A 72089-nucleotide genomic window follows, 5' to 3' on the forward strand; every position below is an offset into this window, starting at 1 on the left:
CTTTGATAGGTTTAACATTCCTCTCCATTGGATTTGGCAGTGGCTAGGGGTAGCCAAAAGGTGATACATTATCTGGATGATCTCTTAAGAGCAGGTGAAGAGTTTGACTGAGTATTAGAAGTTATGCATGTGTTTTTCAAATGTGTGAGGAAATAGATGCTCTGTTAGCTAGGCAGCAGTTAGAAAGCTCAAGTAAGGCATTGTTTTCTCAGATTACAGCTAGATGCTAGCCATGGTTTGTTTTATTTACCAGATGCAAAGGTAAAATGTTTGAAAGAAAAGATTCAGTGGGGAAATCCAGGGACAAGGTGAGGATCAAGGGCAGTTCACCCGGATCATTCATTTTGTGAGTTAGTGGCCTTCTGTTGAATGCGGCAAAAGCAAACATCACTGGGTGAGGGTTAAGAAATTGGTGCATGCTGATTTAACATTGTGGTTGTCTTTTTTGGATCAGTTTAAGGATAAAGCTTTTTGTCAGATGGACTGGGTTGTTCAAGGGGATTTGCAATTGTGTACAGATTGGGGGCTTCTTTTGATGGGAATAGTTTGTGGCTCATTGCCCGGCAGGATGGAAGGATGATTGGAGAAGGGATGTTGACTATTTGGAGTTAGGTCCAATTTGGCTGTTGTTGAAGGTCTAGCAGGAGAAGTTGTAGGGAAAAGGGTTCCTTTTCATTCACATGATATGGCGGTGGTAAGAGCCGCTGGTGTTGCCAGACGAGGTGTGTCAGGTTGGCTTGGAATGATGAGATGATTGGTACAGGAATCCTGGGCAGCTTTTAAAAAGGAGTATTGTAAAGCATTGCATGATTTTGTTAAATTTGTGTTGCAGCTGAATAAGGAGGAAAGAATTTGATGGTTAGGATTCTTTTGGAAACATTTGGTTCAGGCTTGGGAACAAAGTAAGCCAGTTTAATTGGTCAAGGTGGACATAGCTGTGATTAATATAGTTATACAAGTGACAGGATTATGTGACTTTCCTAAATCTTGGACTGTGGTTCAAATTTTGTAGTGTTGCGGTAAGGTTATTGTGTGAAGACTGACAGATGATGTCCACTAAGGCATTTATATAATAGGGCATTGGGATGTCGATGACAGGGATCCAATTTGGTTAAGAGAGGATAAAGCACACCTGAATGATTTTGGTTTGGATCTCTTTAATGTACACAGTTTGTTTTGTTTTCAAGAATTTGCTGAGGTTTTGGATTGAATGAGGAGAACAGCCTGTGTCAGGCTGGTTGGTGTAGAAAAGGGGCAGGTTTATCCCTCTTCTGTTCCCCCCTCTGGTGTTGGTTGTTTAATTCAATGAGTTGGAGAATGAAAGAGAGCTATGAGACACTGCTTAATAAGTAAAAGTAAGCAAGCAGAGGTGAGGACGCTGTTGATAAGTAAAAGTAAGTGAGCAGAGGTGAGGATGCTGCTTATTTGATTAGAGTTAGTGAGGTTATGCTGCACTAGCAAATGGTTATACATTCATAGGATCATAGGTGTGTACTAGGCTAATGGCCCTGGAGCCTTTACAAGCCTAGCCCATAGGATTACCCTTGCATTGTGCCACCTGACCTTAGTTCCCAGTGTCCCTGTTGAGTAGAGCCTCTGGAGTGATCCCTGGGGTGAATTTTCAATTTCCCATCCACTCATCAAGATTCCTCTTGAAAAGGGCCAATGAGGAGCTCCGTTTGACATGTATGGGAAGTCTGTTCCATAGCATGGGCAGTTTCTGGGTTATGAACCTGTCCCTCCGGTATGTTCTGTTGATTGGAATAATGAGGATGAGGTCTCTGGAGCATGTGCGGAGGGATTGGGATTTCTTTAGATGAAGCATTTCTAACAGAGCTGGTTCAGACAATGCTTTGTTAGTCAAGCAGAGATCGCCTCTAAGCAGGCTATATGTGATAGAGAATAGTTGGAGTTTTTTGAATCTGTCCATATAGGACAAGTGTTTAAGGCCTAGGATGCTCTTTGTGAGATACTTTTGCAGACTCTCTAGTTGTTGCAGGTGTCTAGTGAGGTACATGCCAAATGGGGCATTGTACTTGATGATTGGCCTAATGAGGGAAGAGTAGAGGGAGAGAATGACCTCTTTCTTCCTGGATACAAAACCCTTAGTAATGAAATGTGCCACATAGAAGGACTTTCTGACCACAGTGGCAATGTGATGGTCAAAAGAGAGGTTGCTGTCAACCTGTGTTCCCAGATCTCTTATGATGCTTTCAGTGTTCAGCGGACTACCATCAATGTCATAATTCATGGGAACAGGGTTTTTCCCAAAGGGGATGACAACACAATTTTTGGCATTGAGCTTAAAGGCCATGGTTCTGACACCAGTCGTTGGTCTCAGTGACGCCTTTGTGTAGGATTTCAACATCACTTGGGGAGATAATTATGGCTCCCAACTTGCAATCATCTGTGAACTTTGTCAGTCAGACTCCACTAACGTTGGCCTGGACTTAAGAGAAGTAGATACCAAACAGGAAAGAACCCAGAACTGAACCCTGTGGGACTCCACTCATGACTGGTCAGCAGTCTGACTTAGAGTCAACTAATTTCACACAATGGGTTCTATCAGTGAGCCAGTTTGCAACCCACCAATTCAGCTAATTTCACACTGTGGGTTCTATCAGTGAGCCAGTTTGCAACCCACCTAGTGATATAGGGGTTAATGCCTAGCTTAGTGAGTTTTTCTATGATTCCTGAGTGGGGAATGGTATCAAAGGCCTTGGCCAGATCAAGGTAGGCTGTATAAACCACCTTGCCTTCATCCACAACTCTGGAGACTGTCTCAAAGAAGTTGACCAGGTTGAGCAGGCATGATCTACCCTTCACAAAACCAAACTGTGTGGAATCCAGAGTTTGGAGATTCCCTATATCCTTGTTTATTAGGTCCATGATGATGTGTTCCATAGCTTTGCATATCAGACTTGTCAGGCTAATGGGACGATAGTTCCTAGGATCTGTAGTTGCTCCTCCTTTGTGGAGAGGGATGACTGTAGCAGTGCACCATTCGGTAGGGAAAAAGCCTGAGGTGAGGCTGTGATTGAACAGGAGACACAGGTAAGGTACCAGTTCACTCTGTAGTTCATGTAGAACACAACCAGGGATATTGTCAGGTCCCATAGAAGCTGTATTCTTGGCCTTGGACAGTGCTGTTTTAACCTGTGCAGCAGTAATACTGGGTGCTTGGCAATCTGCTGGTAATAAGATTGGTCTTTGTGGGGGGGGGGTAAAGTAGGCACTGAATCTGTCGGCCAGTATATTGGCAATATATGCTGGCTCAGTATAGGAGGTGAAATTGTGCAACAGCTCCAAGCAAATCTGGGTATTGCCGGGGATATTCTTTACATAATGGTAAAAGGCCTTGTGGTTGTCTTTACTATCTGCTGCAATTCTGTTTTCATAGCTAACGTTAGAGGATTTGATGAGAGCTCTCAACTTTTTTTGAGGCAGGTAAGGGAGTTTTTCCAGTCTTGGGACTTCACCTTATTTTGCATAGGTTTCCTCCTTCGTTGTAGAGTTTGTTTATGGCAGGGGAGCACCAGATTGGCTTCCTTTTTTTTGGAGGACAGCATCTTGGTTCTATTGGGTATGAGGAGATCCATGCATTTGTGTACATGTTCGTACAGGGCATTAGTGTATGACTCAGCAGTCATGCAGCTGTTCTCCAATTGCATGGGTGCTGTGAAGTTAGCCACCTCTGTTTTTAGGAGCCCAAAGTTAGCTTTGGAGAAGTTTTTCATGGTAGTTATCTTTGCGGGGGGGGGGGTGGAGTTCCAAGGTGATTAGTTTGTGGTCATATCTAACCAGGGAGGAGTTGACTATTGGTATAGAGGAACGGTTGCCCATGTTAGTAATGACCAGGTCAAGGATGTCGCTACCTCTAGACGGGGTAAGCTGGTCCAGGGCATTGGAATTAATGAATTCCAGGAAATGTTGGGCAAGTGTATTGGTACATGAGTATTTTTCCCAATTAATGGAGGGATAGTTGAAGTTGCCCAGTATGAGAGTGTAAGGTTGAACCATAATATTCTCCAGGATGCTTAGAAACATGGAGTGTGAGTCTTAGGTCATGATTTAGGACCTATAGCAGGCTACAACCTGAATTGCTGTCTTATCCAATGTTAGCTGCACCTAAAGTGTAATTGATATATGGATGTTCATGCTGCGATCAATAAATTAAAATGCCATTCAATAAAGTTATGTTTCTAGAAGTTTAATAAAAGCCATGAAATGTAATTTGATGTGGTGTGTTTATTGAAGGGGACCGAGACAAATCATTTAAGCACTACTGTAGCGAGAAATTTAACAGAGAATGGTTAGAGGGGCTAAACAGGTTCAGAGAAATGATTAAATGCCATACAAATATATATATATATATATATATATATATATATATATATATATATATATATATCTATCTATAAATATATGGAAATAATTTACTGTCATCTAGTGGATGGTTAAGAAATGTGAGGTGTTTGTATACACACACGCACGCGCGCACACACACACACACACACACACACACACACACACATATATATATATATATATATATATATATATATATATATTTTTTTTATATATATATATATATATATATATATTTTTATATATATATATATATATATATATATATATATATATATATATATGTGCGTAGTTAAAACTAAGGTGTGAGATTCTTGCAGGACTCACAACTGCATCCAATACACGTTCCAAATAGAATCAGAAAATTGGATCCAGGGCAAGTTATTTTCTTTTATACCATTCAGAGCAGAAAGATGATTTCCTTTCAGAAAAGAGCGGGATACAAAAGAAACAAGATTTACATTTGTCACTTACAAGTTGATTTAATTTACTTTTGTTTGCCTTGTGTGGGAAGGATGGCTCCACTGAAGATAATTTGATACTGTATACTTGAGCTGCATGATGAAACAGGCATAAAATGATATAATCTTGAAAATGGTTTCTGTTTCTGGGAAAAAAAGACAAAAATAGCTGAGGATTGTGCACCGAATGCGTCTATAATAACACAATTCCTACCATGACAATGCAACATAATTTTATTTTAAAAAACAGGAAATCTGAGTGTATGACAGAGCTAAGTTAAAAATAATTAGTGAATACGTAACATTTAAACAAAATGTAAAATATGTTGCTGACATTCCTCAGCACATTTATAGACACATGACTTAAAACGGAAGTGTTTCCATAAAACTGAATCTGTGCTCAAGTAAGACTGTCATAGTAGTTTGGGAATACATTTTCTTCACAAGTATTGTGAAGATTGTGGATCCTTTCCCCATATTTTAATGTAATTAATGTCTACACTTCAAGACCCACTAAATCATAAAGTCATTCCATAAGGATTGTTTCTTTATACAGCATAAGACACCCTGCACAGCATCAGTGAAATTTTCCAATTTATCAGTTATACTTTTTATTATTAGTAATAGTATTAGTATTAGTATGAGTATTAGCATTGGTATTAGTATTAGTTTTAGTTTTAGTGTGGATGTTGGTATTATAATTTTTTTAGCTCAGTTATCCACTCTAGCCGAGTTCACTGTTATTGAAGTCCTGGATATGTCATTCAGGTGCATTCATTTTAATATAGATAGCAACATCAGTTTGATGTGTAGTTGAAGCACTATAGTTATATAATAAAAACAAATAAAATAACCTTTTTGTACTGGGGTTGCTCACAACTTTGCATTCAAAAACAAAGAAAATGTAATTATTTATGCAAAACTGTATGAAGAATGGCCAGGATGAGGTCATTTCAAAAACACAGATTGCATTCTTGTGCAAGCACATGAAATTGCACAGGCAGCATCATATTCTAATGACCCCATAAAAATAAGGAAATAAGCAATGTTATGGTAATGAGACCAATCTGAAATGCAAATGAAGGTAAACAATATGGTTACTTGATTAGGAAATCCATTAAAATTGTACATTCAGTTATGGCTAATAGTTTGTACACAGTGTTTTCTCAATAAACAAGGGGAGTAAGGCTGTGTCACAGTGTCAAAAGAAGTAACAGCTATGGCTGAGCAATGCATGTCAGAAGCAGCACTCACAGCCAATGTCTGCATCTGGGCAAGCTGCCCCACCTGCATTGCCGAAGGTTCAGTTTGAGCCTACCAGGCCATCACCCACATAACAGAGATATAGTTGACCACTATCATGTGGATTATTTTTATTTTATTTATTTTTATTTGCTTTTGTTGACCAGTAAAGACCATTGGGCTGAAATAAGTCTATTTTCAGTGAAGGCCTGGGAAGAAAATCTCCACAAATATAGCACAAGATAGGATAGTAGTCATTAGTTATACATTGATTACAAAGAATAAAACTTAAAACTCACTTACTGAATATACAAATTTAGATTCATGGCAAAGTAAATATTACAAACTAAAAGGATTTTTTTTTTATTTAGCAGTCAAGACGTACATATTATGCATTTATACAATTTATAAAATTATTCTTATGGCAGGAGAAGATGAATGAGTTGAATTTGCTTTAGGTAGTCTTCACAGGATAAAGTCAGCACAGTCATTGATGACATCAGTCACAGGATAATGGCAGTGTGCAGTAGCTGATAGACAAGTTCCAATCTCAGATGAAGTTCTGTAGGATACGTACAATACTGAACCCTGTGTACACTAAAGCATGTGTAGTTTTGACCTTTCTTACTGCAGGCACTTTCCACTGAAAGTCGGGGACAAGGTGGCTGTGTCATATACAGCTGCCTAATACATACTACACCAGTTCCTTGATGTGATGCTGCAGGATATAGTGGAACTTATGTAGTTCTCAATAAATACAGTGGACAGACACAGCATTATGCATGTGTTATACAAAATAGCCTTTTTTTATGAGACTGGAGAGACCTTTGACTGTACCCACATTGCTACCAGGTTCCACATGATCAAAACAGACAATGTTCCATCAGTGCATGAATTTCAATTCCAAGAACCTCCATGTCGTATGCAATGCACAATGTATCGTCTATGCTGATCCCATGATTTCCATATGTGGCACATGTCCAATGTTTTTCAGCATTCTATGTAATGTTACTTCCCTCTAGGACATCTAACTGGTGATGCTGGATATGTTACAGCGATGGCATTGACACCAGTATGCAAGCCTTCGAGCTGGCCTAAGATGCATTACAATATCACACTATCACAAATTGGAAACATTGTTGAGGCTACGTGACAACAGATGGAGGGCCCGCTTCTGCTGCTCAGAGTCCTCTGTTAGGCCACTGATGCTCAGAGTCCTCTGTTAGGCCACTTCAGTGTTCCCCAGTGAACTGTGGCAATATGTTTTGGCTGTGCAATTATACACAGCATGATTGTAAAGAGACAGCTAGAGGTGGAGGAAAAGTCAGACCAGAATAATGGTGAGGAAGTGCAAATTGTGGAACTGTTGTTGAATATGTCTAAAGAAAAAAACATCTGAGGCAGACATGAGAACAACATGTTAATGCACTGGCAAAGAGGCAGCATATGGCCCACAGCTATGAGCCAGCTTAACAAAACAAAGATATAAATAGTTACATGCAATACTAAATCCAGACTATGCAATACATTGAACTCACTGGCCATGCAGTCCAACAAACATACCCAAATAAAATAGCTTTGAGGGAATAGTACAGGAAATATTCTATGCACAGCTGTGATGCAGCACAGTGACAGGAATCAGCAATGGACAGAGAGTTGGGTGTTTTTTTTTTTTGTAAGGATGTGGAGGGCAGAGTTTAATGTGTAGGGACTGGGGGGGGGTTATTTATACTGTGTCTGGAGTGGGTTGTGCTTCAAGACAGGGTAACTGTCTATCAGTACAGTGTATGTTTTCTGAATGTGTGCAATTACATGTAGCTTTGTCAGAAGTAGTTGCACTGTGTGTTTGTGTGTGTGTGTCTGTGTGTGTGTGTGTGTGTGTGTGTGTGTGTGTGTGTGTGTGTGTGTGTGCGTGCGTGTGTGCGTGCGTGTGTGTGTGCGTGTGTGTGTGTGTGTGTGTGTGTGTGTGTGTGTGTGTGTGTGTGGGGGGGGGTGCTTGACAGGCATTGCAGGACTTTAGGTGGGAAGGATACAGGCTGTGGATTTCCACAGCCATGGATATATCTCCTGAGAGGAATGGCATTTACACCAACAACTTCTGCCAGTAATGTTTATGTGAAAAGATAAAATAAATACCATTCTCTGAAGTTTTAAGATGCATTCATTAAACAGATAATCTTGAGCTGATGCTTTGCCTGGAAGATGGTAGTTCTATTTTGCCTGGAAATTAAGAACAACACCTATACTTGGGAAAGATTAGACCATATTTTGGGAGGAATGACCTGAGGAAAATGCAGTTGAGACCATGCAACTACACAAAATAACACTCCACCCAAGTGTTATTGTTTCTTTTTAATCTAACTTGTCTCTTTTTTTACATGCAAAATAATCCAGCTGCATTTTTCAGAGATATAGCCATACAAGGTACAGCTTTTGGAAGACAGACATCCAAGAACACAGCTGCATGCTTGTAAGATTAAGTGCCACCTGATTTTGAACAATTTGGTTCTTCTTCTCCATGAAACTTGTGTTCAGTCCTATTATTTTTAAACTGCACTTGATTTTCAGAAGACCAGGTCATTTTACTGCAAACTGTAACTGTGAGATGGTATGCTTCATTTCAAGGTGCTAATTGTCCTACATGCTGTATGCATGTAATAAAATGAATGGAATCATACCTCTCAATGTCTTAGAGCAAGAAATCTGGACCAAGCCATTAATAAAAGTGGGGCAAAGGCACAAAAATAGGAACAGTTTTTAGATAATTCTCATATACACTTATAGAAAGTTGACAGAATAATAGGTTTTGCATTAGCATGAATTTTCTGAAGGGTATGAAGTCTGAAACACAAATGTTGGTCATTATTTTCTAACTTCAGTCTTTAATGATTTGCTACTAATTTGCCAGAAAACCACAATTTTATGAAAAACAGACCAAATATATGAACCAAAAATCTGGACATTCTGTGAAAATTTGTACAATCGAGAGGTATGAATGAAATCTATTTTCAGAGGATAAAAAGTAGGCATTTTTACTGAAGCAAATTACAAGTTTCCATGCACCAAGAAATGAGTAAGGTTCATAAGAAAGGTTACATGCACATTGTCTTAACTTCTAAAAGGTTTTTGCTTGCTGTTGACAGGAAAAGGGTATTATAAAAAGATATACTTTAGTACTACTTTTGGAGTGTGTGTATGTGTGTGTGTGTGTGTGTGTGTGTGTGTGTGTGTGTGTGTGTGTGTGTGTGTGTGTGTGTGTGTGTGTGTGTGTGTGTGCGTGTGTGCATGCGTGCGTGTGTGCGTGCGTGCGTGTGTGTGTGTGTGTGTGTGTGTGTGTGTATGTGTGTGTGTGTGTGTGTGTGTGCGTTTCTGCACACATTTATGTGTGTGTATGATCATGCAATAAAAACAATGAGCAGTTTACTCAACTGGGAAGGAAAAGTATTAAGCTGTATTATCTCCTGCAGAGCTCAAGATAGTGCCTTCTATTTAATTCTTCACTCTGTAATGCAATATAGATAGCTTAGCAGCTACGCATAACAGTAACAACATATATAAGCCACACAGGACAGTATAACAAAGAACAGCATCCACTTTTTTTTAATAAAGTCGATGTTCAATGCTTCACTTCACAAAGATCTTTGCTGTAGTTTTATTGTACTTTAGTGATACAGATCTTTGCCAAGTATGCAATACTCAGTTCTGAAAATTAATTTAACCAATTCTGTAACTGTAATTGTAGTCAACTCTAGTAAATGCCAAGGTTAAAATGCAACATTGTAAAAGCTTATTAATCCAGCCATCAAAAGTAAATTATTCTTATATGTAGACATAAATAACTAATATTAAAAAAGCAGATGAAAATGCATCGATAAAAAATAAATACACAGATGCAAATGCACACAAAAACAGTGCTGACTGACTGTCATTGTACTCCTTTCATCCTCAACATTCAGGATGACAGTTTGCAACAGAATAGGAACAGAACCATTTGTACAAAGCCCCCCACCCTGAATAATGTATTAATTGTAACTTTGTGCAAGCTAAAAGTATTGGATAAAGGTGCTGGTCTGTGCCATAACATTTATTACTGGAGGCTGTTTCAGGTACTTCTATGATTCATCATTTCCCTTAGCTATCTGTTTATGAATACCCTGCATGCACTGAATAGCTAATGTAATCATTATCTGTTAGGCAATGCCAACTGCACTCAGGTAAAACGAGGTAATAATATTGGCTTACAAAAACCTGCATTTGTAAATAATTATTTGTAGCATGGACCCTGTGGCAAGTGATCATATGTTTCACACATGGAGTTTTTTAACTCAGGATGCTCAGTAAAGCTGCATTAGATTAAAGAATATATGCATTCATTTTCTCTGCTTCAGATGAAAATGCATTTTCATAATGAGCAATAAAATAATGTGAATGCATTTCTCAGTTCAAAAAACATCACAATGCTTTGGTATGATTTGCTCTTGATCTGTGTGATTCATATGTAACTTGTAATACTTCCACATCTTATATCAGTTTTTGTACAACAATGTCATTAAGTAGAAACACTAGTTTGAAAACTACATGGCCATATTTGTGCTAGATTATCAAATGCTACAAATATGTTGCACGGGCTCCTTATATTCCACTTCACTGTCTTTCAGCAATGTTCTGTGTAAACCTTGTTAAATGCAAATATGCAAGAACAATTCAGTAATAATACATTTTTAACAAAGACTTCACATGCCTACAATAGCAGGGAAGTGATTATTACTACAGAAATGGTTTAACATATATTTCCTTATCCTGTTTAATATGAATGTTCACTGGAAAATATTCCTTTGTTTTCACTTTTTCATGATGAAACATTGAAGCTACTTCTTAGATATAGCTCACTTAAAACATATTATTGTTAGCTTTAAATAAATGAACTAACATTTTCCAGATATTTGCAATTAATTTAGGCTACTCTGCCAGTGGACATAAGCAGGCATTTGGGGCATCAATTGCCTGATACTCAAGTTGCCTAAGATATTTTTGTTGAGATGTCCAGCACTGATGCCTCTGTTGGTGTAACTCCTCCTTCACTGAGTTAGGGTGGCCACAGAGTTGATATATAAAAGTTTGAAGGTGTGTGGGGGAGGGGTAAGCTTTGCTTTTTTTTTTTTTTGTGGGTCTATCACAGTTTGATGTTTCCAATTGTTGGTGTTTTGATTTTTGTCAGCCCATAGTGGAAGCCTTCAGTTAAGCTCACAAAACATGTCATGTCTACCTATGCCTTAGTGAAATTATGAGATGGCAGGCATATCAGATCTAAGCTGCAGAGTTGTACACGTTTCACAATAATTCAGCATGGAAGAATTAACTTACTGTGTATTCAGTACCAAATATTGACTGTATATTTAGAAATACCTGCCAGTGAATTGTTTTGCTTGCAAGTATTTATAATTATCATAAAATGTTCCCACATACTTTCTTCTCTACTTCACGGAGAAAATTCATGTTTAAGGTTAGAGAATTCTGCAGCTGACATTTAGAAATATTACAACTGCAGACTGTATGCTTGTGAATTATTTCTGTAAATGTCTAAACATGACAGAAAAAAAGTTTCATTTTTAAGCCTTTTCCACCATGCTAGTGTTATTTTTATTTGGAAACTCTTTTATTTTATTGAACTCTCTTGCAAATGGATAAGGAGGTAATCTCACTCAAGAATATGAGCAAGTGTGCCTCACCTGCCATGCAATCACTCACCTAAGCACTCAGAGACACATATATGCACATGTACAGATGAACATACTCACAGATTTTTATGTTCAATCAAACACACACACACAGACACACACACACACACACACACACGCATGCATGCACGCACACACACACACACACACACACACACACACACACACACACACGCACGCACGCACACACACACACACACACACACGCACGCACACACACACACACACACACACACACACACACACACACACACACAAACACAAAAATACTTGCTCCATTTTCATTTCTGGAAAACTGATTCACCAATTATGAAGCAGCAATGTGTAATAAATATACACTATATCCATACAGATTTGATAATGCTTCTTCCTCTAAAAACAGTTTGTAGTTGACTGTTTCTGTTTCTTCTGCATTGTTATAAACTCAAAATAATGCAAAGATAAAAAAAATGTCTGTACTTGTGTGCTACATTCAAGATTGCAACACATGATCTATAACCATGCCAAACAGCCTTGAGTGATTGTGCCAACTGTGCTGTACATTCAGTAGATCTATCCTTGATAATTTAAAGTTGGAAACTAATCAATTTAATCATGTCATTCAGGATTTGATTCAAGCTACAAAAGCAGGACTAGTAAAGTGGCAGAGTCACTTACTTGAGTGAGTAAGATCCTCATGGTGTGCCCATTTTGCATCAGTCTTTTGGTCACATTACTAGGCCACATGAACAATAATGCCATAACATGGTAATAATAATAATAATAATAATAATAATAATAATAATAATAATAATAATAATAACAACTTATTTTCTTGGAAATTGGCAATCTAACATTCTGCTTCACTGTTACAGAACATAGGCTTTATATTTCTCACACTGTAAGCCATAAAATATGAATAGTGACCTTTAAAGGTTATATAATCAGAAAGAGGAATACTTACTTATTTTTTTTAGAATACAAGTTTGTCATATACTATACCTCATGTATAATTAGTGATGCAGACTTATTGGACATTCCTATTTCAGCTTCTAATAATGTATGTACCAATAACATACATAAATTTGTGAAGAAAACCAATAAAATAAAAGGAGCAAGGGTAGATCTATGGGGAATACTCAGTGCACTATGCCAACAAAGTTATGCCAAATTATTGGAAAGCCTAACTTATTAGTACTTGATGAATGCAGAAATGCTTAGACCTGCTTATCTACCAAAGTGTCAGGGAAGTAATATGATATCACAACAATTTGATAGTTTTTATCTCCACTTTTCATATGGTATCCATACTGGATTCCCTAAGACCTGCAGCTGAAAGACTATTCCATCCAGAATGATGACCCTCTTGATGTGAAGACATGGAAATTACCAACCCAGTCTGACATTTTTGTGGAGTGTACCTGGTGAAAATGCCTGCATTACAGAGCTAGACTCTGACCATAGGTGGGGAATATAGCCAAGGACTTTCTGAAGTCTATCTATTAACTAGAAGGGCTGTACATAGTGTGCATATGGTGGGAATAATTCCAAGGTAATGTTCTTCTTATTTGAAATAAAAGCCATGTAAGCTGTTATATTTTATTATTGATTTACAGAATAAATGTATATTTTATATAACTTATGCCCCTAGTATTTTCTTAGACTTATACCTTGTATGTCTCTGTAATTTATCCAGTTCAGGCTCTTTTATTAGTGGTGGTGCACAGATTTAAATGTTACATTATAAGGACAGTTCTATCAAGCATATAACTCATGAATCCACTATTACCCATCCTCAACTGCATTAATTTGTCATTTCCTGCATAACACTTGGACAAGAATGTTATCTTCTAATAGCAGAGAAGTACAATTTTTACGAGATATTTTTTCTGACCATGCCAAGAAAAAAAGATTCCTTACATTTCTGGCATCTAGACAAGAGTACTACTGAAATTAATTGGATAAAATCTCTACTACTGGAAGAAACTGAAATAATTGGAATCCTGGCAAAAACATCTCATTGGCTTTTGCAATAATCTAACGGTAAGACCTTTCCATTTGGATATTCAAGAGCCCTTAAATTAACTGTACTAGGAATTTTTTATTGCTATATCACCTTATAATAAAAAGTAGATACATTAAAGATGATGTCACACAACCACTGAAAGAATGAAATTGAAGAAAATAATAACACAAAAGACAACAGCTTTATTTGAAATCCAGGCACCTCAGTAGAAGCCTTCAGGGGAAATAGTTTGAAAAGACATATGCACAATAAAAACATTGACAATTAAACAATCAACCAATCAAATACTTGCAGGTTAATTCACTTTTGAGACCAAAAGGTTTTAAAGTATTAAACTTCAAAATACAAATACTTTCTTTACATAAAATATCTTTTTAAATCAACTCCAACAGTAGAATTAATTTTAACCTGTAATAATATAGAAACCAGGAAAAAAATCAGAATAACTAGTGTGATAATTAAAAAAACTGTCCAGAAACTGGATTTCTTTTTTTACCACTCTAATGTCTGTAAGATGTTCTTGAATCCAATTACTCAGCATTATTATGGGATTAGCCATAATCATATTAATAGCAGTAAAATAAGTAACAACGATCTTATAACAACTGCACTTGCCAAATAGAAAGGTGCCAAAAAAAGAAGGATGGTCTTAGATGTGGACAAAAGGACAATGGACATAATAACTTCACATTAATCTATGGTCCACACTTCTACCTTTCATATTAGAAATCCTGGGTTTGCGTGAAATAAAATGTCTAAAGAAAAGATCTCTGCAAAGAAAAGAACACTATTTAAAAATAATACCAACAATTTCCCTAAAAGGGCTTTACATTCAGTTACAAAAAAATATTTCACATTTATCATCCCTATTAGAAAAAAAAAATAGAAAGACCAATGCCCTTTTTTTTTACATCATGAAAAACTAAGGGAATCCTTCCTACAAAAATCTACCAAAACATCTATAATGATAGCCTCTGTAAGCAAAGATTTTAATATGTGATTAGCCTCATTCAAAAAATCACTTCACACAGTGCCAGAAAGTCTCACCCTTAACATCTCACCATAAGGTAATGAGGAAATAGTGTAGAGTGGAGGAAAATTAGAACCATGAAGAAAATCTATTGTACCAGCAGGTTTACTAAATTATCTTTAACATATTTTACTAATGCTTCTGAAATACTAAGTCATATTTAAATACTGAACCAATCCTGAATTTCATGCCCAGTAAATGTAAATTCATGCATATATATATTGCCATTCAGACTGTCAATAAATGGATATACATTATCAAAACCTGAACAACAAATAAATAATCTTTAATGTAACTAAAATACTAATGCACATGCTGTTGATAAAACTGAGTTTTCCTTTTAATCATGCTCAAAATCACCCATTTCTAAATTTACATAACTGTGAACAAAAGAAGTACCCATAGCACTGCAAACATTTTGTCTATACATTTCCTCCCCCTCCAAAAAGAAAAAAAGTCATGCAGACAAAATCTGTTAAGTCAACAAAAAAGCTGTAAAAGGACTTTGTTATCGTGCAAAAATCTATAAATAGACATGATACCATTAACATGTCTAATAGTGGTGTACAAGTTCTGAACATCTTACCTGGCAAAATACATATTAGATGCCCAGACATCATCTATCCTGTCAAGCAGATCTAAATATTTTCTTTTTATATTAGAAGGCAAGGAAAACACTTGTTTCATTAAATAATGATTAAAGGCACACCCAACATTGTGCAATAAAGTTCCTTGAGTAGAATCTAACATTAAATATCAGCACAGAATGTTAGAAAGTAGTCTATTAACTTAATGCATTACTATAGTAAATTAACACAAGGAACCAAGTAATAAGATCATTAATTGCAGCCCACTAAAAATAATTAAATGAACCACAGCATTCCCATCAAAGTTTATTACACCTTTAAACAAGTAAGCACTTTTGTCATAGAATTACACAGACTTTGTCAGGCAATATTAACCTCCACTGAGCCAGTATATGTATTCTGCAAGTCACATGATCCAAATAACCCCTCTTTTCCATTATATTTTATTATGTTTGATAATATAACAAAAGACAAAAAAGACCAAGCAGGAAATAAGATGACCAGATGTGGGTCATGTAATCAATACTGTTACATACAAACTGGAAAAACACTAACCATCAGTGTGAAAAAGTTAAATCTATCTGGTAGATTTAATTGTAATACTTATGGAGTCATCTATGAGGCAGTTTGTCAATGCCATAATGGATTCTACACAAGAAAAACAGTGGGCAGGATTCACGAAGCCTCCGTGTAAGAGTTACAAGGCTTACACGGAGGCTGCAGTTAAACGGTGTGACGTCAGCATGCCATGCATATTCATGAGGGCATGCTGACTCACACCCAAGGCTAACACGGTCTGTGTAAGAAAGTAGGGGGCATGTCTGTAGGGCGAGCTCTGCAAACAGGCACCCCCCCAGAAGAGTAACAGTCCCGAAAGTAAACCCCCACAACACAGTCCGCGTAAATGTCAATAAACACAACACAACACATGCCCCCACAGACTATAAACATAAAATGTAAAAATGAACGTTATATTTTTTTTATAAGTTTTAAAGATGTTTGCCTGTGAGTGCGCTCATTTGCGTGGGCGTGCCCGTCGCCTAGCCACAGTTAGCAGTCAGCGGAAAAGCATATAAGATCTAAATATGCAAAGTAAGCCAAGAAGCAATAGCGTAGCGGTAGAGATGTCGGCTGAAGAGGAGGCAGTCATGGTTCGAGTCCCCACAACATCAATTTTTATTTTTAGTGAAATAAGCACGAAACAATTCCCTGACATATATGTACATGTATAAAATTATTTTTATGTAAAATGTAATGAAATGGGCCATGTATTATGAAGAAATGTGTGATAATAAAAAAAAAAACAAATGTCAGAAGTGCCTATAGCTGAGCTACACTCTAACAAGCTGAGTATATCTGCCCGTAGGTGAGCAGTGGTTTAACAGGTGTAAAATGAGTGCCCGGGGTTGATCAGAGTTCTAACACGCTGAAACTGTGTGCCCATAGCTGAGATGAGCATAATATGCCTGCTGACAGCCAAACGATGCGTAAACCAGCGTGACCCATTTGCGCGGAGCTGCGCACCGCGCCAACAAGCTAACTGATGGGCAATGTTGAGCAAGCTGTATCAAAACTGCCTTTACACAGACACACCTCCTAGCCTGTGTAGACAGTCATAAAATATAAAAAGCAATGGCCAGGCTCAAACTCAGGATGCCATGCACCATAGTCAAAGTACTGAACCACTAAGCCATGACAGTTGCTCTTAGAAATGCAGTAATAGCATATATATAGGAATGAATGGAAAGAGAAGCATGACAAAGCAGGTTTTGTGAAGCTGATACATTTCCAAAATGGCCAATCACAGATAAGTGCAGGAAAAACAGCATATATAAGCCCCATAGGCAGGAATACACAGCATAACTGATTGTGGAACCGATTTGCAGTCAGGATGGCAGGTGTAGGAGAGGGTAGTTGCTTCCGAGCACAGAGGTGGGGTGTTGAGGAGTCTAAATATATGGTTTGGCTCCTCGTCCACGATCATGAGGCCCAACTCATGCAGGGCCAGGTCCTGTGGGGAGCATACAAGGCTGACGCGTGGGACCAGTTGGCACATGATCTCACCAGTGCCACAGGAATACCAAGGACTGGTGAAGAGGTCCGTCACCACCATGCGGACCTGAAGTGACGGAAGCAGGACCAACTGAACCGTTGGATCCAGGAGGCCCGGCAAATGCCCAATGCCCCACTACTGAGTAAGTTACATGTAATTATTTATGTAGAAAGTTAACCTAGCTGATATTATGGAGATGTGTATTCCAATATTACTTCATTTATATTGCAGCTGCAGGTGTCCGTTCCGCGAATCGTTGAGCCTATGCAGATAGGCTTGTGCGGTTGCACCACCAGGCAGGTTAGTAATTCTCTCCCTGTAACTGTTAACAAATATATGTATGACAGCTTGCAAAAGAGTGCAGTGTAGTCACCTATTAATATAAAGTGCAAGTAACAGTGTAAGAGAGATTCTGCTAGTACTGTGTGATTACATAAGTGTGATGCAGCCTGTAATCCAAAAATAAAAATGAAACAAGTCTGAAATAAAGATGTTCCACCTGTAATACAATAGTACATAACCTGCAGCAGGCTGAAAATTACAGCTACACAAGCTGAGTAAAACACATGTGTGAAATATATCCCCGTTTAAATTATATAACATGACACAAGTGAGACTGTTGGAAAGGATTGTTATAACCAAGTAAAACATAAAGCCTAGAATTAAGTACCATCCTGAATTGTAAAAATAAAACAAGTGAGAGTGTGAGAAAGAGGTATGAATCCACCAATAAAGTTGTAATAACTCCTGAATAAAGTATACTGCAGTCAGTACATAATGAAATGAATGTGACAGGCACAACCAAACAGTGAAATGTGTGGAATAAAGTACTGAAGCTGGAATGTGTGTCCCACAATTTGGATATGTTGCTGTCAGTTTGCAATATGCAGATAGTATGTTTGTATGAAATACCAAACATCCACAGTTGTCTAGAGCCATATAAAGCAAATGTAGCAGGATGCTGTAGCTGAACAGAGCCAGATATGAATGTGTATGAATAAAAATGAAATGTATATTAATGTAGCAGTAACATTCCTATCACCAACATGCATAAGTTTACACATAGGAAACTGTAGTCAGACCTGTAGTGTGTATATATCTGCAGCTAGTAGAAATGTACAGCATATGTATAGGTATTTGAAGCTGTTAATGAAATATTTCTTCACCCTACCCTATAACCACAAATAATCCATTCCACATGAAATGGGTATGTGTATTCACAATTAACTCCCCTGGACATTTGTCCTGTTGGTTCATACATATTTGCATGTACGTTGATGCATGTGCCCTGTTCATACATCCAAACCTGATGGCCTGTTGCCATCAATCAACCCTGCATGTTGTTGGATTGTGTATTGTTGTTCAAATTATGCATGTGTTATGCTTGCTGTTCAATGGCTTGAATTTATGGGTGTTTGGTTAATGGGAATACTAATGCATGCTGTTACAACTAATTGTAAATGGTATTGCACGTTACTAACCCAAACTGTCATTAAATAATGCAAAACATAGGATGGCAGGGAAGGCGGGTTCCAGCGGACCCACCTCTCCCACCTCAGCTGGCGAGTGCACCTGGCAGTAGTGCCCAGGCCGGACCCTTCTCCAGTGGCCCTGTGCCACCTGCGGGTGGAAGTGCTGCAGGGGATGGGGCTCATCCACCCTCTGCAAGCGTGGACGGAGGAGAACATCCACTCACCCTCCGTAGTGTCTGGACTGTGGTGCGTAGGGAGATCAGGCACGCTGTGCTTGGGCCCCTACGCCAGCTTGAGGCACAGGTGGCACAACTCACGGGCATGCCTGCTGCCCATCCTACACAGCCGCCAGCACAGCCCCGTCCTGGGCAGTGAAGGCACAGTGGCAACTGCCCATGGGTGGGGATCTCAGTTCCACTGTTGCCATCTGTGGGCTCATGGGCTCGAGATATCCAAACGTCCATCCCCATCAATTGTGTAACCCCCCCACATGTCATACACCACCCCTGTATGCATCTTGTTTGTCTTGTCTGTTAACCTCCCCTACCTACCTCCCCAGCTATACCGACTTCCTGTACCTGACATACCACTCTCACCTGAAAAAAAAAAAAGGCACTCTGTACCCACAAAGAAATTACGCCCCATACATAGCTGCCCATTTTGCACACATGTCTGCTGGACATGTACTCTGTCAATTACAATTGGCTGTACAACAAATATTGTTGTCCTCACACCTGTCTCAGGGGTGGAAGGCTTCAAATTTCACACCAAATTACAAACATATGCGCAGCTGTTGCTGATGAAGAAATGGGCAGCTATGGGCCTTTCCTACATCCCTCCTGCAAAACACGAGCTTGTATTCCTACTGTCCTACCCTCTTTGTGCACCCTTTTTCACCACTTTCCTATCTCCCCATTTTCTTTTCTTTAAAAGAAAATAGTGCGGGTGTGCGCGAGAGTAAGCACTTTTAAGCAATAGTAAGCGGCAGTGCACTTCTGTGCGTTTAGCTAAGTGTGTGTGCACGAAGCTAAGCGGCAGTGCGCATGCGTGACCTCCGCGCAAACCAGCGCTAATCCACTTACAACTGCTTAAAAGTGCCTTAGTCATTCTGAATGACAAGGCCTGTAGTTTTCTCAGCAGCAAAATAAAATACCTCTGTCAGTCTCAAACCCAGGACCTTGGAAACACTAGTCTGCATGAATTACCAGTAAGCCATGCCTGCTATACAAGAACATTGTGCTGAAAGAAATATATTATAAAATAGTAGGAATTAATGTAAAGGGAATATAGCAAGTCTAGTACACAAAGCATGTCATGTATATTTACTGTCAAATCTAGTGGATTTGTAAAATAGTACTGTATGATGAGAAACAGCCATGCTAGTTGGTAGCTAGTAGGTAATAATGTCACAGTAGCATCTGGCAAGCCACACACATACTCAGAGCAGGATAAACACTGCCATAGTTGAATAGTTAAGAGCCCAGACATAGCAACTGTGACTGAGTTACAGGGATGTCCCTGATGTGAAAACAAATGTCAACTGTGCCCCACTGACACCCTGTGAAATGTACTAACAGTAGGCAGAAAGGTGTTACTACACATGCAATGGTAACTATGAATTACTGAAAGTATGCACCACTTGCACGTCACAGATGGTGTAGTAATACATATGCTTGAAATAACCCACAGTCACAACTGCAGAATATCAGAATATTTCATTAGAGTATCCCACTGATATGTACCATTCCATGAGGCTGATAAAAGATGCACCTGAGAGTATCTGAGGCCTGCTCAGCAGCATGATCAAATACCCTTGTAAGTGTCAAGGCCCACACCATGGCCAGACCACACTGCATGCAGTAACACCCTATCACAACAAACACATAGGGAATTGCTGCCCAAACAGATATAGCAAGCATTACAAGCTGTGAATGTAAATGGAAAAGTAGGAAAGCCATAGCAACACATTACAGGAAAGACACCTAGCAGGCATACAAGGAGTGAATGTAAAGGACAAATATTGAAGCCATAGCAACAGATTGCAAGAGCCACTGCTATATACCAGTTACACCACAATCCCCACAGGAAAGCACACACACCCATATACACAGTATCACTAGTTGTAGGTGTCAGTTTACATACACACGGAGAAGAGGACACTGGAGGAAGGAATACTCAGCTTACAGAACAACATGCATTGCAGTGTCTACAACACAGCCTGAAATATGAGAGACATACAAACCCTTACACTCACAGAACAGTGTCCACAGCAAACCAGCATGGGCCCCACCCTGATAATCTGAAAGGGCTATGCCTACCTAACAGACCTTTTTATAGCACTGTCCTGAAATCACAGTGAGAACTGCAATCACTACACAACAGGCTGCATGCAATTAGTAAATGCTGGCTAACAATTGGTGCAGAGGCCATCACATGGACATGTGCAGATACCTACAAAAGCATCCTGTACTCCCAGTCCACACATGTAATACTTTCATTGCACCCTCTGGAGGTAGAGACAGTGAGAGAGAGAGAGAAAGAGAAAGAGAAAGAGAAAGAGAAAGAAATAAATAAAAAAAATTAAAAGAAACAGTAACAACAAAACAAACAAGTTGACAGCAGGCCAAGTAACTGCAAGCCAATGCAAACAGCTGCAACAAACACAGGTAATGTAAAGTACTAATATAATAGTCTACATACTGTGAACCCTCCAGATGTGTTATTGGTCTGTATCTATGTATATGAAGATGTGCATAGGGCCGGGGACATACTGCAACTGTCACTGAAGGCTCTACATACATATGTATGTGAAGGTAGCTATGTGCACATAGCAATGTAGGTTGTAGTGCAATGTACAAGTAGGTTGTACAGTAATGGATGTTCATCAGTACGTTACTGTATGTATACATATGTGGAACTTAAAAGGAGTATATATATATATATATATATATATATATATATATATATATATATATATATATATATATATCATGTGTATATGTATGTATATCGAGATATGTATGTATATATATATATATATATATATATATATATATATATATATATATATATAATATGCATATATGTATACATAGATAGAGAGGGATGTAGAAGTACATAGACATATATAGTTTCACAGTGCCATAGTTTAGTACTAGGCTATCTGCAGACAGTGTACAGAATAGATTTAGAAAACTGTGCCTCTGTATAGTAGTGACACAGTGAAGACCCCCTTACATAATAGCATTAGTTTACTGTGCCTCTGTCTAGTAGTGACACAGAGATGACCCCTGGTGTAAACCTATGATCTCCCATCCACTCGTCAAGAATTCACATGAAGAGAGTCAGTGAGGGTCTCTGCCTAACATGAACTGGGATTCTTTTCCAGACTATGGGAAGCCTCTGAGTTATGGATCTGTCCCTACAGCATGTCCTATTCATATTTGTGCTGCTGTGTAAATCTGTAGCTCTTGTGGTTCTGATGGATTTGGATTTTATGAGGTGGAACATGTCCATCAATTCCTGATTGGACATGGCCTTGTACGTCAGGCACAGATCACCTCTAAGTAGGCGGTATGCTATGGAATAGAGCTGGAGTTTCTTTAGTCTGGCAGCATATGACATTTGTTGGAGACCCTTGATCCTCTTGGTGAGGTACTTATGGGGTCACCCTAGCTGTTGCAAGTACCAGGTGAGGTACATACCAAATGGGGCATAGTACACATTCATGGGCCTGATAAGGGATGAGTATAGGGGTACAATAACCTCCTTTGATCTTGATGTGAATCCCTTCATGATAAGGTGGGCAAGGTAGGAAGTCTATCCAACCACTTTGGCAATGTGGGTGTCAAATGAGAGGTCAGTATCGATTTGTGTCCCCAGGTCTCTGATTACTTTGTCTGTACTCAGTGGGTTACTGTCTATGTGATAATATGTGGGCACTTTGTCTTTCCCAAAGGGTATGACTATACATTATTTGGCATGCAGTTTAAGGCCATGACTCCGGCACCAGTTGTCCATTTCAGTGAGTCCTTTCTGTAGGATGGATGTGTCAGCTGGTGTATCGACTATGGCACCTAGTATGCAGTCATCTTTGAACATTGTCAGTCACTACCCTCCCATGTTTCCTTCCACATCTGAGAAATAAATGCCGAACATGAGGGGTCCCAGGACAGAGCCCTTTGGGACACCACTTGTGACTGGCTCTGAGTCTGACATGGCACCAGTGATTATGACTTTATGGTTTCTATACGTTAGCCAGTTTGCAACCCATCTTGTGACATATGGATTTACATTTAAGCTGTTGAGCATGTCTATGATGCCAGAGTGGGGTATTGTGTTGAAAGCTTTAGCCAAGTCCAGGTAGGCTGTATGGACTGCTGCGCCTTTGTCAATGGCTCTAGTGACTGTTTTGAAAAGGACAACCAGGCTCAAAAGGCAGGATCTGCCCTTTACAAAGCCAAACTGGGTGGGATTAAGTGTCTGTAAGTCCCCAATGTCTCTGTGTATGAGTTCCATAATGAGTCTTTCCATAGCATTGCAGACCAGGCTGGTTAGGCTTATGGGGCGGTAGTTACCAGGGTCTGTAGAGGTGCCTCCTTGGTGGAGTGAGACTTCTGTTGCTGTATGCCAGTGTCCAGGTACATATGCTGTAGTAAGGCTATGGTTAAATAGCATTTTATGTGTGGGTTTAGCTCCTCTTGGAGTTCACGTTGCACACAACCCAGGATACCGTCGGGTCCCATTGATGCTGTGTTTATAGCTTTGCTGAGGGCGGTTCTCAGCTGGACATCTAAGATGACAGGGAGGTTACATTCAGCTGGGATAAGTAATTCCTCTTTTGGGGGTGAGGGAGGAGAGAAATCTGCACTGAACCTGTCCGCCAGAATGTTGGCAATATCTGTGTGTTCAGTGTAGTTTTTGTCACTGTGAACTAACTCTGAACATATCTGAGGGTTTCTGCCCAGGTGTCTAACATAGCAGAAGAAGGCCTTGTGGTTATCTGTAGTGTCCATAGCAATTTTCCTCTCAAAGTTGGCCTTGCATGTTTGTTTGAGAGAATGTAGCTTTCTACTAGTGCTGATCAGAGATGCCTTATCTTTATGGAATTCTGCTCTGTTGTGCAGTAGCTACCTTCTTTTGTTCTACAATTTGTTCATGGCTGGGATCCACCAGACAGGACGCCTGCCCTTGGTGGAGAGGGTCTTGGTTTTATTTGGGATTGCATGATCCATGCATTCTTGGAGATGTCCGTAGAAAGCATTTGTGAAGGAGGCTGCATTGTGGGATGTGGTTTCCACTAGCCCAGTGGGCTTAAAGGATACCAACTCAGTTTTAAGAAGTGTAAAATTGGCTTTTGAGAGGTTTCTCACTGTAGTCTTTTGTGTTGTGGGTGGAGGTGGGATATGTATATCCAGGGTGATTAGTTTGTGGTCAGATGTGACTAGTGAGGGGTATACTTCTGGTGTGTAGCACATTGTCCCCATGTTTGTGATGATCAGGTATAGTATATTATCTCCCTTTGTGGGAGAGGTGACTAGATGTTCTATTGTATTTGAATTAATGAATTCCGAGAACCTTTGGGCTAGGGTGTTTGGGCTAGAATAATGCATCCAGTGTATGTTAGGGTAGTTGAAGTCTCCCAATATGATGGTGTGTGTTGAGACATTCATATCTTCCAATGTCTTCAGGAAGGCTGACTGTGGCTCCTGAGATTAGGAGGGTGGTCTGTAACATGCTACCAGTTGTATAGCAGGTTTGCCTATGGTTATTTGCACCTGGATGGTCTCTGATGCTTCATGTGTTGCCACTAACCTGGAGGTGTGGGTGTCCCTGATGAATATGGACACTCCCCCTCCCTTTTTGTTTTGGCCCCAGTTTTGGGGCCAAAAAGCATGATACGATGTATAGCCTGGTACCGCTGGTGTGCTCTCAGGAGCCTTGAATCAGGTTTCACTTACTGCACAGACATCGAGATTGATAGAATATGTACGTACAGATATATGTAATACACACATACATATATAAATATATGTAGATACATATACATATACAGACAGATCTGACTGACAACAGATATGTCTGTATATGACTATCTCTCTCTCTCTGTCCCACCCCCTCTCACTCTCTCTCTCTCCCTCTGTCTCTCTCTCTCTCTCTCTCTCCCCCTCTCTCCCCACATCTAAATGTATATATGTATATATATATATATATATATATATATAATATATATATATATATATATATATATATATATATATATATATATATATATATATATAAATATATATATATATATATATATATATATATATATATATATATATATATATATATATATACATATATATATATATATATATACTGAGTGAGGCACATGTGTGCAAATGTATTGCAACAGGTGCCTTGTGACAAAGGCATGGAGTGAACACCAGTATGGATACTGGAGTACCATACCCCATTCCAAAACACTGACACCAGTAACCACCACATATGTGCATGCCTGCCCACCACTGCATGTGTCAGGGGGGAACAGGGGCAGCAAGTGTACAATAGGCTCCCCATTGATATACACAGTGGCACACTAGTTCTGTAATACCTGTACATGGAATGTGTCAGCGGACATGTTGTGTCAGCTATGGACATGTAGGTCACTGTACCCTTCTACACCCCACAATGTCCTACACGGTATGTACCTCCCATGACAGCTACAGATATGGAGAAGGACACAGACATATGCAAGTAACTGTGTCAATGCACTCAAACACATTACCTATGCAGAGTGACTGACAAGACCACAGAGCGCACACAGACTACCTACATAGAGGTTACCACTCCTGGATATACATAGCTAGGTCACACCCATTACAGTTGTCCAACAATCATGGTAACACCTCCAACATCCACAACCCAAATTACCTATGTCTGTCGTCCTTGTCACCGCAGTATAGAGCACATGGTGGAGGTACAGGTCCCTACCCACAGATACAACATACCCTAGAGTAAACCACACAGAATTAAGAAGCAAGGCTCCCCATGAGTAGATGTCAGACATACCCCTGCTGAATGTTATACAGATAGGTAATATGCCATATGAGTCACCCTGTGTAACTGTTTGTAAGGAGCAGGTACGATCATAACACATGTGTCACAAGGGGCAGGGTCGCATAACAGTATGCTGCTGTAGGCCCAGGGCCAATAGCATACTACCTACCTAAGACACAATGCACACCCATGAACCCATTGCAAACCAGATATGTAAGGTGGAATAAGTGAGCCAGTGACTGGGTGCATGTTATGTACTGGTGTGATTGCTCACCATGACTGTCTGTCTGTCATGGTAGTGTGTGTCCTTGGTGTGAGGCCAGAGACAGATGTGTGAGGTATTGCGATCAACACATACTACATTGCCATATGTTGTGCTGTGTTACCCTGTATGTGACTGTGGTGTAGGTAGGGTTATGACAAGTAAGAGTAGTGTGCATTACCAGTGAAATATGTAACGTGCATTGCATGCAGTGCATGGGTTGATAATGTTCCCCATACAGTACCTTGCTACAAACCCCCAGTGTGAGGTTGTGCATTGGACCTGAACCAGTGTGCTGACTGCTGCAGTATACTAGTCTGTCGTATGGAGTGTGCCAGGTACTGTTGCACAGTTGTCGGCTGAGCACTGATATCTGGTCATTTACATGTTTATCCCCCAATAGGCAGACAGATGTTATATATGGTGGTTAAGTTATATCACTGCAGTCGAGTATTATGTGTATTATGTGTGCCATAGTTTGCTGACAGATATTGCTGACATATTTTCCTTCTCCTTTTCAGGGCTAATGTTCACCAGCAAAACCCTTTGTACTCCGCTGCGGAGGAGGAAGAGATACACCAGAGCCTGGTGTGGGATTTTGCAATACTCTTTTCCTGCACCAGCCAGAACCAGCAGGAGAGGGCTGCACTGTGGCAAGACCTGGTCCATCGTGTAAATGACATAGGCACACATAACCAGACATATGAGCAGATACGGCATTACTGCAGTGATTTAATTAGAAATGTCCATCAGTGTGCATCGGATATCCACAGGCAGCAGCTTGCCACAGGTGGTGGGGTGGCAAGACATCCCCCCCTCACCAGACTGGAGGGACTACTCCTAAGTGCTGCGGCTCCAGCCCAACAGCAACAGCAGCAGCATACATGTGTAATGACGGAGGCTGGAGCCACCCAGCAACAGGACACGGAGCGTGCAGGTAACATGCCATGTGTATAGTTGACCATTCTGTACACTGTTAGTTTATGCATGTGTGAGGTGTGTCCTTGGTTTGTAGCTGTAATCTTGGTAATTATTGTGCAGGAGTGATATTCTCAATATCAGCAGTAGACCTGTGGAAGCTAACTGTTGCACTACTGAACTGTATCATACTCACAGTATCAATGGCACAGTTGTGCCCACTGACAATAAATGTCTCATTTCTGCAGGTCCCACTGGTGTAACAGCAAGGCAGCCTATCCATGCTGGTGAGTGTGTAATAATATTGACTTCAATACTCTTGATACTAATAGTAATAAAAGGTTGAAGCAGTAGTGCTATGTGTTTGATTGCAGGTGTGTTTGTCTGTTGATATCTCATATACTGAGGAGTGTGCATGTGCGCATGTGTGCATGTGCGCATGTGCGCATGTGCACATGTGTGCATGTGTGCATGTGTGCATGTGCGCATGTGTGCATGTGTGCATGTGCCCATGTGCACATGTGCACATGTGCGCATGTGTGCATGTGTGTATCAGTGGTGACATTGTGTACACATTGTAAACTGTGTTTCCTGTCTTACTCCCACAGGTTCTGGTGCTGCTCTGGTGTGCAGCAGGGAATCTGAATCAGCTGCTGTGGATAGTGATAATGATGATACCTGTGTAATGGCACAGGGAGGTGTGCCAGGGTCCGTCATTGGTCAGCCAATTGACAGTACACAGCTGTCAACCCCATCAATGTGCACAGTCATCCTGCCAATACATCCTTTGTCACCAATGTCCTTGGGTGATGGACAGGATACAGTGGGCATTGACCAGGGTAATGTGGTATTGGTGGCACATGCATCCCCACACAGCAGCCATGGCCAGGTTCCTGACATGGTACCACACAGGCAGACGTATAGGGGTTCTTGTGGGAGCACCCGTGGGTGTACCACCCCTGTCAGATGTGCCCACAGAGGTCTTTCAACCTCAGCTATGTTTCGGGCTGTAATGCAGGCACAGTCACGTATGGAACGGTACACCAGACAGGGTCTGAGGGAGCTGAGAGCATGTTGCACAGCTATGAGTGACAGTATGCCTGATGTTGCGGCTGCCATCCGTAACTTCACCGAGGTCATTGACAGACATTGGGGGGACACATTAGATCTGTTCCACAACTACATGTCCATGAGCCAGCGCAATGGTGGACGGTTGAGGCATCGACGTGGCCGTATGCCAGCAACAGCAGCAGCTGGCAGCCATCACAGATGACAAAAGGCCCGCAGCCGCTCCCATAGTGCCAGCAGCAGCCCCAACAATGCCGGGTCTGTGCTGTCATCAGACCGCCCCAGGAGACCACGTGCACGTGGCTCTGGACAGTCCCAACAGGGACCTGTCTCCAGTCACCAACCACCTGCTTCTGATGACAGTACCTAATCTGGCTTAGTACCTGATACGGTCCATAGCACCCCTGTCAGGCACAGGTACCTTGTCCGTGGCCACAGGCAGTGATCTGTATGACCTGGCAGGCACAGTCTGTGGCTGTCCACAAACACCTGTATATGGCAGCCATGAGGTGGGACTGTGTGCATGAATACACACATGCAAATTGATAACACCTAGGGCTACCGCATACATGCACACACTGCATCAGCATTGCCCCATCTTGTAATGCTGTCCCTCACCAACACACACACACAGACATGTCAATTGGTTGTATCAGTGGCAGACTCAGGCATACCAAGTACACACCCTGTGCATATGATGAAACTGTGCCACCTCCTGCAATCTGTAACATCGGTGCAGGAACAGGTTAACATGGTGCTGATGCACAGGGTGACTACATAGAAGTGTTGTAATAGTATAATGTTGACAACAGTACAGTGTAATGATATCATTGTGGGTATATCCCAGCATGCCTGATGCAGTTACAGTATGAATGTCATTGTATTGTTTTGTACACCCATAGTAATTACCATAGTGTACTGTCTGCACATCTTTGCATACTGGTGCTGAGGCTGTCAAGAGATGGCCACCTACATAGGTAGCACAGGGGATATGAAAATGTACATATTGATATTCAATGATGGTCATGTCAACTGCGAGTTGCATGCTGTCCACACTCGACTCTGCAATGAGGATGTTTGAGGATGTTGATATCTGTGCAGTAATACACAACAGGTTCAAGACTCACAAGAGCACACTAGCACTACAAGGTCACACCTCATACCATGCATGACAGCCCCAAAACACAGAACTAACTATGACAGGAGGGAGCGTCTCCATACATGTCAAGGATACTGTGGTGCCAGGACAGGTAGCATACATCATACTAAGTCTGGAATTGCTGAGTGAGGGCTCAGTGTCTGTTATTTGAAATGTGTATTATTACAGGTATGAGCACTTGGGTATCAGGCCAGTTATTCAACATTACGGAGGTACATGGTCTATACACTTGTGGGGGGTGGGGCTGGTCCCAGCCCGTCTGACCTGTGAATGTCTGGGTACAGGCTTATAGTGCCTGCATATATGCACTGTTACCTACTGGAAGTCGTACACCTTGTTTGTTGTAGCATAGTCTACATACAGGCCTGCTGTCTGTAGCTTTGTTTGTATGCATGTTTGCTTGTTATGTTCCTGAAACACTGATTCCACCTGCAGTGCAGATTTACAGTGCCTCTGTGGATCCCTAGTGACATCTGTATTGCTTACTGTACTGATGTCCATGTCTCACTTGACAGAACGTCACTGTTTGTCCTGTTTGCATGTAGGTTGCCTGTAACACATTGCATATGACTTACCTCGCATTTGCTCAAGACAGCATTCATATATGCCAGCACTAACAAATCAGGAGCACTACACCCTCACATACTCACCTGGAGTACCTTGTTCCCCATTGGCCCTATGTGTTGTTAATTAGTATGGGATTCACAATGCTATGGTAGCATGTGCAAAGGTCACCTGTCAATCTACTCTCTGGTCCAGTTGGTGAATCTGTGAGTCATGTGGCAATGTTACAGCTGCCTCATGTACACAGACAACCCTCTCCCCTTCCCATAAACTTACAACACATGTGAGAGATGCAACCACATAGCCAAACTGGGGGCTAAGCTCTCCTAACTCAGTACTGGCAAACCCTGTCAGGTGGAGTGGGATACTACAGTGAATACAGTACTAGTCTCACATAGACCTGCCACGACCGCAATCCAAACAGAGAAACACACAGGTACATTCTTGGACTCTCAAAATTGCATCCTGCCTGAGCAGCTGACACCTGCAAAGCAGACACACAAGCAAACGTTAAGCCAGAGCAGAGCACGTGCAACACATAGCTCACAAAGCCTGTGTGCCAAACAGTCACAGGCCATACGGCTTGACAACATACCTGCTACAGTTGTAATAGGTACCTCTATCATCGGGTACACTGAGGTCCTGCTCACCAGGCTGAACAAGGTGAAGGTCATGCTGAGATGCCTGTCGGGCACTATGATCCACCACATAACACAAGCATACAGGTCACTCCAAGGCATGTAGAAATATGACTCAGTCATTGTGTGTGCCAGTGTGTATGACCTGTGACGCACCTCCCTGGACTACATGTTAGGGGACATAGAGAGGCTCTCTGAGCTTGTGGCACAGGCTGGTATGACCCTGACCTTGAGTAGCATCTTACCCTCACCAAGAATGCTTCCACAATATGTAGACAGGATGATCAGTTTCTACAATTACCGTATGTTTCGATGACATTCAAAGGGGATCCAATGCCTGTCAGCGTGGGATTACATGCTGGACAAGCCACATTGCTTTGCTTGGGACAGCTTGCACCTGTCACCCATGGGCCGTTGTATATTGGCAGAGGCTCTTGCTACACACATAGTGCCTTTGTATGCAAGGCTGACATTACATAGCCACCTACGCAAGTATCACACGGGATAGGACACTAATAGTAATGCTACTCAACAGCAGCAGTGTAAACCTCAAGATGCATGCAGTGGAAACTGTCCTTAGCATGGGGTACAGCAATATCCATGCAGTAACAGACTCCTGGTACAAGGCTCCCAGGTGCACACCATCACTGTCAGGTCATACCTCATACCATGCTTGTCGTCCCCTACACATGCACCAAATCAGAACAGGGGGGATGTATCCAAAGGCACCTCAGATACACACACCCCCAGGTTGGTGGCACAGCACAAAGCATCAGAGCCTATCCATGTGCAACTAACAGTGGGTTAGACTGCCTTCAGGTTCATAGCCTGGTACACACCACCCTCCCATACCCAGGAAACCCACTTGGCCTTCCTGACAACACTGGGAATATGACGGTCTCTACAAACACCATTATATGGGTGGACTGCAGCTACCCAAACATAGAGTGTGAGCATTACTCTAGCTCCAAGACCCTATCTGAAGGGTTCCTAGCATTCATTCCCTGCATTGCTATGGAACAACTTGTTACCACTCCCACAAGAGGTGACAACATACTGCACCTGTTCATCACCAACATGTGGACTATATGCTCCAGACCAGTCGTGTATCCCTCACTGGTGGGATGACACCATCTACAACTCACACTGTATATTCACGTACCACATGCAGCCCCTGCACAGAACACCACAGTCATATAGTTGTCTAATGCATATTCCATGTATTCACATGAGGCAGGCTTCGGACATGGGAACTATTGAAGTTCACAGGTACATATGTGTAGGTGGCACACACATACATCATGTGTGCATTGACATTACTGATATAATGTATGTCGTGCAATATTGGGAACAACACCCCACACACCTGGACAAACTGTGTGACAAAAACACACATGGCATTTGTAGGATTCAAACCCCTACATAACCATGTTATGACACTTGTGAGAGACGCAGTAGCAGAGTGTGCTATTTGCATTACTGGGGGGCTTGCTTCCTCCTGCTGTACTTATAGGGTGCTGACATCATCAGTGTTTAGACAGTGGAATATGCAGCATGTGTTGTGTTGTACTAGTTGCCAAAAGGGACATTTCTCTTACACGTGGAATTGCACAAACACTACTCCCTCACACACATTGAGCACTTGCAGGATTCAAACCCCTACCTAGCTATGTTATGACACTTGTGAGAGACGCAGTAGCAGAGCATGCTGTTTGCATTACTGGGAGGCTTGCTTCCTCCTGCTATACTTATAAGGTGCTTACATCATCAGTGTTTAGACAGTGGAATAAGCAGCATGTGTTGTGTTGCACTAGTTGCCAAAAGGTACATTTCTCTTACACGTGGAAATGCACACACACTACTCCCTCACACACATTCACTCACACACTGAGCACTTGCAGGATTCAAACTCCTACCTAACTATGTTATGACACTTGTGAGAGATGCAGTAGCAGAGCGAGCTATTCAAATTACTGGACAGCATTTGTTCTCCTGACATATGTATAGTGTGCTGACATCATTATGTATGAAGAGGTATGTACATCTGTTACTATCCATCAGTACAGGGGAGAGCATATATATGCATTAACTTTGCACAGGCACAGTGGCCTACTGTACTGCGGAGGCAGATGCCAAATACACTGTGGATAGCTTTCTGTATTCCCTAGGGACAACAGCCTACTATTGCACTCTACGGCCATATGTTTACCTGTCAGATGCAAGTATCTGTTGCTCATATACTGTTTGTGGGTCTTTATTGCCATAGCTTTCCCTATCTCTATGTACAACTTGTGTACTGTGGAAGATGTTTGCATATGAGTGGGATCCAGTACTTTACTTATGTCTCTGTTGTAATTTCACTGTGTGCACTGGGCAGATTTCTGTATTGTGGGAGGTTCCTGTGTTAACACATACAAATTCCAGATATGTGTGTGCAACTGCTGAACTGTGACATGGCCTAAGTGTGTGAGCATGCCCAGTTCACAGTTTCTATGGCTTCTTGACTGACACGTCTCATTTATCTAAGTGTGCGAGCATGCCCAATGTGAACTTTCCTAATGTTGGGATCTGTGGTCCACCACATTTGTGTTTGTGTGTGGACGTCATCTATATTTCACATGTACAGTTGAGTGTTGGACATCAGGTTGTGTTCTTACTGCCCACCTGCTTTGTGTCTGAACCTAACAGGCATTATGCTGTGCCTGCAGGGTTGCCATGGGATAGTTTGCATACAGTTGTCAACATCCTTTCCTACTGCCCAAACAGTGTATTGTCGTATAGTGTACTGGTTCAGTACTTTCACTGTGGTGGACAGTATCATCATTTTCAGTCCTATCACTGCTTGTAATATTTATAGTGAGCACACCAGACTGGTTGAGGGCCAGTTGTGCAGATATGACCATGTTGCATTTTGTTCAGATATGGACAGCATAGTACATGATTGTCCGACATTGTTAATGTATTCCACGACTTGTGTGGACAGTGACAAACAATGGCCATGTGCCCTAGTCCCTTTGTAATGCTAGTCAGAGAGTGTTTGTCCTTCAACACACATTTACTGGTGTTTGCCATGACATATGTCAAGGTTAGTGTGCTGTTGTCTTCCCATGACATACAGGTGATATCCAGGGTACACCTATCATCTCCCATCCAGTCATTGTGATTCCTCTGGATGACAGTCAATGAGGGACTCCCTGGATAACCTGTACTGGGAGTTTAGTTGTGAGTGGAGTGAGCTTCTGGGTTATGGACCAATTGGTACAGCATGTCCTGTTTATGTCTGTGCTGGGGTTCAGGCCTGTCAGCTGCATAGGTCACCAGCATTCAGATTTTACATGGTGCCAAATATCCATTGATACCAGCTTGGTCATGGCTTTATACATCAGGCACAGTTCACCTCCAGCCAGGCAGTATGGCACTGTGTGGAGCTGCAGTTTGTTTAATCAGGCAACACATGGCATCTGTTACAGCTCTGCGATCCTCCTGGTGGGGTATTTGTGGGGTCTTTCCAGTTGATGCAGGTGTCTGCTAAGGTACATCCCTCAAGGGCCATTGTATGCAATTTTGAGGCTGCTGATGGATGACTGGAGAGGCACATTGACCTACTCTGACCTAGCTGTGCTTACCTTCATGATTAGGTGGGTATATGGTATGTTTCTGTAACCACTACAGACACATGGTTGTCACATGCAGGATATCTATCACCTTGTGTCCCCGGGTCTATTATTGCTCCTGATGTACTTACTGGGTTAACACCTATGTGGTAATTTCTGGCCATGTACTGTGTTTCTACAGGGGATGACTATACACTATTCTGCATTTAGCTTGTTGACATGGCTGTGGCACCACTTGTCTGTTTCTTTGTGTGCCTTTTGTAGGTTGCTTGTGTCAGCTGGTGGGTCCGATATGGTGGGCAGTTTGTAGTCTTCTGCAAACCTGTTCAGATGGAGTCCTTCCATGTTGGCCTGTACCTATGTGACATATATAGCATACAAGAAAAGTCCCAGGACCATGCCTTGTGGGATGCCAGTTGTACCTGGTTTGCAGTCTGACATGGCTGCAACATGTCTGACCAAGTCAGTTCTGTCCTTGAGATGGTTTGCAACCCATCTACTTGGATAGGGGTTTATAGTTAGGCTGGTGAGCTTCTCTGTACTGACCAACTAGGGTATTGTATGGAAGGGTTTAGCAAGGTCCAGATAGGCTGTGTGAACCACATTCCCCTCATCAATGGCCTTGGTGCGTGTTTCACATGAGTCAGACATGTGTAAGGGGCAGGATCTGCCCTATGAAAGCCACACTGGGTAGGGTCCAATGTCTGTAGGTACCCAAACTCGTTATTCCTGGGATCCATGATCATCCTCTCCATTGCTTTGCCAACCTAGATAGTCAGGGTTGAGGGGTGATAGTTTGCAGTATCCATTCAGGCACCACCTTTGTGGTGAGGGACCACTGTTGCTGTACACTGCTTTTTGGGTACATATCCTGTGGTAAGACTGATAGTGCGCAGTAGTGCTATTTGGTGTTCCATTCTTCTTACAGTACTTGTTGGACACAACCCAGGACCCCATCTGGTACCATTGATGCTGTGTGGTGTGCTTTATAGATGCTGGCTGTTACCTCAGCATCTGCAATGTCAGGGGCCAGCACTCTGTTGAGATAGATATTTGGCAGTAAAGTGCTGGTGGGGAGTTTGCAAAGAATCTGTTAGGTTGGATGTTGGCAATGTGTGTGGGTTTGGTGTATTGTTTGTGATATTTGAGTACTGCAGAGCATATCTGTGGATTATCACCCTGGTTCCTGCCATCAGGTAGGACAGCTGTGTGATAATCCTTTGTGTCCTGCACAATTTGTATCATCATAGGTTCATAGGTTCATACTAGGCTATCTGCCCTGGCCATGTTTGAGCATGGACAGACTGTGTGTGAGTTTCAACACCCCTTGCAATGTGCATATTATGCCCATTTAGGGTTTACTTTACTAGATGTGACACAGGGATGGCCCCCAGTGTACACCTACTATCTCCCATGCACTTCACCAGATTTCTCTTGTTGAGTATGAGTGTGGCGCTCAGCCTATCATGGACTGGGATTCTGTTCCTGAGTATAAGGAGCCTCTGGGTTATGGATCTGTCCCTCCAGCACATCCTATTTATCTATGTGTGGAGGTTCAGATATCTCACTGTGGTGTCTCTGCTGGATTTGGGGTTTCTGCAGTGGAGCATGTCCATTCATTCTGGATTGGACATGGCCTTATACATCAGGCATACATCGCCTCTGACTGGGCAGTATGCTTGTGAATTGGGCTGTGGTTTCTTCAGCCAGGCTGCAGATGTCAAATGTTTGGACTCTTTATCCTGTTGGTGAGGTACATTTGGGGTCTTTCTAACTGCTGCAGGTGTAAGGTAAGGTACATCCGAACTGGGGCGTTGTTGTCACGTATGGGCCTGATAAGGGAAGAGTATGGGGGCACAGTGACCTCTCTTGATCTACATGTGCATCCTTTCATATTAAGGTGGGCAATATAGCAGGTCTTCCTGGCCACCTTGGCAATGTGAGTGTTACATGACTGGTTACTGTCCACTTGTGTCCCTAGGTCCCTGATTACTTCTTCCATACATAATGGATTGCCACATATGTCATAATTTGTGTGTGCCTTGTTTGGTATTTGTTGAGACATTCATACTCTGCAGTGTCTTCAGGAAGGCTGGCTGGGGTTCCTGGGTTTGTGAGTGTGGTCTGTCGCAGGCTGCAAACAGGGACGCAGTTTGAGCCACTGTTACTTGCCCGTGGATAGTCCATGCTGCTTCTTGCTGTGGTACCAACCTGGAGGTGTGGTTATCCTTGACAATTACTGATAGCCACACTCCTATTGTAGTGTGTTCCATATTTTGGAGCTGTAGAGCATGGTATGAGGCATAACCTGGTAGCATTAGGGTGCTCTTCTGGGCCTTGACCCAGGTTTCTCTTACAGAACAGATATTACCATTCTCCATGCTGTGGTGGGTTTGGTCTGCATGCACCTTGCAGGTTAGACTTCTGGCGTTGGGTAGCATTATGTCCAGGTTGTTATCCCTTGTGCTACCTATGGTGGTGGGTTTGTTTTTCCAGCCTTACCTATTCAAGGCACAGTGGGGGTGACAACAGCCTTTGCCAGTATCCACACAGCCAGGTATGCTGGGTGCGTGCCATCCCTAGCAGGTGGGGCATCATGTCTTGCTCAGCATGTCATCCCAGGCTGTCAGCCATTTGTTCCCTCTTGCTAACAGCAATACTTAAGCCAATTATTGTACTTGATCTTGTTGTCTTCATAGTATGGCATCATGCTTGGTGAGGGTGAGATGTTAGGCAGGGTCTTCATTTTTGCATATACTAGATGATGTTACATTGCTTAACACATGGCAATCATGCCTCAGGTAGTGCTGCAGGGCTGCCTCTGTTGGATGCACATACTACACTCCCTGTACATGTTTGACAGCAGGTTGTGTCATGTTAGACGTCCCTGTTACTATATGAGTGAGTCAGATAGGGGTATCATTCCCAGGGTTCCTACTGAGCCAGTGTATGTGCTATGCGTTGCCTCTTTGCCAAGGCCAGGGCATACTGGGCACGCCTCCTACTGCCTACTGGGGCAGGCTCAGGTTGTTCCTCCTCCGAGTCATGCTCTGCCTGTGATGGCCTTGGCAATGGTGGGGGGCTGTTTGTCCTGGCCCTATGCTGGTCCTGTTGCAGCTGTTTTTGCAGAATCATATTATGTAGCATAGCACATACCATGACAATTTGGGTACATGTAGTTGGTGAATACTGCAAGGCTCCACCAGATGTGTCCAGGCACCAGAACTGTGACTTGAGCAGCCCAAACACATGCTCTATTACATTTCGTGTTTGTGCGTGTGCCTCATTATGGCATTCTTGTTCAGGTGTGTGTGCGTTTCTGATGGGTGTCATCAGCCACGGCTCCAGTGCATATCCAGCATGCCCCACTAGGTGACCATGTGGGATGTCCCCATTGGCAAATGTCTGGTACAGCTGCGTCAAATGCCAGATATGGGAATCATGGTAGCTCCCAGGGCAGCCAGCACACACATTCATTATTATGCCCTGGGCATCACACATGACCTGCCAGTTGATGGAGGGGAAGCCCTTGCGGTTAATGTAGGCCCTACCACTCTCACCGGCTGGTGCTTTGATATGTATGTGCGTGCAGTCTATTAAACCCACTACCTCAGGGTATTCTGTTATTTGATGGAAGAGATGCATATTGCTGGCAAATACCTCATGGGAATTGGGGAAATATACATGCTCACCAACATGTGCTGACATGGCATCCAGGAACTGGTGCAGTACCCTGGAGGCTGATGCCTGTGATATCCCCATCATATCACTAGTTGGTCTCTGGAAGGTACCTGTTGCTAGTATTCTTAGGCCAACACATACCTTGGTTTCCACTGGGATGGGTTCCCCTCTGTTGGTTCTGTGTGTGAGGTGTGGCCTGCACAGCTCAACAATTTGCTGCAGGAGGTCTCTGTCCACTCTATAGCGCTCCACTATCTCCAGCTCATGTAACCCCTGGTAGGTGACCCTGGGCCTTTACACTCTTCTCCGTCTCCTCACTGTGGGTTGTCTGGCAGCATTTGCATTGTCACCACCCTCAGCAAGTCTCCTATGGCTCCTTATAACAGCTATGGCAGCCCCTAGCATGTTTGGTCTAAGTGCAGCTTTTTCAGTTTTCACCTCTACTAGCTTACTCCTGTCTTGTAGTGTCTCTTGAGAGAAATATACTGCAATGCTGTTTGCAGTGTTTTAAGTGCTGGGCTGGGCTAGTATTCTGCCTGTGTAATTGCCTGCTTCTAATTGTTTTCACCTGCTAGCTCTACCAGTATTCCCTGCTAGCTTCCTACTATTTCTTCTGCTTCCTTTTTCCTCTCTGTTTCCTCAGGGGGGAGCAGCGCGCATACCAGCGGAAACATGTTCACAGTGCCTACCATGCGTGCACACATGCTTACACAGACTAGAATCTGCTTATTCAGGTTAAAACACGCACACACCAGCGCAAACAGGTTTATATATCTTTACACAGGCTCCTACATGCTTACTCTGCCTTACATGCGCACACTCTGTCTTATTCGGGCCTCCCAGCGCACACACGCGTGCATGCATGCACAGCAAGAAAATTTGGTGTTAGCCACAGTGTACACCTTCCATTTCTTGACTTTCCCATGCTTATCTGTTGACACTCCTCTTTCTTTGCTGTGTGATTGAGATATTTCACATACCACTTTGTTTCAATGAGCTTGATTTCTTCCTGACATTCCCCCCTGTGATGTCACCTATCTCCTACTCTGTTACTCCCCCTTATCTAACTCTTACACTACACGGAATGTGCTCATTTGCTATGTGACAGTGTGATTCACTATCCTACCACTCATTTACATAGGATTGCCTACTAATGCTTAGTTACGTGTCTTACACTCAGCTTCCCCCCCTTAGCAACCACTAAACGGTGGCCATGTTGTTTTTGGTCTGCTAGTCCCTGCATTGCAAATCCATGCATTACATAAAACCCATATTTGTGGGTTTCAAACCTTTATTTTTATGTCTTATTTAGCGCAGCCCATTTGCGCGGGGCTGCGCTGCGTTTAAACATCACAGATCGCCGAAAAAAAATTATTTTATTTCATGTTTGCATCGGGTTACCATGCCAATGGCCACATATTTGGCCATTGGCATGCTGCCTGCTACGTATGCACACTTTATTTGGAGCTGTCATGGCTCCATTGTGTTATTTGCAGTAACATACTCAGTTGTCAACTGAGTACATTTCTGCACTTAACACGACTCTTACATGGGCTGGTTTCAGCTTCGTGGATCGCTAATCTAAATCATTTGCATGCCTTTCGGCTGCAAGTGAGGTAATTAGCATATCCACGCCCTGCCAGTGTAAGAGACATTTTAGCTGGTCTCTTACACAGGATTTCGGGCTGTTCCTGGATCGCGATGGCTGCATGGAGTCTTACACGACTCTTAGACTCCGTGCAAGCCATCGTGAATCCTGCCCAGTGTGTAAAATAAAATAAATTTATCTGCATATCTATGAAATGAATAGGAATAAAACAACTAATATTCTGTATAAAAATATCAAAGGAAATGTAGATCACTACTTTCTATTTACTGAAAGCTGGAGCCCTAGGAGTGGCCCATACAATATTATCTAAAAGCAGCGAGTATTATGGTGGCAGATTTATTTAAATGTCACAGTACAAACAGGTTTAAATGAAATAATATCTATAAATATTTTGTAGAAAATGAAAGTGGTATGCCTTTAAAGATGTTACAACTTAATAACTTTTTAATCGTGGTCAGTTTAAATTGCAACATTGTAATGGAAAGGAGGGGTTATTTGGATCATGTGACTCATAGAGTTGATATACTGGCACAATGGAGGTTAATACTGTTTGAAGAAGTCTTTGTAATTGTATAATGAAAGCGCTTATTTGTTTATTGCTTTAATGGTATAATAAACATTGCTGAGAATGCTGTGGTCCATTTTATTATTTTTAGTTGAATTGCAGAAGGAATTAAACATAGCATTTGCAACACAGCATTTATGGATTGGAAAAACAAATAGGATTTGACATTAAAACCAAAGTGTGGTCAAGCCCCCTCTAAACTGTTAGCAAATGCTGAGATTCATAAAATATTCACAATAATCACAAAAATATGAAAATGGTAAACAGGTTATATCAGATTAAATCATTCTCTTTGATTTATTTAACGAATGTAAGAAAATCTATAACAGTAGTCACTGTACACATTCTGTCATAGACAGAGAATAGTTCTTGAAATTAGTATCTTTATACAAGAACAATCTAGAACCTTCAAGCATGTTGACAACTTCCTTTTCACTTAAAGAAATTTAACTTGGCATTCATACACTCAAAATTAATAAAACCCTTGGTACCTGTGGTTAAATTTCTCAATTATATTAATCTAAACTAGGTATCCTAACTAAAAAATCTTCTAAAAGTATTAGATTTCAGATGATTGTATGGTATAACAGGCCCTCGTATGAACCAATCTAAAACATGTTTTTAAACAAAATAAAAATCTGATTCACCTGACCACTACAAAATATATACATAGCAATCTTATAAATTTGGATATAAAGATATATAGAACCATATGAAAAGTATGATTGCACTTACTGTTACTATCATTATCTATCACAACCAATCAATATTCCTTCAGTCTCCTCAAACTGGTGGAGAAAAAGTTATGTTTGAAATCAAATAAATATTAAAAAGTATATAACATGACAATAACTGTATTGACAACAGGTGCCACAGAGGTATTTTCCACAGTAAGCTATTGTTTTCTCATTAGTACAATGCATATGTTTAGTTTTCCCATAAATATTACAAACAATATAAAAGGACTGTAGAAAAGTCATCAACACATATTTATTGCAATGGACATTCAACACCAATCCTTATAACAAGTGATTCTGTACAAGGCTGTCATACTGTGTCATATATAATAGTCAGGTTTCAAACTTATGAATATAAAGAGCAGTTGCAATTCTGATTACGAATGCCAAAAAAAAAAAAAAGAAAAACAATGGTGGGAGATGTCAGCGTTTTTGTTGATAAAAACTACTCATTTGAATTGCGAAGAAAAATAAGTGCCTTCAGTCAAGTAATTAGCATATGTAAAAAAGAAAAACAAGATGGTGACTGCTGTATCCTGCAATCCACAGGATAAATCTGCAGGGGCATACAAAATCATTTACCTCCCCAATAGATGCACAAAATTGGTTGGAAAAGCTGAACTGAAGAGGAAATTTGCAGGGGACTTGGTCAAAGAAAAGGAGTGGAAGAAAAAGTGGATGGACAGGAAGACAGAGGCATCTTGGACCGCAAAGAAACTGATTATTTCCCTCTGTTTTGGAAGTAAAAGAGAATGATGGAACAAAGTGCTAATGGTTCAAGTGGCTTAGAGGAAATCGTCAAGAACTTCTATTCAAAGATGTTTGTGGCCAGACATGTTTTGACTCTTATGGAATGAAAAACTGATTATGTGTGAATGAAACAATGGATATCAGACTGTTTTTTTTTTTTTTTTGTCGGACTATCATGTTCTAATAGAAGTTTAATTGCCCCCATGAACAATGCAAACAGTATGCATCTTTTTTACAGTTTAATTTGTCATTTGGTTCTATACCAATGTAAAATAAGAAATGGAATAAGTCTTAATGTCAATATTTTTAATAATAATTCTTTCTTTAATTGCAATGTTTGTGCCTAAGGTACAATGCTGTTGCAAAAGATGGGCACAGAACTAGAAGCTAGAATGTGCATGGAATAGCTGACAATGGTGGATGGTTTGTTAAGTTAAATACATTAAGGGTATGAGATGCAACAATTGGATTGGGAATGTATTTAAATTAATCGCTACCATGCAGTATAAATGAAGAGGGAGTACACTGCCATTTAGCTGATATGTGTGTTACTTATATGAAAAGGGGATCATTAATGCTGCCTGTTATACTTTACCAAATGATAGGGTTATGATTTGTTTTTGGAAATTATACATTTGGAAAAATTGAATTAAAAATGGTGGAAAGGAAGAATATGTTCAGAAATTTGTTGGGCAAAGTCATGATATTACTATGTCTGGGTCATGGCAAAATAAGTGTGCAGTAATGTGATTTTGGTCAGAGGTGCCAGAAGCTGTTGAAGACTGGGAGGTAGAGGGTGAGAGGGGGTACTTAGTGATCTAAAAAGGACAATTTTTAAAAACTATTTACTACCACAACACAGGTTCACTTGGAGGATATTTTAAGCTTAGCCAATTTCCCTTTTGGTGCTTGAATTAACATTACCTGATTGATCTTACCTATCCAGTGACTGTTAATTGTATAGTAGCCCTAGTAGGAATAAATGTAATCATACTACAGATAATTTGAGGGGACCCATGTAAGGGATGCAGCATTTAGGAACTGCCTCTATCCATTAGTGGCATGAGGGGCAATCCTGGAGTACATTTTCTATTACCATCCCTGGATCCAAGTTGCATTTGAATATAGACAGGGATGAGCTTTGTTTTACTTGAATGGATAGTCTGTTCTGGAACATTCAGTTTAGATACTTGGACTGTGTATTTCTAATGCCATTTGACTTGCTGATGTTCAGTAGGTCCACCTGTATTAGGTTGGATGATGCCTTGCATGCCAGACATACAAGACCAATTGTTTAGGACTTGTATCCTTTTAGTAAGGTATCTCTGTGGGTATTCTAATTGTTGCATGGGTCTGGACAGATTTGCATTATTGCGAAGTCATTATCATCTATCCCAGGGAACAACCACATTAACAATACACCTCCTACAATTGACCCAGTTGTTTGGAATTTGGGAACGTATTTGAAAAATTACCTATCTTTTGACCAACATGTATCCATTGTCACAATAAAATCCTTTTATATTCACAGCTTATAAACAAAGGGTTTGTGTACAGATCTAGGGATATCAATGCCCCCCTTTCTTCAGCCCTCTCTAGACTAATCATTGAGTTTAATTCCCCCTTTGAAATGTATACATCACGACACATGCAACAATTGCAATGCCCATACAGAGATCTTACAAAAAGGATACAAGGCCTAAACATCTTTTACATGGACCAACTCAAAACCCTGCCATTATACTAGGTGACCTGTGTCTAACATACAAGGCTACCTATGATGCAAGACTGCTCCCTTTTCTGCACATCAGTAAGTCAAGTGGCATCTATAATATTCAGTGTAAGAATGTAAACCTGTTCAGCAACATCAGCAGAATGGTTTGGAGGGACAGGTATATCTCACCGAGGATGCCACTGCTCTGGAATAAACACCATGTCCACATTAAACAAAGATGTTCCCTGTCCATACACAATAGCAGATTGGATCTATGGATGGAAAACAGACAGTTTACCCCAGTATTGTCTCCTGCACCACTAAAGGACTAAGGCAGCTGCTAAATGCCTTATCACACACATGAATCCCCCCAAATTATCTACGGTATGATCACAGTTGTTACCATTAGTAGTAGTAGTGTATATATAGATATATATATATATATATATATATATATATATATATATATATATATGTGTGTGTGTGTGTGTGTGTGTGTGTGTGTGTGTGTGTATATATATATATATATATATATATATATATATATATGTGTGTGTGTATGTGTGTGTGTGTGTGTGTGTGTGTGTGTATATATATATATATATGTGTGTGTGTGTGTGTGTGTGTGTGTGTGTGTGTGTGTGTGTGTGTGTGTGTGTATATATATATATATATATATATATATATATGTGTGTGTGTGTGTGTGTGTGTGTGTGTGTGTGTGTATATATATATATATATGTGTGTGTGTGTGTGTGTGTGTGTGTGTGTGTGTGTGTATATATATATATATATATATATATATATATATATATGTGTGTGTGTGTGTGTGTGTGTGTGCATATATATATATATGTGTGTGTGTGTGTGTGTGTATATATATATATATATATATATATATATATATGTGTGTGTGTGTGTGTGTGTGTGTGTGTGTGTGTGTGTATATATATATATATATATATATATATATATATGTGTGTGTGTGTGTGTGTGTGTGTGTGTGTGTGTGTGTGTGTGTGTGTATATATATATATGTGTGTGTGTGTGTGTGTGTGTGTGTGTGTGTGTGTGTGTGTGTGTGTGTGTATATATATATATATATATATATATATATATATATATATATGTGTGTGTGTGTGTGTGTGTGTGTGTGTGTGTGTGTGTGTGTGTGTGTATATGTATATATATATATGTGTGTGTGTGTGTGTGTGTGTGTGTGTGTGTATATATATATATATATATATATATAATTATTGACCATGGAATGGATAAGGCCAATTTCTATCCAAATGGGACAGGTTAATGGAAAATGGCTAGGCTTAAATTGGCCCACAAAGGCAGCTAGCCTAATATTTACCTTTAAGCCTATGAAACTATAAAGTTGATAACACCTGTGGGGTGAGGCAAGAGTCACAAAGCAGTTCTGCTCTGTCATCATTATAACAGCTTTTAGGGAAAAATGGTGTGCTTTCTAACCAGAGAGAATAGTTCTCTGAGTGGGGAGGGGATAATTGTAAATATGTATCTACTTTGCTGTGGAAACTAAAATAGTGGTATATAAGGAAGGAAAAGGATGTGAGATCAAGTGAGAGAAAGGTAAGACATAAGGTCATGAAGGGAATGAGGTTGCAGCAAGAATCTCATGTTGTGAGTAGTTATAGAAAAGGATACATGAAAAAAGAGGCATGGGTAAAAGAACATCAAAACTGATGTAATGTAAATGACCTAGACAGAAAACTCAAAAGAGATAGCATGTTGGGATATTTAATGCAAGGAAGAGTGAAGGTTTTGTCCCAGACAGAAATTTATTTAAATATTACTGAGCAGAACAAAATTACTGCAGTGGAGTATAAGTTGGTAGCAAGTGCTTCTTGGAAAGTAGAAGTCAGTGGAGAGTGGTGATACTAGTAGAGTTAGCTATTTAAACTAGAGGAAAAAAGAAGACAGGGAAGGAAGGTGTGCAGGGATTAATGGTTGTGTAGGGTGAGTGAAATATTCAGATATGTCAGGATTTGTTCCAGTTGGAGTTATTATAAGAAAATTAAGTCAGATGTTAATGGATATAGTAAGATTTCAAGAAGGAATAGGGAATAGTGGTGATTCTTGGGGACTGGAATATTCTGATGAGAAGTGATGAAGTACAAAAAGGTCCAAGAGCATGGAAGATGAACAAAGAAAGTAAATTATTAAGTAATTTTATTAAGGAGGTAAGGTGTCAAGATGTGCAGAGGTTAGAGAGGACACAAAGGAGAGGGGAATGATTTTACCTGTTATTCCTGAAGATATAAAAGTTGGTCGCAGAAAGATAAAGTATTTATTGCCAAAAAAGTCAACATCACATAAAGAAGATGAGGGTGGAAACAACTCATTTCTTAGATCACACAGTTATGTCAGTGGATCTGGATGGAGAAGGGGAAAATAGATGAGTGAGACATTGGTGAGGGAAGGCATTTTTATTGAAAATGAGTCAAGAAATAGTTAATGATAAATATACTATGGGGGCTTGATGAAAATGTAGAAACAAGGGAAGGAAAAAAGACGAGGAATAGGCAAGAAATGAAGATGCAAAAAAGAAGAGAAGTGGATAATGGATTAAGGTGAAAAGGAACTTATTGGAGGAGTTGGTAGAGAATTAGATATAAAGAAGGAATTGTGCTACAACTAGAAATAAAACACAGAGGAAATTAGAATAATAGAGAAAAATAGGATGAAAGATTATGGAACTAAAGAGTAGCAGTAGAAAAAAAAATTTTTCTCAAAGGATACCCCAAAACCCTAAAAATATTAGAAATGAGGTTAAGACAGCAAGAAGTTTAATGGGGAATTTGACAGATTTATATGGATACTAAGAATAGGATGGGAATGAAATTAAGTCAGATGATGGAAGCATTTTACAACTACTATCAGATTTTGTACACAGAAGACAAAAGACAACAGGGAGGTGTAGAGGCAGAGCAGAAATTTTGGCATGTGGAAGAAGGACAACAAATTACTCAGGGAGACAGAAAATAGCTGGTAGAAAAAAATCCCCGAAGAAAAACTGATTGAGGTATAAGGGTAGAATGGCTGAGTGGATATCTCCCAGGTCTGAGGGTCTATCCCTAGAATTCAGAGGTGTACGTAAATGAGTGCTGTTTAAAAGGTGGGATAGGTTGCTTAATAAGATTTTTGCAAGGGAGCCTGCATCACCAGTGTAGAAGGAGGCCATGATAGTAGTTATTCATAAGGAAGGGAAGTATCTGGTCAGGCCTGCTTCATATTGGCCAACATAATTTTTAAACAATCACTACAAATGCTTTATGAAGGTACAGGCTAGTAGACTGGGGAAAATGCTACATAATGTTTATTAAACTAGATCAATACAGATTTGTAGCAGGCCATAGAACAAAGAATCATCTTATATCAACTTTATTGTTAATGGAAAAGGTGCAAAGGAGGATGGATGAATTAACACTGGTGTCATTAGACACGGATAAAGCATTAGATAAGGAGGGATGAAACTATCGGTTTCACTTGATGAGAAGAGGAGTGCCAGAGATTTGAGTAGACATGTTCAAGAATATATGCAAGGAAGCCAAGTCGAATATTAAAATAAAGGCCACATTACTGGAAGATATCAGGGCACAGAAGAAAGCCAGACAATGATGCCCCTTATTAGCCCTATTATTTGCAATATATCTAGAAACCCTAGGGGAGGCCATGAGAAAGGGAGAGATAAGCGGATACATGTGGGGACAGCACAAAAAGAAATTAACTTTATATACAGATGATGTGCTGTTAACCATGAATAATTGGGCCCAGTATCAGGAACATTTCTGCAGACACTGCAGGAACTTGGGAGGGTTTTCGGATACAAGGTGAACAGAGAGAAAATGAAAATAGTAAGGGTGAAATCGTACCTGTAACAGGCTCGAGGGAATGAGGATAGTGCTCTGAATGAGGAGGAGATACTGCATCCGAGTATTAGACTAGGCCCAAGTGTGAATAAATTAATAAGGGTCACACTGTAACAAGTTCGAGGGAATGAGGATAGTGCTCTGAATGAGGAGGAGATAATGCATCTGAGTATTAGTCTAGGCCCAAGTGTGAATAAATTAATAAGGGTCACACTGTAATAAGTTCGAGGGAATGCGGCTAGTGCTCTGAATGAGAAGGAGATAATGTATCTGAGTATTAGACTAGGCCCAAGTGTGAATAAATTAATAAGGGTCACACTGTAACAAGTTCGAGGGAATGAGGATAGTGCTCTGAATGAGGAGGAGATACTGCATATGAGTATTAGACTAGGCCCAAGTGTGAATAAATTAATAAGGGTTACATACCATAAAACAATGTAGAAGATTGGATGTTAGCTGTTTAAATGGAAGGGAATTCAATTGGAACTATACCAAACACTATAAATTATAAAGCTGTTAATAATACTGCAGATTATAAACACGGGAAAGATATATTTTGTGAGGTAAGAGATGGGAATACACTGAAGAAAGTGGAGAAAGTTGTTAGTGAATTCATCTTATGATGGTAGGTGGATGCCAGCAAACTGGGAAACAATGACAAGAAGTAAAGTAAACATCTTCCTGTTAGAGTATGAGGATGGGATTCATGAAGACCTCATAAAAGAAGTTGATGATATCAGGGAAAAGACCAGTGAATAAAAGATTGAAGCAGGAGGAAAGTCCTAAGGGAGCAGAAGTGTGGAGTGTGTCAAATCAATGAGACAAAGATGAGCAGTAGGACAGAATGAATACTGTAATTATCGTGAGCATGGATTGGATGGTAGGAAGTAGAATAGGTCAACGTTGAATTGCAGATGAGGGACACTAGAAGAATTACCCCCTACTTTACTGATGAGAAGAGTAAATTCCTGGCCTCATGTTGTATTAAATGAAAGGGAAGAGTGGGGTTTGTAAGTAGTGTATACATTTGGAAATATATCACTATAAGGAAGGAGAATAAGGGAATAAAAGAAGGAAATAAATAAATGAATGTATTAACCAGTTAATTTGGGATAGATTTAGGCTTTATGCTTATTTCTTGTTTATATATCTGTTAATGTTTCTTTCATCATTTTTGTGGTTCGTTCAATAAAATATTGATGCATTTAAAAAATTCTTGATAAGATAAATACTAAACTGCTCAAAGTCATTTGGCCACCAAAATCAATTAAAAATCCTTCACTTAAAATTAATACTGTCTTCACAACTAAGTGGACTTTCTATCAGATCTACATTATATTCCTTAGTAATAGTATAAAATTCATTATTCAATACCACTGAAAAATAGAATAAATGATGGCAAGAAGTTTGTTCTTTGTTCACATGTGCGGTATAAATTTTATCATATAACTGCAATCCACTGCAGATTCTTTACTTAGATGCATACATCTTTCCTGAATAGAAAAGAACATAGATGTTTATGACTTGCCCACCACCTTTATTTCAAAAACTGTTAATAATCCTTGGTGTCAAATGTCATCTGTATCTTATTTCAGCCTTTTGACTGAAGTACAAATATTAACACATGGTGCAGAATATTAGACTTATGCCACTTTCCATTACTTCAGTACAACTAATAATGCAAATTAAATGCATATAGCCTTTCCCTCTTTAAATATATTCCACAATGGAATGTAGTTTAGATAATATGGATAACAATGAAATTAAAATGAACTTCTGCCATTATGAGTATAAAAGCAAAATAATTCTAATTTTTATATCAGGCTTTATTATTGAATAAACCTGTGTCAATTATCAATGCTAAACATAGAACCAACTGTTATTGCATATCTGTGTGGTCAACATATCATATATCTCTGACTAATCAGCCATTTTGGTTAGATATTTCAAAAATGCTAAAAGATTTACTTTACTTAAAAACTGCAAAACAGATAAATCATTAAAATGCACAATGTACTTCGTGTACCATCTAAAAAGGCTTTCCTAAATAAGCTGTAACTTGTAACATGTGCCAATATAGTAGTCAATATTGATATGTTAAGTTTAATCTATATATGCTCTGCTTTTCAAATCTTACAGATCTAACATAAGATTATTCTTTAAACAACAGGTATATTAAAATTTGATTTGTATAAAAAATAGGAATTCTGCATGCCAATCCCAAAATAGACTATAAAACATACAATCTTTACTAATTTATTCATACTACTAAACTATTACATTTCATTACACTGGTTAAAATGATATCAAAATATAGTAAGGGTTGAACAGTATTGAATTCTTAAACTAAGCCTGAAGTGTTTATATAATACTGAGATACTACCTTCTAAATTATTGTACACGTCGAAAGCTATTTTTATATGATAAAGCATTTAGAAGTTACTTTTCTTATTTTCTCTAAAACAAAATATATACTCTTATTACATCTTCCTGGGCTGAGAATGATATAGGTCCAAATGGATAAGTCATCTACACTGGTTAACAAATTCTAAACTAGTAAATGAATAAATAAATAAATACATGCATACATAAATAGTCTCATATCAATATTTTCTGCTCTAGAATTAAAATGTATTGAATTTTATTCATATATAAAGCCTCTGTCAGAAGTGCTTATTCTGAATTATAGTACTACGTTCATGTGTCATGTACACATCTTAATGCTTTTGTTGAGTAAGTAGTGAACATGGGATTGTTTTGTTTACATGAATGATTTTAAAGTTTTGCAAAGGTATGTTTCCTGTTATTGTATATATACAGAGATAGAGAGTGAGGGAGAGAGGAGGGAGATTTGGTGACTGCTGACCCCATCAGAAAGCACATAATCAGTCTTAGCAACTGAGAAAGTAGAAAATAGATCATGACAAATAAGATTTTTTGCCATGTTGGCATCAATGACCAGTCCGAAGTAGTAGAAATGGAAGCAGTCAGAGACAGGGTGATTGTATAGACATGCTAAGATAGAGGGTTAGAGATGAGGTATTCTCAGAAGTCATAAGTTGATAAGTGCATTACCAGTCCAGTACAGTGAGAAGTGAGGGGGTCTGTGTCTATTACAACTGGCTGAAGCAATGAACAAGAGAGTATGCTTCTGTCACAGACCTGTTTTCTGAGCTTATATTCTTTGCATTCTACTATTATTTCTGGACTTTTCTCCCTTGTTCATTGCTCCAGCCAGTTGTTCACTTTTCTCCCTTGTTCATTACCAGTCCAATACAGTGAGAAGTGAGGGGGTCTGTGTCTATTACAACTGGCTGAAGCAATGAACAAGGGAGAAAAGTCCAGAAATAACAGTAGAATGCAAAGAATATAAGCTCAGAAAACAGGTCTGTGACAGAAGCATACTCTCTTTTACCCTAGATGGGATAACAGTACTCACAACTAGAATAAAAAATCTACAACTCAGTGGCAGTACTTTTAAAAATGTAAGGGAAGGAAGCATGTCAAAGGTGCTAAAGAGGAAAACAGGTAGTCAGTAGACAAAAAGAAAAAACTGGAGCACACAAACGTATTGAACAAAGTAAAGATAGTCAGCGCATGGCAGCTACTACTACAAAAGACTGTAAGGGGGTTGGATCACAAAAGGAAAGGGGAGTAGCAGGCTGTGCAGGAAAATATTAAGGTGCGCACTGCTGATATTAAAGACTTTCGGACCACAGACAAATGGGACTGAGGAGTTGTTGTGTCCAGATTTAGGATGCTCAGGAATGATTGACAAGAAAGACAATAGGAGTGGAGGTGAAATAGTGATCTATATAAAGAGGGTGTAAAATACAAAGCAAGAGAGGATGAGAAGAACTAGCCCAAGAAGATATAAAGGAAGTGGTAGGAGCAGATCCAAGGATAAGTTCCATGCCAGTTAAAGTACTGCAAGTCAAATGCTGGGGGGCTGATAGATGAATTACCCACAAGACACGTTAGAGGATATATATCAACATATATATATATATATATATATATATATATATATATATATATATATATATATATATATATACATACAGTGGGTATAAAAAGTGTGCACACCCCAGTTAAAATCCTAGGTTTTTCTGATATAAAAAATGAGACCACAGTAAATCATTTCAAAACTTTTCCACCTTTAATGTGATCTATAACCTGGACAATTCATTTGAAAAGACAATAAATCTGTTAGGGGAAAAATATAAAAAATAAAAAACATACAATAAGCTGGTTGCATAGATGTGCACACCCTTAAACTAATACATTGTTGAAGCACATTTTGATTTAAATACAGCATTCAGTCTTTTTGGGTACACGCCTGCCATCAATTAAAGAGACTCTGTTTAACCCCAAATAAAGTTCAGCTCTACTAGTAGCATTTTCCTGACATTTACTAAGTTGCCTGCTACAACAAAAGCCATGGTTTACAGACAGCTTACAAAGCATCAAAAGGATCTCATTGTTGAAAGGTATCAGTCAGGAGAAGGGTACAAAAAATTTCCACAGCATTGGATATACCATGGAACACAGTGAAGACAGTCATCAAAAAGTGGAGAAAATATGGGACAACAATGACGTTGCAAAGAATTGGATGACCCTCCAAAATTGATGAAAAGACAAGACAAAAACTATTCAGGGATGCTGACAAGAGACCTTTAGCAACACTGAAGGAGCTGCAGGAATTTCTGGCAAGTACTGGTAGTGTACTACATGTGACAACAATCTTCCATATTCTCCATATGTCTGGACTATGAAGTAGGGTTGCAAGACAGAAACCTTTTCTTACATAGAAAAACAGCCAGGCCTGGATAAAATTTGCAAAGCAATACATGAAGTCTCCCAAAGGCATGTGGGAAAATGTGTCATGAACTGATGAGACCAAGGTTGAACGTTTTGGCCACAATTCCGAAAGGTACGTTTGGCGCAAAAACAACACTTCAAATTACCAAAAGAACACCAACCCATGGTGAAGCATGGTGGTGGCAGTATCATGCTTTGGGGTTGCGTTTCTTCAGCTGGAACTGGGGCTTTAGTCAAGGTTGAGGGAATTATGAACAGTTCCAAATACCAGTCACTTTTGGTCCAAAATCTTTAGTCGTCTGCTAGAAAGCTGAAGATAAGAGAAATTTCACATTTCAACACAACAATGACCCCAAGCATACATCCAAATCAACAAAAGAATGGCTTCACCAGAAGAAAATTAAAGTTTTGGAATGGCCCAGCCAGAGCCCAGACCTAAATCCTTTAGAAAAATATGTGGGGTGACCTGAAGAGGGCTGTGCACAAGAGATGTCCTCGCAATCTGACAGATTTGGAGTGCTTTTGCAAGGAGGAGTGGGCAAATATTGCCAAGTCAAGATGTGCCAGGGTGATAGGCTCCCACCCAAGAAGACTGAATGCTGTAAATAAATCAAAAGGTGTTTCAACAAAGTATTAGTTTAAGGGTGTGCATACTTATGCAACCAGCTTATTGTGCATTTTTTATTTTTTATATTTTTCCCCTAACAAATTTGTTTGTTTTTCAATTGAATTGTACAGGTTACAAGTCACATTAAAGGTGGGAAAGGTTTTGAAATTATTTATTGTGGTCTCATTTTTTTATATCACAAAAACCTGGCATTTTAACAGGGGTGTGTACACTTTTTATATCCACTGTATATACAATTTTAATATATTATTATCCTGACAATACACTGGAGGGTTTCTTAAAAGAGACTAGAGAGTCTGTTTTTAAAGCTGACAATTGTCCATATAAAGAGAGGCATGATCTTTCTGTAATCTTTTATAAACACAAACTTGCTTATGAAGTTCAAATGGCAGGAATAAGAATCCACACATGAAGTATGGGAACCTGTGTGCGAGTGTTGTTGATGGGAATGTGAAGATAAGTGTCTCACATTTTCAAAGCCACCAGTTAGCCTTGCCTTTAAGGTAAAATAGTCTGAAGTATCAGCATCATGAATTTCTTCTTTCACACAAAGAATGTTGAATTGTTGTGACTTAGAACTGTCTTCCAATAAATGTTTTTTTTTTTATTTTTGGATTTGAAGAAAAATACTGTACAAAATAATTTTTTCTTGCTTGAGAAAGGTTACAGGTTAAATAGTTGTTTTGCCTAGCAGTTGCTGAAGTAATATTAATTGGATAAGCTTTTTAACTATGGCCCTAATTTCAAAATAAGTCTGCCAACTTTCTGATTGAAGTACTTCTCTATCTCATGTTAGGCTAGGTTGTGACTGAATGCAAAGGAGTTGGTCTGTCATTCAACAATCAGTCGGAGATGGTAGACACATAATCTTATCAACAGATGTCTGTGCACTTTGAATAATGTACAACAGGCTTGTAACATTTGGTCATCAATGCATGCCATAAAATAAACTTTGGCTACATAAATTTAGCTTCCATATTTTTGCAACTTTACCCAGAAGATACTTATATCTTGCTTCATTTTGATTATTAACATTTTTTATATAAACCATCTACCTCTGGAAAAAGGGACAATAGATAAAGAAATAATGATGACTAGGAATAATTAATTGCCTACAATGTCCTGTATTTACAAAAATAAATTCCCACCCCTTCCATGCCAGACATTTATTAAACATTATGCAATATTTATTGTTTTAATATAATGTATTTCTTTAAGGCAAATTAAACTATAAGAAGGAAGTCTGCTGAGGAAATCTGTTGTCCACAAGAATAGCTGCTACATTAAAGAATGATGGCATTAGCACACAGTAATATAACTTAGATAAAATTAGTATAATAAAATAAGTAAAAAAGCAAGCCTGGGACTACTTTGAAGATTCTTATAGGCAAACTAATACAGCATAATATGCCAGTCACTGAGCATGGGTGACAACAGGATATGTATCAGATTGCTGTCTGGTAGATTGACTAACAGCACTTTAATTAAAATTTCTCATCTTAAGAAAATTGTAAAATGTTATAATGAAGTATGCAACCTATATACAATTCAATTAGATAACCTTCATCACACACCCAAAAAAATAATTTGTATGTGAAGAATCCATAGCAAACTGAGTGTTATCCTTTCTTTTATACTTCTGTTACAAAAAAGAAAAAGAATGAAAACTGAATTCCATCTGAAAAAAAAAATGTCCTAGCTTATTGGTTTAATAATGCTTAATAATTCCATACATTATTACTGAGATTGTCTGTTTAAGCAAGAACAAATCCAATATTAAGACTAGTAACAATAAAATCCATAGACGTCATTTCTGCTACAGTCTTGATTGATTAATAAAAAAAAAAAAATCAATCCTTTAATAAATATTATTGGCTTTCAGAAGTTTCTTGGGAGCTCTGCCAAGCCATTTGTACATCATTCTATTTGAAAAGAGCAGATATATAACTCTGTAAATAAAACTACAAATTCTAACACGATGCCATGACCGCTCAGCATACAATACATTACAATCAATTTCCTCCTAAAGTGCTAAATCGCTTGGCCATGTTACCAATCTGCATGATAATCAATACATTTAGGATAGTAATGTTTCTATACAAACTACATGAAGATCTGGTGCATAAAAACATTTATCTGAAGCAACCCATACATGCAAAAAGTTCTGTTTGGAAATTGGTAGCTTAGAAAAGTTTAGATATCTTACAATTCCTTATCAATGGCTTATATCCTAGCATACTACATGTAATCCATTGATTAAAACACCACTAATAAAATGTAGTATCTCAAGTACAAACAGCAATAAAATCCATAGAAACTTTCTTGAAGATCCATTTGTGAAGAATGAAGCTAGCTGGAAGCATGAAGGACATTTAAGAAGCATTAGTGCCTCCAATGGGGTTAAATCTGTAAGATGGCATAGAGGACAAATGCTTTGACCTGATAAGACCTATGTCCTGTGCCAAAGATTCAATGTTTGACTCATTCCACCTCAATCTGGCAACTGTGTAACCTTCAGCAAGTCACTTAACCAGACAATGCTTTGAAGCAATTGGAAGTGCGGAGTAGGCACCTTAATGGTCTCCTGGTCTATAGACCCTAATGATTACCTATGAGCTATGAATTAGAGCTTCATTACTATTCCTAAAAAAAAGATGGGGTAGAATGCTCAGCAAAGCCAGTCTGGATTCACTAATCCAAAGCCCAAGAAAATGTACACCTTCAAACAGAAAAACTACAGTCAAAGATGATACATGTTATCCCCAAGTGAATCCAACATCAATGAAATCTTCAGACTAGGTTATTGAATATCTCATTAACACATACAATTGAAAAAATATGTTATAGAAATCTTAAACATATAAAAATAAATAAGCAAAGATTAAATGTGGGAATTGTGCATAGACATATTAAATTGTTGCTCAGTCTTGGGATGTGTACGTGTTAGTCATTAAATGAATTAGGAGACCAAGGCATCTATTCAATATGCATGTGACTGAAACAGATCTGTGTTATGATCACATAAAGCCATAGCTAATGAGGAGCAATGGGGCAGTTACCCCAAATACTTGGAATTAGGAGGTGTGGTCTGTACTGTAGAAGTGGTATTGATAGGTCCTTCTATGTCAGAGCAATTGCTGGTCATCATTTAAACAGCTGCAATTATTTAAATGATTTAAAAGTCTGCATGCACTGTATTAACAACTGTAGGAAGTATCTTTCTGCAGTTTATGTACAGACAGGAAAGAAAGCAAGACTTTTTCCTTGGACCTGTGCTAGACTTTTTTATTTTGGTCCTCATATCTTATTGAGTAGGACAGCTATCTGGGGATTGCCCAGAGGGTTAGTGGTTCCAGATACAGCTCTGTGATCACAAGACACAACTGTTTAGTTTTCATGTTGGAGCAAATTGTAAAGCACTGTGTTTAGAATTCAAAAGTTTTATAATGCATAGCCCCATGTAGAGGAGCTTACTCCCTACAGTTCCTTACATAATATAATATAATATAATATAATATAATATAATATAATATAATATAATATAATATAATATAATATATGGGTGAGCATTTTGAAAGACATGCGTAAATGGGTGTGCCTTCGTTGAAGGTTGAACGTTGAGCTGGCACCTCGGCATTCAGGAAACTCTACTGCCAATAGCGGACCGGAGGTCTGCTGTGGCGACCCCTAAACAGGAAAAGCTGAAAGACAACAACATAATATAATATAATGTAATATAATATAATATAATATAATATAATATAATATAATATAATATAATATAATATAATACAATATACTCTGTGGTCAATGGAAATTCAGCTAGTAGTTGTCTAATTTGCATACTTTGAAGAAAAACTCTTTTATAGTACTGGGGATACTGCTGTAAATCCTTCAAGCACAGAATAAAAGCTTTATATTAGATGTGCATAGAATATCTCAAATCGCCTGTAGTGAAGGCCCATGAGATGCATGCAAGTGACCTTCAGGACATACCAGTGTTTCAGTTGCATGGCTTCTGAATGCCCATGACTTTTTACTTTTTAAACCTCTACTACAGGAGGTGTAAAGATATTATGCAGTAAATATTCCAGATTATCTGGGTTGTTCTTTGAGTGTTAACTGAATTATTTGCTTGTATGACCTTTTTACCCTTTGGTATGAATTTTATTTGGGATATTTTAGAGATACAGTAATGTTTGTGGACATCAGGGATGCTCTTAAGTTCTGTGTTTCCAAAGTATAGCCAGAAAATCCATTTACACTTCATTTATGCTGTACTGACAAATTCAGAAAAACTGTGAAGCATGGTGTGTCTTCAGCTATTGAGAATTGACTTTATTGGCCTGAATGCACAATTAAAGACTTAAAAAAGTAAAAAAAAGTCATAAGCATTCAGAAGCCATGCAGGTATGACACAATGAAGATTCTACCTTAGCTGTGTCTTTGCTAAGTAAAATAAAATAATAAATATAGAAATACAATTTCATAAACCTAATGACTTGTTGCATGGTATGTCCTGTTGAAAGCATGCTTAAATCTGTTAAATTCACAAAAAAACAAAAAAACAAAACAAAAAAAAAACACTCTAATGACATGCTTTTGCCTTAGATGCAGTAATGCAAGTGTGAAAGCGGAAATTACCTTGCATTTTAAAGGAATAAAAATGATAACTACAGCTATCAAACAAAACAAAAAAGCAGTAAACTATAATTTCAGGGCTTTCATATACTTATTTAATTCACAGTACACCATATCTACCTTTGAAAGTAGGCATTACAGCTATTAAGCTTTTTTTGTGTCAATCACTTGAAAAAAGTGTTTGTGTTTACTACTTATGTAAATGAGATTGATGACCTTTTTATTTTTCAATGTGTGTCATTTATCAAGAAGTAGCCTGTGAAAGCAACATCTCTGACAGTACCTAAATTTTCATTCGAAGAAGACAAGCTTTTAAATGTTGAGTAGAAATGCATTTTGTTATTAAAATCTACTTCAGTAAGTTTAGTAAAATAAAGTGGTGATGCAGAGAAATATTCATCTATTATCATTATGGCGGTAGCGTTTATTACAAAGTTTAAAAAAATAATGATGTACATAATTCTTAAACTAAAAATGCATTTCACATGAAATTATAAATAATGTACTTTATTCATTAGCATACATTGAAAGTTTAGAAAGTCCACCTGAGAGATGTATCATCTGGAGATGATATATATATATATATATATATATATATATATATATATATATATATATATATATATATATATATATATGTATAAAAGGAGTAACACTGATTTTCTGCCTTTGAAATGTTTTTTATTTAAAAGAAAGCTATAATTCTAATGATTTAGAGGCACATGAGTGTTACCTAGCAACACTGCTTAATTAAGTTTAAATGAGTATGCTAGTACTAAATTTATCGCCTATTGTTAATAGCTTATGAAAGATGAACTGTGGCCATTATTAACCCTTCTAGAAAATAAAACAGATTCACACAGCCCTAGTCCTATTTATCTATAAAGTTATTAAAGCAGGAAAAAACACTGGAATACATGAAATCATTTATTTGCTTTCACTCTCTTTCTGTGTGTGTGTGTGTGTGGATATATATATATATATATATATATATATATATATATATATGTATACATAAAGATTTCCTCACTTAGTCATATCCACTCTTTTCTATCTGAAGCAAGAGAAATTTCAAAGAGTATACCAGAAATTAATCGTCAACAAGGCTGTAGGTTAAAACCGTAACTTTTAATAAAATGAATAAATAATAAAACAGAACTCAATAAAACACTGGATAATTGCTTTCATGATCTAACTAGTCATTTCCTCAGATCACCCACATAACAAGCAAGCATTCATTAAGTAACCAAATTCAAAATTACCTCTTAAGACTAAGTGATCTTGACAGCGGTCTTAAGGGTATACACTCATTTAAACCGCTATCACTTTGGAGTTCAAGAATCCACCTAATTACAACACATTCAGTAGCAGTTCTAACATCACCTCTACTAAAAGACATTTCAAATAACTCTAATACAGAAAATCTGAATGTATGTTCATCACTGGCTGCAGAGACATGCTTTGATAGGGCATTATTCACATCATGTTTGGAGATACTATACAATTGCTCACGTATCCTATCTTTCAATGTCCTATTACTTTTCATAGCATAAAAACTATGACACACAGTACATACATCAAGATACAAAAAATGATTGCTATCACATGTGGCAAACAGTTTCAACTTATTAACCTTTTTAGCACCAGGATGCTGAAAAATAACATCTTCATTAATATACTGACACATATCACATTTACTACATGGTTGCATTCCATGTTGGTCAGAGGAATGAACAGCCCTCCTGATAGGCTTAAAACATAATAACCTTTTGAAAGACTTATTATTTTTAAAACAAAATTTTGGGACATCACCCAGTATCCCTTTATACCTTTCATCACACATTAGAATAGACCAGTGTCTTTGTACAATGTCACTGATTGGACGGATATTATTAGAGTAAGTAACACTCATTCTAAGTGTGCTCTTATCACCAGGTGTTGAGCACTTCCCTGGTAAACCTTCCAAAAAATAGGGTCTAGCCCTAGTCTTACATTGGGACAAAAGCTTTTCATGTAGCCTGTCTACCATGCCAACATTATAGCCTTTTTTAATAAGGCCATTAGTTAACCCTTCATATGAGCATTTCATATTTTCATCATCTACATTTAATTTAGCTTGTCTAATAAACTGATCTCTAATGACATTATTAAAAAACTGAGGTAGATGCATGCTATGTTTGTGCAAAAGACTCATTTTCTGGCAAGGTTTCCTATACATCTGTGTGTTCAGTCCCATACCAGTTCTCACTACGTGTATATCAAAAAATCAATTTCATCAGATGAAAGCTGTAGTTTGTTGAATAGTATCTACAAAACTGTGAAGTAGTTATATAGTGCCAGTCCAAATAAAAAAAAACATCCAAAAACTGCACATAATGCAATATGTACTGTCTAAAAAATACTGCTCTCAAAAACATATAATGACTCCCAATATGCAAGAACAATGTTGGCGTAGCTATTGGCATGATCAGTGCCCATAGCCACACCGACCTTCAGAATATAGAAGTCACCACGGAAAGAAGAAACATTATTCTCTAATATAATATCGGGCAGGGTGCAAATCAAATGAATACGCCTACTACTATGTCCAGCATCATGTGGTATGATGAGGTAATTTTGAATTTGGCTACTTAATGAATGCTTGCTTGTTATGTGGGTGATCTGAGGAAGTTACTACTTAGGTCATGAAAGCACTTATCCAGTGTTTTATTGAGTTCCATTTTATTATTTATTCATTTTATTAAAAGTTACAGTTTTAAGCTACAGCCTTGTTGACTGGTCACTTTTGTGTTTGATATTTGGATTTGATATGTAACCAGTCACATCTGTTGCATTGTTTTTTTTTCTGCTGCTTAATTATGAAGATGCATATTTTTATCACTTCTGACTTCCTGCATTCTTCCACTTGAAAAAAGACTGACTAAATAGCAATTGTATCTGTTTACTTATGATGATGGAAAAGCAATGCCTCTTCAGAAGTATAAATGCAAAAGGATAATTATAAACCAATTTTTCCAAATTTGAAATATATCATCCTAAACATAGATAACATAAACAGAGAATTCTCAGAGCTGACTGTATACATTACTAAACGAGATAAATTGTGAAGCTGGTTTTACTGGACACCTCATAACTAAAATTTTAAAATCTGCTGAAAAGTGCAGTCTGAAGAAGAATGGTAAACTATTGCTTTTTGTAAGTCTGCCAGCTGAATGTGCATGCAATATTGTAAACAAAATTATATTTATAACATTTTCATGTTATTTACTGCTGATTCTGTACTCCACAAAGCTCAGTATGCATACTGCATCATAAATAAGCATGTCTGTCATCCCCTGAGGTAAATAGCTGCCCATGACTACCAAAAAGAGTTTTCCCCTGTGATGCAGTTGATCTTATTAATAGGCCAAAAGCTTGAAAGATGGGAGAAGGAAGTACTTCTTTGCTTGTTCTTGTCAACTTTGATGGTCACTTGACTTTGCATACAGTTGACAGATGCCGATTAATATGTTTTGCATATGAAGATATGTTTACGTAATAAATTCTTTTGAAAAACCACTGCTAGCACATTACTGTTCCTTTAAATGGATTATGAGTCTATACAAGTTTTACAAAAAAAATTGAAAGAACTCATGCAGGTGACCTACAATAATAATACAATCTGATGCATGATACAAAATATTGACATGAAGACGAACAAAATAAATATATTGCCATTAAGGTAATCCTATGGAAGTTCTTTGTCATTTGATGCATATACTGCACTATAAATCAAGCAATACTGTTAATAAAAAGGGATGGCAAACTTAACATACATTCTGGATACTAATCTCAAAAACTTAAATCATGCCTTACACTATTTGCAGCATTTTGCATTTAGAAATGGTTTAGTAAATAATCTTCTGGTGAGAAAAGGGGCACAAGTATTGTTCTTGGTGAAATTTACTATTGGCTGCAGGGAAGTGTACTTTACAATTGGATTGTGTGCTCTGATTTGTTTGTTTAAAGTTGGTGCCGCTAAGTGCATCTTAAGTTCTTTTTGGTGGGGCTGCAACTACAAAAAAAAATCAGAGGAATTCTACTTAGACCTGACCTCTGAACAACAACCCACTGCACCTAGGAAGTGCTGCCAGGCCTACAGCATGGTAACACACTATTAAGAGCTATTTCTTTAGATCCAAATATTCACACCTTCTGTTTGTGCAAAAACATATACAAAGAATGTTACCATTGACACTAGCACTGTGTCTTAGTCTGACACTTTACAAAGTGCAAAATGCTGCTTAATCGAACACAGAGGCACACTGTTGTAGACACTTGACTAGAGTCTCAGATACTTGTGCACTGTTGTGCACAGTCTAGCAGGCACTAAATTACTGTTGAAGACACCTGCATATGGCTGTGCAGAGCTGTGGAGAGCCATTGTTGAATATACATTCACATAGTAGCCCTATACATGTAGGGTACATGCTCTTCTGTTGCTGTACTGTACACTGTACACTGTCTTTTTTCACTTTTTTGTCTGTTGAGCAGGGACAGATATATAGTCATTGCTGTAAGCTGTGCTATTACTTTTACTTGACTACTATTGTGGCATCCCGGCTACATTGGAGGCTATTGCTTTTAGTATCCAGAAAGTTTTTGCTATTTCCTTTCCTGATTTGTATCACTATTTATTGTGTCTGATTGCACTGTAATTGTAACATTTTGCTGCACTGGCAAACAAGCCTATTTGCTAGTTGGTATAATGTATTCCCAAATTGTTACTAGTAATATTATTATTGCAAGGTATTACTAAACCTCTGCTACTGCAATTACAGCCGTTTGCTATATACGACATTCTGCTGCTTGCAGAGCAAGTTTTGAAGGATCTCTCAGGCAAAAAACTTAAGTCCATGGGTCTAGACAATATTCTAGACTGCCATCTTTTCACCTTCATGCACAGCCTTATAAACCTACCATTGAATCCTTTCAATTAGAGCCTCTTCCCTGGTTTTGTGCCAGATGTCTGGAGTACTGGTTTTATCTTTTAATCTATGAGGGAGGATCCATCATTCACCCTGAAAAGTATAATCCTAAAAGCCTCACCAGCATTACCTTGTAAAGAAATGCAGCATGTCATTATGGAACATACTAAAAATACACCAGCAAGCTATAATCCCTTGTATCAAACTAGTCTTGGTTTATTAAAGGTAAATCCTACCCTACCTCATAAATTTTATGGGCTTCTTTGAGAAAGTCCATGTAGGCAAATTTGTTCACACTGCTTACCTTAGCCTAACCAATACCTTTGATACCATACCACAGTCTGTCATTATCACTAAGCTATAAACTCCATTCTTACCCACTATGTAAAAAAGTGGTTTAGTGACAGAACTTAGTCTATTAGTGTATATGTGGCAAATTTTCATTCAAAAGGATTATCACTAGTGGTATCTCTTGAGGATCAGCCTTTATTCCACTTGATGTCATTATTTACTTCTCTGATGTCAAGTATGATGCGAAAGACCTGTGTCTGACCAAGGTTGCTAATAATAGCAAACGCAGAGCTGATATAAACTTTCCATCTTACTTTCAAATTCTCCAGGCAGGCTTAACACATACTAGCAAGAGGTGCCTCAGTCCCATCCTTAAGCAAAATGTCAGGAAATATAGCATTGCTTCCTTTGGCAAACTCTGAAAATTGTCATAGTCATTAGGGAGCCTAACAGATTTGTTAACAATGAACTTTCCTTTGATCACCATTTGGCCACTGCTGTTTAGAGTGTAGAGTTATCCAGACTGATTACAAGGGGTATATGTTCAAGATAAATTATGGTTATCAACCCTATCTGCTCCTCTCTCATAACCATTAAAGAATATAATATCCATTTTGGTATTTACTTGTCTACCGTGATTACGTCAAAACATTTTTTCTCTTTTCTGTTTCCTACAGATTTGAGACGAGACCACTATAGAGCCTGAAAATGCCCAGTCTTATGAATTATCCTAACATCAGCAAAGCAAACTACACCTTAAACAGCCATCCAGACCACTAAACATCCAACACAGCATAAATAGGACCTGCTGGGAGGGAATCTCTTTTTTATTGAATAGCCATCCCTTGGATGTAATGTAAAGTAAATCTCTGATCCTCTGGAAAATGATGAAAAACCATAAGTTCTTCTCTGGTCTGTCCCCTGAAATCCTCATTCAGAGGGAATGAAATTAGGTAGTAACTATCCATTTTATTGGGTACTGTTGAAATGGAACCTTGAGGCTTGGCTACACATGATCTACCTGACCAATGGCCTACCATGAACCTAAGGAAGTATAAGTTGAAAAATAAAAGCCTTGTCCTACCAGTCATACTCCTTCTATTAAATGTGTCTATGAACTCTTGAGTTAATTAAAAGAAAACTGTGTGTGGTTCTGATTTCTTGGATAACTTGGTACTGGCCTATTAAAAGGATTTGCAACAGATTATTTTATAGTTCCTGTCAACACCTCTTTTACTCATTTAACAATGATAAAATTGTCTACTTTTGTGGTGAAATTGGGAAGTCTTCATTCTAGGGATAAGGGTAGAAGGTGCAATGTTGGTGATAAGGTGGATGACTATTGCTGGGCATTTATACCCGCAGTTGATATTTTCCAGCTAGAATCTTGGTTTTATAGCAGCTATTGTGCTCTGTCCATCTACTTCTTTGGCTTAGTTGATCTTGTTGTGTTATGCGAAAGTAGATTATTTCCTGCAAAATTACCATAATTTATAGGGGAACTCCTGCAATGCCTTTGGAGAAAAGGGGATGGTGCAACTTGTTGACTGCCTGAATGGTCTTGCCTTGTCTTCTTGGTGTTTCAAAAAGTATTCCTAGAAGGAAAGATGGAAAAAAGTCAATTGAGGAATACCTCTTGGAAATAATCCGGAAAAAGCTGTGTTGTAAGCTAAACATGCCTTCAGAGTGTACTGCTTATGGCAACTAATTTTAACCTAGCCTTCAACCAATTTTAACCTAGCTTTCAACCTCTTTTAACCTACCCTTCAAATACTTGTAATCTAGCCTGCAAATAATTTTAACCTAGCTTTCAACCACTTTTAACCTTGTCTTTAACCAGTTTAAACTCACCTTTGACCACTTTTAACCTAGCTTTTAACTTATTTTAACCTAGCCTTCAATTAATTTTAACCTAGCCTTCAACCAATTTTAGGTTACCCTTCAAACAATTTTAATCTAGGCTTCACTTATTTATAACTGTATTTTCTGATATGTGGCCCAGGATTAGCTGAAGGTCAAGCACCTTTTTGGTATAGTTCATTCAAGAAATTGGTCTTTGGACTTCTTATTTATTTTGTATGTGGGGGGGGGGGGTCATTTACTAAAGCAGTGGACTGACAGAGCAGATAACTCAAATATACAGTGGTAACAGAAAAAATGAAACCTTCAAACTGGGGTGGAATGTACAGCAATAGGGAGGAGATATGAGGAAAGTTCTTCTGCAAAGTAGTGAAGGTTCAGTAATTTAATTGATGGTTGTGGGCACTGCAGATAATGGAGCATCGTCAATGAATATAACTATGACAGTATTAACTTGCGGTCGAGGCAGAGAAGATAGACCTGCTTATGGAGTACAAAGAAAAACTATACCATGTGACTGCATCTGGCCCACATCTGAGATTTACATTAGTTAAAACACAATAAAAAGCATCACAGTTGTATGTGGGTATACAGTGATAATCACCGTCTGTCTCTTTCCATTACTCGTTCATACATTTGAAGATAGTTATTAAAGATGGTACACAAAAGACCATTTTGATAGTCTAGCTCCATATTCCAGGGGTGCTGTGTGGTTATTACTTTGCTTACAGTGATACTGCAGGCAAACAGAGGTTGAGAGAACAAAACTTGGACTACTTGGAGCAACTCATTAGAAGCTCATAGGTTTATTAACTTCCACTAAAAACATCTTATTAAAAAGATGGATTAACACTGGGAGACAGAGACATTGAAGATGGAAAAGCACTAGCTAGGGTGGCTCATAGGGGCAGCTACCCTGGGCACATGCTCGAAAAGATTGCAATCAGCACTGAAGAAGATCTGTCTGCCGATGAGTGCCTAAACGTCAGTGACTTGATTGCTTGATCACTGTTATTGAACTGATAATCATTTAAGCAGTCTTATTTAATATTGTGATCCCGTACATGAATTAAAAGACTGCCTGCAATGTTTGTGTGTGTGTGTGTGTGTGTGTGTGTGTGTGTGTGTGTGTGTGTGTGTGTGTGTGTGTGTGTGTGTGTGTGTGTGTGTAGGTGTATGTTTGTGTGAGTGTTGGTAACTGTACCAAGGATTTAGTATACCTCTAAGTTGCAGTTTCTATGGTAAATATAGGAAAAAGGAACTGCTACTATGTGGAATCATAGGACTTTGCTTAGTGGTGGAAGAAATTTTCTGAGAAGTGGGGATCAATTCTTGCTGATGGGAGGACTTACTTGGCAGTTGTCCAAAACACTAACTGTGCCAGCAACAACTACCAGAGGTCTGGTAATTGCTGTGGAGGGTTAAGGCTCTGAGCTGTTGTTCCTATGGTACAGAGTTTGATTCCCTTAGCCGTCAGGTGCCCACTGCATAACCTTGAGGATGTCACTTGACCAGGCAGTGCTTGGGAGAAACTGAGAATTTGGGCTATGCTCTTCAGTGGTCACCTGAACTACAAAACTAGTAATTATCTGTGATAGGCAGCACTGTAGGGTTATCCTCTTCAGGGTATTGGTAAATATACATGCTGAATTAATTAATAATATGTATCATTCTGAAATTATTTTCTTCTGTGGAGTAGCATAAATATCCATTCCTTGAACTTATTCGAAAAGAAAGTAAAGCTTACATGTTGCTGTTTGTTTTTTGGCTTTTCCCGGTAAGGGGTCGCCACAGCAGAACTCTGATCCACTAATGATTTGCAGTAGATTTTTATGAAACCCTGAGGCGCCAGCTCGATGCTCAACCTTCAACGAAGGCACACCCATTTACGCACGCATGCCTTTTCAATGCTGCCCAACTGCGGGGAGGACATGCAGACTATACACAGAAGGCACTCCCAAGCCCAGCTGAGAATTGAAAGGAAGAACCTCTTGCTGTGAGGTAACAACGCTACCACCATACCACCATGGCATCACTAAAGTAAAGCTTACATAATTAATGAAATTAAACAAAATCAAAAGAAAACATTGAATTTCTTAAAGTTTGTCGCAGTCACAAACTCAAAATAAAGCACATTATCTAGTACATCTATGTGTGCAATCAGTGCTTTTCAGCAACTTGATTAGAGAAAAGAATGACTGGAAATAATGTGAGTTATTTGGCAATAATGGTAAATATTAGCATGAATGATACTGCATTTGCCATGTCTGTAAAAAAAGAATGCTAAAACTTGGGCAAAACAACTTTTAATTTTTTTTTGTTGTTTTTTTTTTTCTTTTTCTTTTCTGTTTTGCATGGTAACATTTTTAAATGAACATGTTTGTAGAGCACCAGCATCACCATGTAAACCAACAAAATAAAACACTCTCTATGTTTCTCATGCTTTCCAAGAGTTCACTCTGTATAACCATTCAATTAAATCCACAAAATGCCCGTATTATTAAAGGCCCATTTACAAGTGAAGTTTAAAAACACACTTTAATGATCAAAAAAGTAATAAAAAAAAAAATATATATATACATCCAATAAGTGCTTTTGTCTCAATAGTTTGAAACTTCATCATATACTATTACATACTTCACAGGAAGTTTTATTGCAAAGAACTATCATGTGACCACCTTCTGCAATTACATCACTTCCTCCAGCCCCCCTTCCAGCAGTTGGTGTTCCCAGGTGGTCACCCATCCAAGTACTAATCAAGACCAACTTTGCTTAGCTTCCAAAAAAGTTCCTTTTTCATATAATGTGACATTTAATGTGAACTAGTGCTTGTGATATATTTTGACACCTATAAAATACATATAACCCACACAAAAAAGCTATATAATTGAATTCATTTCAGATAAATAAATTCAAATTTCAAACTTAAATGCATGTTGAAAAATTCCAACAATAATGTAGTATAGTAACAAATCACTAAACAATAACAAGAAACAGTTTTTATGAGGTTGAAGCAAATAGAAAATTGTTTTAGATATAAATAAAATATTTTTAAACATTAAAAACTTTTTACAAAGGTGTATGCAATGGAAATAACTATATTTCTAGAGCTTTTAATTTGAATATGCAAAATATAGATAGTTGTTCATTTAATCCAGGCCAAGTTGTTGTATTTAGTCACAACTGCCAAATTAATTCACATTTTTCTAGTAGGAGTGTCCAAGCCCCCCCCCCCCTCTTCTTTCACAGATGTCTAGGGCCTCTATAATAAAAAACATAAAGGAATGGGTAACAAATTCAGCAGAATGTTTGGCTAAAGAATTACTGTATTTTCCCATTCTTATATCCCTTAAATGTTCATATATATGATTCTTAAACTTTCTATCCATCTTCCCTATATAAAAGACTGGGCACTGAGTACAGATTGTGCAATAAAGTACTCTTTTGGTATCACAGTAATATTTACCTACTATCCTAATCCAAGTATTGTTAACATGCATCTCGCTCCCTTCCAAAATAAATTTGCACTGAGGGCATGAACCACATTTTTTCATAATTCCCTAAATTTCTCTATTTGTTTTTGTTTCAAATATGTTGTTAAGATTTTGTCCTTTTCTGTATATTATGGATGTTTATCCCCTATGCATTCTCTTATTTCCTTATCATCCATTAATGTTTCCCAATTTTGTATACAAGCTACTTTTTATGTTGTAGATTTTAGGACCCAAAGTAGTAATAAATGAACTCTTGTAATTTTTACTAATGGGGGAGGTGGTAGGTAAGTCTCATGTGCCTAATATTTCATGATCCTCTCTCCCAAACATCATAGTTTCATAGGAAAGTATAATAATAATAATAATAATATAATAATCTATTGATCTGAGCAGATTTTAAGAAACATACCTTTACATTCCCAGGGCAGATTTGAGCCCTTATAATTTGCCTACAAATAAAAAATGATGGGGTGAACAGTGATATTTTGGGAGATTTACATGTTTCCCCTATTCATAATATTCATAAAGGATGGGGGTGGTAAATAAGAGTGGAATTTGCAGTTACCATTTCTTTTCTCAGTTTCTCCACTGCCTTGTTTTGCCAGATGAACCCAAGTCATCTAGGTTATAGCAAGAGCTTTATCCCACTATATCATGTTGCTGACTTAATATGTTTTTTTTTACTCTCGTGTATGCACTTTTTACTTTCTTTTCTTTACCATCCTGTCTGTTTCATTTTGAATAGGTATTGTGAAGTCTAAAGTTACCATTCCATAGTCGTTCTACACTTCTACAAAATATTAATACCTTTGCAAAAGCACCTGCAAGCCTACTGATTAACAGCTTCTCCTGATTGGCTGATGCACTTTTGATACTTAGCTGTGATAATAAACCTGCTTAAGAAATGGAAAGTGAGCCTTGCTGTTGGGATGAAATCTCTAAACAACCATCTCTTTTACAGAAATGTAAGAAAGACCTCTGTTTACATTGAAATGGATATATAACTCTGCCTTCCTGGAATAAGACAAAAAAAATTAGTCAGTTGAGCATGTTGAGATACATTTGTGGATAAGAGAACAGGAAGTTGAGAATCAGTATCTTAGAATTACACCTTTCCCTTTCTTCCTACCACAGTCAGCTGTTTGTGCCATATTGCATCAGTGGGCTCTTGTATTCTGCCTCTCGGGGTTTTTTTGGTTCCACAGATGTACCTTCTGGTATTCACTCATTTGCTTTTCAGGCTTCTCACCTGTAGAACTTCCTGTCTAGCTGGCATCTTATCATGTCTTTCTGAAGTAGCATTTACCTATTGATTATGTCTATTAATTGTTTAACTAATTTTATTGTTTGCATTTTAATTTACTAGTTTGCCTAACTGATGTTTTGTGATAAAATTATATAATAAACTTGACACTGATATTAAATTTGAACTTGTCCATATGAGGAAGGGACTGTTGTACAGACTAGGTATTTATTTAAATGCGTTATCTTAGAAGTGGCATTCGAAAAACATGCGTGAAAGGGTGTGCCTTCGTTGAAGGTTGGGCATTGGGTTGGCACCTCGACACTGTAAAAATCTACTGCCAATCATTAACGGACAAGAGTTCTCCTGTGGCGACCCCTAACCGGGAAAAGCCGAAAGAAGAACGAAAACATTTTTCAGAAGATATGAATTAAACTAAACTGCGATTAATAACTATTGTAACTAGATTTTCAGACCCCAATAATAAAGTGAAAGAGCAGGAATAACTGTTCCTTAATTTGATTAATTGCATTTTTGCGTAACATCAGTTTGAGTCATGTCACTTAGCAGGCAAGAATCTATTATTTTTCATACACATGGTATTGCTGTTAACCACTCCTTCTTAGGTTCTTGGCAGCCATGACACACTCATACATATAAATGTCGACAGCTACCTTGCACTAGTGACTGTAGTATGGACAACATATTCATTTATTTATTTAATATTTGTTAACTGGAAAAGTCCGACTTGGAACTAAGCCAATTTTCAGTGGAGGCCCTGGGAGAAATGCTCCAGGTGCATGCCTTTCTAACGTGGGAGAAAACCGGAGCACACAGAGGAAACCCACACAAATGCAGGGAGGACATGCAGACTACACACAGAAGGCACCCCAGCTGAAAATCAAACCAGAGAACTTCTTGCTGTGAGGTGACAACACTGTGGCATCCTTAAAGGGATATATGACTCCGGTTACTTTTACTGCATGTTTTCAGTACAGTCCTGTGATGTTAGCAACAATAAATGTTCCTTGATCCATATGAGTATTTTATGGCATTCATATATATTATTTTTAATTTAGCATGACCTGACTAGCATCATAAACAGAGCAGGATGGTATTACCTCAACACCACTTATATAACATTGAACATGTTCATATGTGCTGTCATTATCTAGTTTTACCTCATAAAGTCTAATTGCTGTCATCAAGAAGGGGTAGACTAAAATCAAACATTCATATTTGCCCAGAAAACAGAAATGTGACTATTACAACTTTGTTATGTCTCTTTGGTAAACCGCACAACATTTGAAAGCCTTGCTGATCTCCCATTACTAATACCACCATAAAACACCAAACTCATGTATCTATGAGATGGTTCCTAAAGAGAGAAAGTGACTCCATGGCATCTGTGCAGTATAATGGATGTGAGTAATCACATATATGTATGCTGTTTGCCACTGTCTAATATTCCAGCAAAAAAAAACAAACAAACAAACACAGGCATCATGATCATTCCACTTATCTTTGCAACACATTAACTTGGCTTGTACCAATAAATCTTTAGGTTTATGAAAGACAATTATACAAAAAATATTTACATATGCTACTACATCATTGAGGGATATATATGCATGAGATTATTATTTTTTCCAAAGAATGAAGGAATGCAGAGCTTTTAAGATAAATATTAAAACAAATGTGAGTGTCTGTCAAAGAAATTTTGTGAATAGTGCCTACAGCTTATTGTCTGATGGAAACAGAAAGCTATAAAATGAATACAGTAGTACACACTTTGACATACTAGTCTGCTATTCCACAGTTTGTGATTTTCCAGTATACAGCTATATTTATTTATAGTTATGCCACAGTTTATGATTTTGCAGTATAGAGATATATTTATTTATAGTTTTGTTATATTTGGCTCTATAAGTATTTTGCATGTGAATGAAAAACTGTTGTCACATTTTGGTTTCTCCTAAAGCTAGTTACTAATTTAAAAGTATAAAATAACAATTAACAGCAAAATTTGTAGCTTGTTAATTTATGAAGACTGCAAAAACTATATAATGATTGTGCTTAATATCAAATTGAGAGAAAGGAGTATCTGCAGATTTATCAGAAATTAAAGTGTAAAAATATGAAATTGAATCACTGAGGAGTGTAATAAGTATTGAATTCACTAGCAGCTCACCTATAATGCAACTTGTACTTACTTTGAATGCCATTCAGGTTCCTTAGAAATGCAGACTATTAACTGACTGAAACTAGATTAAAAAGAAAATGAAAAATGCTTTTAGATTCTTACTAAAGTTCATCAATTCTCAGGTGTCTAAATAAAGAAAACGGATTTTGATGGTATATAAGGTTCACTCATCTGCCCATTAGCATCCTGCCTTAGCTATATTATAAGCTACAGATTCTTTAAAGAAAACATTTCATTTCTGCCACCTTTTATAACACTTTATTGATATCAATCCATACATAATTTTATTCAGCTTTTTTTGATGAGATTTGCTTTCCAGAAAGTCTGTTGAGATCACGTCACCTTTTCTGTGAAAAATTACTTTTGTGTGTCTCCCTTTTTCTGTGAAACATATAACTTCAGATCATGTCTGAAAAGTGATAAACACTCAGACTATATGGACACATTTGAGGTGGGTAAACATTAAATTATGATATGTCTCTGGAATCTTTTTCCAAACTATACATGCTACGGTCTTCTACTTTCTCACAGATGAGCACTTAATTTTACTGGGTGCACCACCTTCTGAGAACTGGACAGATGTCATGAATAATGTGCACTGCTACATTTCTCATTTGAATTTCTAAGGAGTGGAAAAAGTATTTCAATAATTTATGATTCTCAGTCATTCAAAACTTGCACTGTATAGTTCTCATTTGGTATCACATAATCCAAATCAGAAAAACATGTTAATTTTGCTTTGTTTGCTTGCCTGTTTTGTTTT

Source organism: Protopterus annectens, chromosome 5.part0, assembly GCF_019279795.1.
Source record: "Protopterus annectens isolate FY-2018-M chromosome 5.part0, PAN1.0, whole genome shotgun sequence".
Lineage (NCBI taxonomy): Eukaryota > Metazoa > Chordata > Ceratodontiformes > Protopteridae > Protopterus > Protopterus annectens.